The sequence below is a fragment of the Delphinus delphis genome, chromosome 15 (assembly GCF_949987515.2).
Source record: "Delphinus delphis chromosome 15, mDelDel1.2, whole genome shotgun sequence".
Taxonomy (NCBI): domain Eukaryota; kingdom Metazoa; phylum Chordata; class Mammalia; order Artiodactyla; family Delphinidae; genus Delphinus; species Delphinus delphis.
Window position 1 is genome coordinate 25,266,885 of NC_082697.1, and position 61,187 is coordinate 25,328,071.

At 41.5% G+C, this 61,187-nt stretch overlaps 1 protein-coding gene across 3 annotated transcripts; it reads left to right on the top strand.

Moving 5' to 3' along the window:
• The first annotated feature begins 826 nt into the window (after positions 1 to 826).
• Positions 827 to 46,477, top strand: CDK5RAP1 (CDK5 regulatory subunit associated protein 1). Of its 3 annotated transcripts, none has more exons than XM_060031055.2 (14): positions 827 to 1,312; positions 3,822 to 4,152; positions 6,808 to 6,911; positions 7,403 to 7,437; positions 8,466 to 8,566; positions 10,490 to 10,700; positions 12,511 to 12,631; positions 16,839 to 17,069; positions 18,331 to 18,428; positions 19,134 to 19,189; positions 24,960 to 25,090; positions 27,332 to 27,481; positions 40,407 to 40,547; positions 45,041 to 46,477. In XM_060031055.2, exons 2-14 carry the CDS (start codon positions 3,843 to 3,845, stop codon positions 45,119 to 45,121), a joined length of 1,770 nt encoding a protein of 589 aa, XP_059887038.2. In that variant the 5' UTR covers positions 827 to 1,312; positions 3,822 to 3,842; the 3' UTR covers positions 45,122 to 46,477. The 3 variants fall into 3 exon arrangements, with proteins under 3 accessions (XP_059887038.2, XP_069397580.1, XP_069397581.1); XM_069541479.1 differs by having other exon boundaries at positions 827 to 1,019; XM_069541480.1 differs by lacking the exon at positions 827 to 1,312 and having other exon boundaries at positions 4,022 to 4,152; positions 6,786 to 6,911; positions 45,041 to 46,471.
• The last annotated feature ends 14,710 nt before the right edge of the window (positions 46,478 to 61,187 follow it).

Below are 61,187 nucleotides of genomic sequence, written 5' to 3' on the forward strand. Positions count from 1 at the left end.
TCTGAGTTAAGAAAACAAACTCTCTTAGGCTCTGTGTGGGAAATAGTTGGTAGGAGACTAGGTTAAGGGCAAAAGCAAGGAGGCCAGTTAGCAGGCTATTGCTGTCCTTTCTGATGAGATGATGGTGGCCTGGGCTAGAGTTGCAGCAGCAGAAGAACGGGAGAAAAGGAAGTGGATAGATTTAAGACATTTTGGAGTTAGAGCTGACAAAACTTTGCTGATAGACTGAGTGTGGAGATTGAGGGAGCGGAAACAAAAAATGACTCAGTTTCTCCTAGTGCAACTGGGAGGATGCTTGGGTCATTTACTGAGATGGGCAAGACTGGGCAGACACAGGTTTTGGGTTAGGATGTGTACGAAGAAATGAAGAGTTCTGTATTGAGTTACAGACGGTCGATAGGTACCCAAGGGGAGGTGCCCCATAGACAGTGGAACTATGTGTCTGTGACTCCAGGGGTTGGGAGGGGGGTTCTATGCTGGAAACGTGAATTGGGAAATCTTTAACCTATAACGCAGCACTGTCCAATAGAAATAGAAAGCGAGCCACGTAAATAATTAAAATTTTCCCAGTAGCCACATGAAAAAAGTAAAAAGAAACAGATGAAACTAACTTAAATAATATACTCATTTAAACCAATAAATCCCAAATATTATCTCAGCACGTAGTCAATATAAAAATTATCGAGGAGGTAGCTGGCATCCTTTCTTCGACATCCGGTGTGTATTTTACATTTAGAACACATTTAACTCGCACTCGCCACATTTCAAGCGCTCAGTTGCCACCTGCCGGCTAGGGGTTACCGCTTGGTTCAGCTCACCAGTGGAGGGTTTTCAAAGCCAGGAGCTTGGACCCACCCGGACAGTAGAGAAGACGCACTTCCGCCGGACGGAGCGCCCCGGACGGAAATTGGAGGCGGAACGGAAGTTGCGCCTGTGCGTGCGCAGCCGCAGACAGCTGAGCCGGGAGCTTGCCTACTGAGAGGAGCTTTCGCGGCTGGACGCCAGGCTTTCGGGCAGCGGTAGGTGAACGGAGCGCAGGCGGAGGTCGCTTGCGCCCTCGGCCACGCCCCACGTCTGGGACTGGAGGGGCGGCGGTGCCCCGGGAATGCGCGGTGTTCAAGGGGAGGTTGGCGCGGTGGTTACAGCGCGGACCCTGGAGTTCGGCTGTCGGGGTTCGCACTCCAGCCCCGCTTCCTACTCGTTTATGACCTTGGACAAGTCAGCCCTCTTTCCTCTGAGCCTTAGCTTTGTCACCTGTGAAGTGAGGATGATCGTAGAACCTGCCTCACAGTTGCTGTGAGGATTAAATAAGGTAATCCATGAAAAGCGCTTAGCACCACGCCTGACACATTGTAATCACCAATGAAGTGGGATGCTTTATTGTTTATGTTGAGATGAGGCTATTGCCTCATCGTTATTGTCGACTAATTAATGTGGGCCCCCACCGAGGCCCCCTACATTGTGCTATGCAAGCATTTTGTTCGTATTGTCACATTTGATCCTCACAACAGACATGGAGATAGGTGCTGTAATAGGTACTATTATTCCCATTTTACACATGAGGAAATGGAAGCTCCCAGAACTTAAGACGCTTCCACGTGCCCAAAGTTACCTGGCGAGGCAGCAGTTGGGTCAGACTCTGTCTCTCGCGTCTTAACCACAATGCTCTATACCCACCATCAAAGGAGGTGTGGGCAGCAATTGTGCAGTTACTGAAGACTTACTGTATGCCAAGTTAGGTTTTAACATCTTTAATTCTCACAACACCTCTGAGAGGTGGGTATTATTTTTATCCTTATTTTACAGATGTGAAATTGGTGGCTCAGAGGTGGGAATTTGACTTTCCTGAGGTCACACAACAAGTAAGGGGCAGAAACGGGTGACTTTAAAGTTCACACTAAAAGTCTGCTGTTTTCTGTCACTTGAAAGGAGGTTGGCATTGCTCCTGCCTAAAATGCTGGTAGCATGTACAGCAGGTGATCGGGTTGGAGAAGTAACAGGCTACATCTGCTCATTTTACATGTATAGCACCTGCCATGTTACTAGAATGGGAGATACTAAGAATATAGATATGAATGAGATTTGTTCCCTGCTTTCAGAGACCTCCGGCTTACAAGAGATAAGCAGTAATTAACAGCAAAGTGTGATGAGTCTTGTGATAGTTATAAGGAGGCTTTGGGAACCTAGGGGAGGACCCCTAGACTTTGGCGGTGGTGGCCAGGAAAGGCTTCCAGGAGGAAGCAGAGACCTAAAAGTAGTGTAGGAGTTGGCCACATCAGTTGAGCGAAGATACACTAGCCAGAGAAAACAGCATGTGTAAAAGCCTGGAAGCTAGTGAAGATCAGTACAAAGATGTCTGGTATGGCTGGAGTGAGGTAGTCAAGCTGGAGATGTGGGGTCCATTAAGAATATGTGGTGGAAAGTAAGTCTCCACCTTTTGTACTTTGAGTCACCTAGGTTCCTTCCTGGGAGGCACCCACTGTTTCTTATGCATTCTAGAGATATTGTGTGCATTTATAAATATGTACCTGAATGTTCATGTCTTCTTTCCTACACAGATTTGTGGATGGCCCGCTATATCTAGTATAGCACTTTGCTTCTTTGCTTTTTTGTCATGTATAGATTCAACCTCACTTTCTAACGGTTGGATCTTATTCCATTGTATGGATGTACTGTGACTTATTTAACTAGTCCCCTATGGGTGACATTTAGATCTTCCCCATTTCTTTGCTATTAGAAACAGTGCTGCATCAAATATCCTTATGCATAGGTTATTTTGCACATGAGTCTATCTGTAGGATAAATACCTAGGAATGGAACTGCTTGGTCAAAGGGTTTTTGTGTATGTGTGTTTTTTTAAAATTAATTTTTATTGGAGTATAGTTGACTTACAGTATTGTGTTAGTTTCTGCTGTATAGCAAAGTGAATCAGTTACACATATACATATATTCACTCTTTTTTAGATTCTTTTCCCATGTAGGTCATTACAGAGTACTGAGTAGAGTTCCCTGTGATGTACAGTAGGTTCTTATTAGTTATCTAGGGTTTGTGTGTTTGTAATTTTGATGGAAGGTGGCAAATTGCTCTCTGTAAAGGTTGTGCCATTTTCCATCTCTCTCCCCCAGCCATATGTGAGAGAGTCTGGGTGGGAAGTTTGAAGGGCAGTAATCTGAGACTCTTGGAGGTCGAAAGTAGTCACCGATCAGACATATGGTGCCCCCATGTTAGATACTTTACTTTTGAAGGAACCCAAAAGAAGATGCCCTCAGTAAATGGTTTTCACAGTGTGGGGAGGCGGTGTAGCAAGGTGGCTAGGGACAGAGGCTTTGTTGTAATAGAGACCTTTATTTGAATCCCGACTCTGCTGCTTACTGGCTGTGGGAGCTTAGGTAAGTCCCTCAGCCTTTCTGTCTATTTCCTCCTCTCTGAATGGGGATAATAATAGTGTCTGTTGCCTATGTTACTCAGGATGCTGTGAAGGTTTAAAGAGCTGATACACTTAAAGCCCTTGGAACTGTTCCTGGCACAAGGTGCTACTTTGTTATTTTGTCAGGGCTTCTCATTTCATCTCTACCACCCCTTTGTTTTGAAAACAGACTACCTGGATTTGCGTCTCATCTCTGGCACTTCTTTGTGTGATATTTGGCAAGTTGCCTCAGTTTTTTCACCTGTAAAATATTATTAAGGGGACAATATTATTAAGAGTACCTTCTTGGGTTTTTGTGAGGATTAAATGTATTAATACACTTGGAAGTGCTTAGAGCAGTGCCCTGTATATAGTGTTCAATAAATGTTGGTGATGTCTGTCATTCTCTTGCAGTCTTTGGGCTGTTTTAGTGCCATGCATCCTTTACAGTGTGTCCTCCAAGCACAGAGATGTCTGAGGTGGGGGCCCTTGACCTCTGTGTCCTGGCTGCTGCTTAGGACCTGCAGGGCACACAGTGGTGTCCGCAGCTCTGCAGGTCCCAGTCCAGAGAGGCGGCAGGAGGATGGAGTTTGGAAGGATTTCAGCTCCAGGCTGGCCACTGGACCGACTTTTCAGCATTTTTTAAGAAGTGCTTCAGTTCCTCAAGAGAAACCGTCTACTCCAGATGTGGAGGACCCACCCCCATATCTCACAGTGGATGATCTTTTAGGAAGGCAGAGAAAAGGTTGGTTTTACTTTACTTCTCTTTGGACTTCCTGCTTTACTCCTTTCCAGTATCTGTAGTCTGATTCTTTCTTTATTTTTTTGGCTACGTTGGGTCTTCATTTCTGCACGCGGGCTTTCTGGGCTACTCTTGACTGCAGGGTGCGGGCTTCTGATTGCAGCGGCTTCTCTTTGTTGCAGAGCATGGGCTCTAGGCATGCGGACTTCAGTAGTTGCAGCACGCGGGCTTCAGTAGTTGTGGTGCGTGGGCTCAGTAGTTGCAGCGTGAGGGCTCCAGGGCACGCAGGCTTCAGTAGTTGTGATGCGTGGGCTTAGTTGCTCCATGGCATGTGGGATCTTCCTGGACCAGAGCTCGAACCCATGTCCCCTGGGTTGGCAGGCAGATTCTTAACCACGGTGCCACCAGGAACGTCCGATAGTCTGATTCTTAACAGGTCTTTTATTACAGACGTGGCTTTGGAGGGTTAACAGAGTGGGAAGGCTGCTAAGTTATGGAATTGTCAGACTCTACCAAGTAACAATAATATAAAGGAATTTATAGTTTTGGTACACGCAACTTGTGGGTAGAAGTCCTGGGTAGTCCTCTTTTTGGTTACCTTTGGAAACCCTTATGATCTCTATTCTGATTTTTAGATCATCCTAAGTTATAAGGTAGGTTTCATAATTGGTGCTGTAGAAAATCATTATGCTTAGGCAGAGGTCTTCTGAGAAACATAATGCACTCAGTTAAAATGCCTTAAAAAAAATGTTTGAGGGCTTCTCTGGTGGCACAGTGGTTGAGTATCCACCTGCCAATGCAAGGGACACGGGTTCGAGCCCTGGCCTGGGAAGATCCCACATGCCGTGGAGCAACTAAGCCCATGCGCCACTACTACTGAGCCTGCGCTCTAGAGCCTATGAGCCACAACTATTGAGCCTGCATGCCACAGCTACTGAAGCCTGCATACCTAGAGCCCGTGCTCCGCAACAAGAGAAGCCACGACAATGAGAAGCCCGCACACCACAGCGAAGAGTAGCCCCCGCTCACCGCAAGTAGAGGAAGCCCGCACACAGCAATGAAGACCCAATACAGCCAAAAAAAAAGGTTGAAGAGACATTAAGAGACAACCAGATCTCTCCCCTTTTGCACTGTTTCAAAAAAAAATTTCCGTTTATAATTCTTAATGATTTGGTTGCAGTCATATGGTGCAAATTATTTGTAATGTGCTATTTTCATTTAATATTCTTCCAAATACTAGTCTTAATAATTAAATTTAAAAACATTGGTGCAAAATATCACATGCTGTACCATGATGTTTTCCAATTGTTGGGACATTAGGTTGTTTCAAAATTTTTTATATTATAAATAACACTATAATAAGTGCCTCATATATATGTATACAGATACATGCATATATAGATAGCTTCTTTAAAAATTTTATTCTGGAATAAATTTCTAGGAGTTGAATTGGTAAATCAAGGAGTCTGTATACCTTGTGACTCCTGCTCAGTATTTTGTAGTCCTTTAAAATTTGTTGTTCCCTTCAGTGTCTGCCTGACATAAGTTTGGTGTTTTCTTTTTTTATACAAGGGAAGTGAGCCAAGGAAGGTTTAAAAAAAAATCCTGATTGTTTCTTTTTTTAAAAAATTACTGATCTTTTCTATTGGTTTTCATGTGATTATCCTTCAACTTTTAACTCCATTTAGAATTTATTTGGGTTTGTAGATTAAAGTGCGTTGGTGGGCACAGGGGTTGAGATAGGAATTTAGTTTGAAGGGTCTTACTACGGTGTGAAATTGAGGTTCTTATAACTTTGTGCAAATGTGTTTTATGTCATGTTAGCCATGCTTGCTTTCACTTAAGACGTTTGAAGTTACTGTAGGAAGTTGCCTCATTTTTATTTTGTGGCTTTATGTACCCTCTGGCCACTGCTGCTCCCTCCAGAGTCTGGAGAACCTCATTTTGAGAAGGAGGAGTGTAACATATGGATTTTTTTAAAAATAAATTTATTTGTTTTATTTATTTATTATTTTTGGCTGCATTGGGTCTTCATTGCTATGCATGGGCTTCTCATTACAGTGGCTCCTCTTGTTGCGGAGCACGGGCTCTAGGCACACGGGCTTCAGTAGTTGTGGCTCGCAAGCTCTAGAGCATAGGCTCAGTAGTTGTGGCTCGTGGGCTCTAGAGCACAGGCTCAGTAGTTTTGGCTCACTGGCTTAGTTGCTCCGCAGCATGTAGGATCTTCCCGGACCAGGGCTCGAACCCGTGTCCCCTGCATTGGCAGGCGGATTCTTAACCACTGCACCACCAGGGAAACCCTAACATGGATTTAAATTTATTTCCCCCAGGTTGATAATTATTGTCAACTAGTTCTCCCTTTTCTAATTGTTTTTATAACCATATTTCCTGATTCTCAGGTGCATGTTTTCTCCATTTTTAAATGATACGGCTTGTAATTGGTATGTGTATATAATGTAGTATTTCTTTTGTTCTGAAAGGCTGTCATTAATTTGGGGGTACATCTGGCAATTAATGACGCCTTAGAATTGAGGCAACAGGGGGGACTTAGCGGCTAACCAGTTGCCTCAGGTGTTTCTGGGGCATTTGGGGAGGAGCCCTTTTGAGACATGCTGTCCCTTTTCATCTGCCTACAGTGGAATTGCCCTCTCATTGCAGTCTACCTTGAGACCTATGGCTGCCAGATGAATGTGAATGACACAGAGATAGCCTGGTCCATCTTACAGAAGAGTGGCTACCTCCGGACCAGTAACCTTCAGGAGGTACACACTATTTCCTGCTTCCCCTTGTTTCCTGGGCGAGATTCTGCATGTGTGCCAGTTCTTGGGTGGAGTTTCATGAGCAGGCTGTGGCCTAGTGACAGTGAATTCCCTTGAGGAAAGTGCAGTGTGGGACCGAGCTGTACTTTTGTTGCAGTTATTTTTGAAACTTTTAAGGTAGTGCTCACCTTCAGGCAAGGAACTAGGTTAAAAATGGGCCGTGAAGAGGGGAATGGGGAGTTAGTGTTTAATGGGTACAGGTTTTAGTTGGGGAAGTTGAAATAGTTGTGGAGGTTGATGGTGGTGATGGCTGCACAGCAGTGTGAATGTACATAATGCTACTGAACTGTACACCTAAAAATGGTTAAAATGGTAAATTTTACGTTATGTGTGTTTCACCACAATCTGAAAAAAAAAGGGGCTGTGGGCAGTGATTCTAAAAGGTTAATTTCAAAGACCATAATTTTCTTTTTTTTTCCTTGCTCTCCACCCAGGCTGATGTGGTCCTCCTTGTCACATGTTCTATCAGGTGGGAATTTGTTCTTTACCTAGAGAGTGAATATATCTTATATAATAATGCCAGAGCCAACGGTGCCAGGCTGGCCCTACCTATGGAGATGAGCCAGTGGATTTGCAGTTGTACACCAGTGGAGATAGTAATGGTAGAATGTCAGGTCTTGTACTGAGTACTATACGTGCACTAACTAATTCTCACAACAACCCTGTGAGGTAGGTGCTGTTATCAAACTCATTTTATTGATGAGGAAACCGAGAGTGTGCTGAGTTGCCCAACTTTTCCTTGGGTTTTTCTTGCAGCCAGTGGCACATGTTTATGATGTACCTCACATCATAAGGGCTAGGTACCGTCAGTGGTGAGGGACAGAGTTCTTCTGAACAGAGATGGGTGGCATCCATCAGAAGTGAACATACCCTGTTCATTACTTTGTCTCTGTGTACAAGGCATGTTGGTGTTATGTTTCCTCAGCTGGCTATACTATCAATTAATTAATCCAGCATTTTTGTCCTGAGGGTCTTTGCTGCAAGACATTGGACTAGGTTCTTTGAGAGATTCCGAAATGAACCTTCCTCCATGGAGCCTGACTTTAAGGAGTCTGGTCTGATATGGGAACTAAGACACATACACAAATAGCTCTAACATCTGGCAGAAAGCACTAGGTAAAAAAATCAAACAGTAAAAAGAAATTGCTGAGTACAGGGAATAGAATAGTTAAAGTGACAGGAGAACAAACTCTCCAACAGAGGAGAGTTGGGGAGGGCTTTGTGGAGTAGATTGTTTTTGATTTTGGCTTAAAAAGGCTTGTCAGGATTTGGAGATGTGCAGGGAGGGCATCATTCTAGGAATAGTTTTGGCCACACCGCATGGCTTTCAGGATTTTAGTTCCCCAACCAGGGATTGAACCTGTGTCTTTGCAGTGAAAGCGTGGAGTCCTAACCATTGTACTGCCAGGGAATTCCCATTCTTCCCATTGTCTTGCTCTTTTAGATTGCTTTGTAGTTTATTTTCAGGTTCAGGTCTACCTTTTTTGACCTCTGCAGGGAGAAGGCTGAACAGACCATCTGGAATCGTTTACATCAGCTCAAATCCTTGAAGTCAAAACGGCTCCGCTCCCGAGTGCCTCTGAGGATTGGGATTCTAGGTATCTGGTAATTTGCAGATTTTGTGAGTTTTGTGAGACTTGGGCTCCGTGTAGCTTTATATGCTAGGATTTCCCTTAGAGGCTGGATTCCCAGTGGTGAAGAAATCTTATACAATCTTATACATGCCGTTCAACTCTTATACTTAATGTCAGAGGCTGTAGGATTAAATGAGATAAAGCTCATAAGAGGGCTTTTCTTAGTGCCTTAAAGTAATAGGTACTGTACTCAGAAAGCGATCTGTCCTTACTAGTCTGGTGGGGCTCATGGTGGCACAGAGTAGTGGATAGGAGAGAGTTTGGAGTCTGAAGGGGCAGCTTGAATTTACCACGTAGGCACCTTTTATCTTGACTCCTGAAGCATGCGCAAGTGAAGATCTAATTATTCATTGACCAGTATAATAGCCACTAGTCACATGTGGTCATTTAAATTTAATTACACTTAAATAATATTAAAAATTCACTTCTTCAGTCTCACTAGCCACATATCGACTGCTCAGTAGCCACACTTGACTAGTGCTACCAGTTTGAACAGTGTAGATACAGCACATTACCATTGTCTTAGAAAGTTCTATTGGACGGCTCTGGTATAGATAGCTGGGAGGAATATTTCAAAAATAAATATTCTGTACCCTCATGGTCCCAGAATTTAGTCAATGTACTTAACCTTAAAATAGACTGTGTCCATTGTGCAATAGTTAAATTAATTCTTCTTGATGATGGGTCGAAACACAGGTTGGAGCATACCCTTTATTACACAGATTAATGTACTGAGTGATGCAGGAGGATGGAAAGATTAGCTAGAATGTTTTGTTCCATTCCAGTTCCTTCATTATAGAAGCCCCTGGGTATATATCTGTTAGGAATGTCAGAAATCCCCCAAATAGTTTTTTTCTTTTAATTGTGGTAAAGTATACGTAACATAAAGTTTACCATTTGGACCCCTTTTAGATGTACAGTTCAGTGGTATTAAGTACATTCACATTGTTGTGCAGCCATCACCTCCGTCCATTTCAGGAACTTTTTCATCTTCCCAAACTGAAACTCCACACCAATTAAGTAATGACTCCCCATTCCTCCCTCACTTCAGTCCCTGGCAACCACCATTCTACTCTCTGCCTCTGTGAATTTTACTGCTCTGGGTACTTCATATAAATGGAATCATACAACATTTTGGTGACTGGCTTTTTTCACTTAGCATAATACCCTCAAGGTTCATCCAGGCTGTAGCTTGGGTCAGAATTTCCTTCCTTTTTAAGGCTGAATAATATTCCATTGTATGTATATATCACATCTGTTTATGGACGCTCGGATTGCTTCCACTTTTTGGCTATTGTGAATGATGCTGCTATACACGGTTGTACAGCCAAGAATAGTTCTTAAACCAGTGTTTTTAAAGGTTTTTTTTTTTTAAATAAAATGAGTTTTTTAATTGTATAGTTTTACTAATAGTGGTATTCTTGATTATGGAAGATACCAGCGTAGATGGATAACTCATTTCTTATAGGTTTTAATAAGTATTATGGGCAACAAGAGGGATAAAGTGTGTAAGTGCAGATGTATATAAATAAGTTTTATTTTAATAAATAAGTTCCTGACACAAAATAGTTTTTATTTGTAGCACCAAGTAATTTTCAATTGAAAAAAGAGGTGGTTCATGTCTAGAAAGGTTTTTGGGTGGTGGTTTCATTTTTTCCAGGCATTTAATTGAATTGCTATAGAGCTCTTTTCCTGTGGTTTTCTTATATAGGAATATGCAGGTTCCAGAGGTATAGAAGTGTTGGGCAAATTTGAGGGTTGCTGCTAAACTCTTAGAGAAGTTTCTGTGACCTGGTCTCTGATCCAGCTGGAGAGAATGTGTACTAAAAAGAAGTGAGACGAGATGAATTTGGGAACAGGTCTTAGCTTACTTCTTTTCCCTCCCAGGCTGCATGGCTGAGAGATTGAAGGAGGAGATCCTCAACAGAGAGAAAACGGTGGATATTTTGGCTGGTCCAGATGCCTACAGGGACCTTCCTCGGCTGCTTGCTGTTGCCGAGTCAGGCCAGCAAGCTGCCAATGTTCTGCTCTCTATGGATGAGACCTATGCTGATGTCTTGCCAGTCCAGATGAGCCTCAGTGCCACTTCTGCTTTTGTGTGAGTCACTGACCAAGAGATGGGGAGTCAGCTTCTCCTTTCTTACTTTTAAAATAACATGTTAATTTTATTACATTAAAAAAATTAATGCACATAGTACAAAAAACTGAAGACAAAAGATGGTATAGTAAGACTCCCTCACACCTGTCATCCTCAGTCTCCTAGGCTCCCTCTCAGAGGCAGCCATGTTAGGAGTTTCTTATATAATCCTTTCAGAGGTATTCTTTGCACATGCATTCATGTATATAATATGGAATCTTTCCTACCCTCCCTTCTATACTCTTATTATTTTTTTCACTTAAAATATCTAGGGCTTTCAGGATCTTTTTTTCCCCTCCTCTGATCTTTTAAGTTAAAAAGAGAAGATCTGGTGACAAAATAGTTCATGTTTGTTGAAGAATATGTGGAAAGGTAGAAAAACATAAAGAAGAGAGTAAGAATTACCTATACTCCTACCAGCTAATGATAAACACTATTATCAGTTTGGTGTGTATCACTCTGTTCTTTCTTCTGTGTTTGTATGTGTATGCTTTGTGTATATTTATTTATAAAAATTGGCTCTTGGTGTACTTGGTTTTATGACCTTTTCATATTTAAAATAATGTACATTTGTTATGTCATGAAGTTTTCTCTAACAGATTGGCAAATAGGCTTATAGCCTATTTTTGTAAATAAAGTTTTATTGTAATACAGCCATACCCATTTGTTTATATATTATCTGTGGCTGCTTTTGCCACTACAATATCAGAATTGAGTAGTTGTGAGGAGGATGAGTCTCTACTGTATAGTCTGCAAAACCTCAAATATTTACCATCTGGTTTTTTATGGAAAAAGTTTGCCAACCTCCCATTTTAATGGCTGTCCAATACTCTGTTGTTGGAATGCTTTATAAAAATTAATAGCTAACATTTATTTAACAGTCCTTCAGTGAACATCTTTACTATACATCTATCCATCATTATTTCCTTAAGATAAATTTAGGCTTTTATATACATGATGCAATGAAAGAGGGTGATGTAACTTAGATACTTAGCATTTGGATCAGGAATGAGTGAGAGATGCAGAACCTTGTGTTTTAAATCCAAGGTCTCCATTCCTAATACACTCTTTTTTTTTTTTTTTTTTTTTTTTTTTGTGGTACGTGGACCTCTCACTGTTGTGGTCTCTCCTGTTGCGGAGCACAGGCTCCAGACGCGCAGGCTCAGTGGCCATGGCTCACGGGCCTAGCTGCTCCACGGCATGTGGGATCTTCCTGGACCAGGGCACGAACCCCTGTCCCCTGCATCAGCAGACAGACTCAACCACTGTGCCACCAGGGAAGCCCCCTAATACACTCTTTATAGTATTTATTTTTTTCTGGTCTAGATTTAAAGAGTTCAAAAATATGTAAATATAAACAGTAGAAAGTGTGGTATGTCTGCAACCCGTTCGTTCACCACTGCGGTCCCTTAGGGTAACCACTGCATCCACCAGTTACAGTTTGGTTTATATCCTGTGATTAACACATAATTTTTTTTTTTTTGGCCGTGTTTTGCAACTTGTGGGATCTCATTTCCCCGACCAGGGATCGAACCCAGGCCACGGCAGTGAAAGCCTGGAATCCTAACCACTAGGCCACCAGGGAACTCCCCATAATAGTTTTTAAAGATAAAAAATGTCTGCTTTATTGCTTCTTAGATCTCCAATTGGTACAGTGTGAGCCTGTTGCCAAGAGAATTCAGAGCCAAAGGATAATGCCAAGGGAGCTGCTCCTTGGGTTGGACCAGGCCATCCTCCTCCTGTTACTAAGTTCTGGTGCTTTCCTCCCCAGGTCTATCATGCGAGGCTGTGACAACATGTGCAGCTACTGCATTGTTCCTTTCACACGTGGCCGGGAGAGGAGTCGGCCTGTTGCCTCCATTCTAGAGGAAGTGAGGAAGCTTTCTGAGCAGGTGAAAAATTCTCCAGCCCTTCTTACCCTGAGCGTGTTTGTGGGAGGATGAGGACAACCTTTCTAGTTTTGCAGCCTGTGCTGTCTCTAAGCTGTACAAGTTTAGAACCATACCTGGCCAGAAGGAAATACCTGGGTATACATCTTGGATTTGCTGCCCAGGAATTATAGGCAGATCCACTGAGAGGTTTGCTTGGGCTGCAGCACAGTAGAATGGAGAGAGCATGAGTCAGATGATTGTGAATTCTGGCTCCACCATTCTCTGGCTTGATGCCCTGGCATAGGTCACTTAACTATCTTCTTCAAAACATAGTTTCCCCATCTATGAAAAGAGGGTAGATACCTTCTTTGCTAGGTTATTGGAAGGACTGTTACTGGAAGGACAGTTGTTACTGGCACTTAGTAAGTTTTCAGAGAATGATTTATTAGTCTGTCTTTGTATTCTAGGCTATTCCCAAATCTCTTGTTCATTTTATCACTGAGCCAGCTCACTGGTTGAGGGACAGAGGTTAGGTGAGGGTAGTGAATCAGATCAGAGGCCAGAGGGGAGATATCTCCTGCCTTCCTCCTATTGGGAGCTGGTCCCTCAGCCCTTGAGGTCTCTCCCTAACCCTAGGCCCTAATTTTCCAGACCTGCAAAAGAGGACAATAGGTGGGAATACAGAGCTTTTCTTCCACTTGAGTCTCTGTGTTTTCTTACTTGCTTGGCTTAGGAACCATGGGAAGCTAGCCCCTGCTCCAGTTCTAAGTCAACAGTTTGCCTTTGTTTGTGCACTTGGGCACGCTCTCTTCTCTTCTCCCATCCCCAGATTCTCAGTTCCCTGATTCGGTCTCTGGCTGCTTACAGGCACTGTGAGTATTCTTCATACCTTACCTCACCCAGTGCTATCCAAAGTGGTCTAAAGTGGTCTTCTTCCTCTCCCCTTCCAGCTCCCCAATAGTACCAAAACTCACTCCTTTGGTATGGAGATACTCTGTTTAAATAGACTGAGGTGGTGACAAAAACCCCCTAACTTTTCTAGGGTATTTGCATATAAAAGAAGGAACTTAATAACATTAAAGTGAATCTTAGTGAATTCAAAGACACTGACTTATGAAAAGTTAAGATTCTGCATTGTGTGTGTGTTTTTAAAAATTAATTAATTAATTTGGCTGCATCGGGTCTTAGTTGTGGCACTTGGGACCTTCGTTGTGGGATGCAGGATCTTTTGTTGCAGCGCGTGGGCTTAGTTGCCCCGCAGCATGTGGGATCTTAGTTCCCTGACCAGGGATTGAACCTGATTCCCCTGCAGTGGAAGCGTGGAGTCCCACCCACTGGACTGCCCGGGAAGTCCCTGAAATTTAATAATTGTTACATTTTGCTATATTTACTTTATTTTTTTGGTTGTTAAGTATCTCAGAGTACAGCATGACATTTCACCCTAAAGTGATTGTGCATCCCTAAAAAAAAATAAGGATATTTTCAATACCATTAATTCCTCTAAGAGGATTAACAAAAAATGCTAAATATCTTTTCATTTTAGTCCACGCATATTCAAATTTTCCCAATTGTCCCATAACATTTTGCATTTGGTCATTACATCTCTTTATATGTGTGTGTTTTACTTAGTTTTATATCTCACTATCTTTTTAAAAAAATTTCTGGTTTGGAATAACTTCAAACTTTTCTGTAAGAAAAGTTGCAAAGATAGTTACCTCTAATGTTAACATCTCACTTAACTTTGGTACATTTCTTACAACTAAAAGATTAGCATTGGTATATTATTGTTAACTAACTTCAGACTTTATTCTGATTTTGCCAGTTTCCCCACTAATGTCTTCTTTCTGGATCCAGTCCAGGATCCATGTTGCATTTAGTATACCCTGTTTTTTTAAGCTAACATTATGTCACAACTTGTAAAAATAAATAGTCTTTATGGAGACTCGGGTTTTGACAGTTAAATGCATTGCATGGTCCTGGAGTGGGATTCTAATCAGGGGGAAAAAGTGTTTAAAAAAATTACATATGTGGGCTTCCCTGGTGGCGCAGTGGTTGAGAGTCCGCCTGCCGATGCAGGGGACACGGGTTTGTGCCCCGGTCTAGGAAGATACCATATGCCGCGGAGCGGCTGGGCCCGTGAGCCATGGCCGCTGAGCCTGCGCGTCCGGAGCCTGTGCTCCGCAACGGGAGAGGCCAGAGCAGTGAGAGGCTCACGTACTGCAAAAAAAAAAAAAAAAAATTATATATTTTAATGTGATTGTGATGTCATTGCCTAAGCAAGGTTGTATCCTGTCTGTGATAGTGTGAACATTTTCTCATGTCATTAACAGCTTTTAATTTATTTTTGTAGTTGTGTGGCCTTCCTTGGTATGGATGCACTATGATTTACTTGTAGGACAGCAGCTTTCAATTTGCTTTCAGTTCTTCCTCTGTTAAAACAGTGCTGTGTAGAAGTACATCTCTATGCATTAATCTTTGTCCATCTACATAGTTATATCCATAAGATAAATTTCTAGACATGCTGTTGCTGAATAAAGATTAAGAAAAAACTTATAAAGGACATAGGACAGTTGGTGAAAATTTGGCTTATGGAATGTGGATTAGATAATATTATCATTATTTCTGATTTTGATAATTGTCCTGTGACTACTATTATATAAGAAAATATTCCTATATGCTGAAATATTTAGAAGTAAAAGAGTATGATGTTTGCAACTTATTCTCAGAAGACTTAGAAAAATGTGTGCTTGCGTGTGTGTGTAGAGAGACAAAGTATATACATGAGGTGTGAATGTGAATAATAAAGAAATAGGACACAGTGTTAACAGTTATTGAATCTGGGCAAATAGTATATGGGAGTTTTTTTTTTTAATTAAAAATAAATAAATAATTTATTTATTTATTTGGCTGTGTTGGGTCTTAGATGTGGCATGTGGGATCTTTTCATTGTGGCGCATGGGCTCTTTGTTGTGGTGTGCGGGTTTCTCTCTAGTTGTGGCACGCGGGCTCCAGAGCACTTGGGCTCAGTAGTTACGGCACGTGGGCTCTCCAGTTGTGGTGCATGGGCTCCAGAGTGCGCGAGCTCAGTAGTTGCAGTGCGGGCTTAGTTGCCCCACAGCATGTGGCATCTTAATTCCCTGACCAGGGATCGAACCTGCTTCCCTAGCATTGGAAGGCGGATTCTTAACCACTGGACCACCAGGGAAGTCCTGGTAGTTTTTTACACCATTGCAATTTTTCTATAAGTTTGAAGTTATGTCAAAATAAAATTATAAAAAATAGTCTTTATAGAAACCATTATTCTTCTTTCTGAACTTTTACAATGCAAATTTTCAAACAGACAGGTTGAAAGACTAGTCTAATAAACATGATTATTAACATTTTGTCATACGTCCTTTATCTGCCTATCTCTGTAGATATGTAAATATATTTTTTGAACCATTTGAAAATAAGTGGTAGTCATCAGGCCACTTTGCCCTGCATCCGTCAGTATGTATCTTCTCAGAATAAAGAATTTTCCCCTTCATAACCATAATACCATTATCATTTGTAGGAAATTTAACAATTAACTAATATTCTCTAACACACAGCCCATATTCAAAATTTATTAATTTATCCAAAAATATCTTGTTACTGTTCTGTTTTCAAACCAAGATCCCATCAAGATTTGTACAGTTTTGTTTGATTGTATTGTAATATTTCTTCAAACTCTCTTAATCTAAAACAGTCCTTTCACTTTTTTGTTGTGTGTCTTAAATGATGCATTAGACATGTCTGGGTTTGGCTGATTGCTTCCTCATGTTGTCATTTAAAATATTGCCCTGAATTCTGGTAAACTGGAAGTTAGGTGTAAAAGCTTGATGGGATTTAGACTAAATGCTTTTGGCAAGAATACTTCATAGGTGATGGTTATATAACATTCAGTGGACAGAATGGTGTCATAACTTGATTTTGGGTGTTATAAATTAACCATTGTTATTGAACATGGGGCTTGAATCCAGCTTTTTTGCTATTCTAAAAAATGCTTTGAAGATTTTTTTACATAAGGTTTTATTCTGAAGTTCATTTCTTCAGACAAGGTGCCCAAGCATGAAATTATTGGGTTAAAGACAGAGTACATTTATGGATGGCTCTTGGTAGGTTTAGCTAACTTTACTTAGAGATTTGGTATGAAGCTGCCAAACATGTTTTAAAATTGCTTCCAGTATATTTATTTTCCCTTTTTCAGGGGCTGAAAGAAGTGACACTCCTTGGTCAGAATGTTAATAGTTTTCGGGACACTTCAGAGGTCCAGTTCAACAATGCAGTGTCCACCAACCTTAGCCGTGGCTTTTCTACCAACTATAAAGCCAAGCAAGGGGGCCTTCGTTTTGCTTACCTTCTGGATCAGGTCTCCAGAATAGATCCTGAAATGAGGATTCGTTTCACCTCTCCCCACCCCAAGGACTTTCCTGATGAGGTGAGTATTGAGAGTTTAGTGTGTCGAACTGACATCAGTATCCTTAAGCATGCCAAAGGCTGCAGCCAGTAGCATGCAGCAGAGGCATCCGTCCTCAGAGGATCAGGGGATCCTGTGGTGTATTACTATATATTGCCCTCTGAATCTACCCATCCTTTGGAAAGATTTGAAATCTCCCAAGGTGGGGGCAAGTAAAGGACTGATACTAAGACCACCAGTGGGACCATGAGGGCTGTGCGGAGAGAGGTTTTATTACAGGATGTTGTGGGAAGGACAGGTGGGGGGCAGTGTGATGCAGTGTGAAACAGTCTAGACTTTGGCCTCAGAGCTGAGTTCAGTCCTGGCTCTTCCACTGCTTTACCAGTAGGGGTGACCTTTTCAACTTGTCATCTTTGTTTGTAAAATGGTTAATAATCACTTCCTGCTTTGGGTTATTGGGAAGTAGATATAACAGGTAGAACGTACTCGGCAATGTGCTTGGCATGTAGTATGTAGCTCATGTGTGAAACCTTTTTTTGGAAGGTTTTTTGTGTTGGTGAAATGTCTGTCTTTTGGCCCCACCCCTACTTTTTCCCCTCTGTGTTATTTGTCTTATTGAGTTGTGAAAGTTCTTTATGTATTCTTGATATAAATCATTTGTCAGTATTTTTTTTCAGGTATTTTCTCCTAGTTTTAGTGTGTTTTTTTGGTTTGTTTTTTTTTTGCGGTGCGCGGGCCTCTCACTGTCGTGGCCTCTCCCGTTGCGGAGCACAGGCTCCAGATGCGCAGGCTCAGTGGCCATGGCTCATGGGCCCAGCTGCTCCGTGGCATGTGGGATCTTCCCGGACTGGGGCACGAACCCGTGTCCCCTGCATCGGCAGGTGGACTCTCAACCACTGCGCCACCAGGGAAGCCCTAGTTTTAGTTTCTTGATGATATCTTTTAAAGTGGCTAATTAGTTTGTAAGCTGGATGAAACAAATGCTGTTTTTCCTTTCTGGCCTCTGTTGGCACTACCCCTGTATAGCCCCATGGCTTGAATCTGACCACTGCTTACTTTCTTCACTCTTTGAAAGCAGAGGTGCTATCAGGTGAAATGTCTGGGACAGACAGAACGTGGGTTGAGCAAAAGTAAAGATTTTCGGTAATTTATGTGTTTGGTTTAGTCAGCCTCTTAATTCTCAAAAATTAACCTTGGTGGAGAAACAGTGGGGGGTGGTATTCCTTTCCGCAATATTCTTTGGTGTGACTTTGATGACCTTTAATGTGTTCTATTTGATCAGGTTCTGCAGCTGATTCACGAGAGGGACAATATCTGTAAACAGATCCACCTACCAGCCCAGAGTGGAAGCAGCCGTGTATTGGAGGCCATGCGGAGGGGGTCAGACTTGCTTGCGGGAGGGGCATCCCATACCTTTCCATGTTTCCTTAAGGACTAAGCAGTGTCTAAGAACCTAGTGTAGTGTGTGGCACACAGTAGCTGCTCACTAAATATTTATTACATGAGTAAACCCATGGACATTATAACTTGCTTCTGTTCATTCTATAAGTATAGACTGAGGACTAGATCACTCATTTCATTTGTTTAGCATGTGTTTTATTAAGCACCTACTGTGTGGCACACTGAGATTTTAATCCTTTAGCTTTTAACATTAAAGGTTTTTAGGTCTTAGAATTTAAATATAGCTCCATGTATTCACTCACTTTGGGAATAGTAAGTATAGCAAAGATAAGACTGAAAGGATCATGTGACAAATGGCAAGCTGTATGGAACTAGTAATTTCCTTGTATTCCACATTGGCAAAGAGTTTTAGAGATATTAAATGTTAATTTGTCTTCATTTCTTAGTTAAATAAAAACATCTATTTAGAGTAATTTATGTTCTTGAATTAAAATTTTATAGGCTTTGGATTAGGTTATAGTACAGGATTTGGATCAAAAGGACTCTTCTGGATACTTACTCTTGTACTGTCCTATGTGAATGAGAAGTAATTACATGTGATTAGTTCATAGTGCTATCTTCTTATAGCATTCATTTAAAGAAGACTGGTTCATCTAAGCGTTTTCTTTTTGTTCTTTATTGCAGATATTCAAGAGAAGCTTATGTGGAATTAATTCATCATATCAGAGAGTCTATCCCAGGTACATTTAAGAAACATATTTTGCTGAGCACATTACTCTACCAGTGACCCCAGTCTTCTTGGTCAGATACAGGCAACACCTGTGGTAGTACATTGTGTCACCTTTCTCACTTCTTTTGCTCCTCTTCCTTTCTCTCTTTCTCTTCTTTCCGATTTTTTAATATCTTGGTCTTGCTAGATATACTCAGAGGTGTGGATTAGCTTGTGGCCTCAGGTACTAAAGGGATTCCTTTTCTATAGTCTTTGTGTTTCTGAACACATGAGAGAAACCTCGTTCCTGCTCGTTAGCTGGCAAAGTTATAGTCTAAATTAGTTCTGATTTGGGAGCAATTGATATTTTTAAAAATGTGTACTTAGAGGTAATTTCCTTTCTTGTTATCATAACCCTTACTCCCCTTTCTCTTTTCCCTTCCTCCGAATAAAATTACTCTGTAAGTCTTTTAGTTTAGATTTGTTGACAATGTCTACATTGTTTTACAAATTTCTAATTATTGTAACTTGTGTTCTGTACCAATACTTTCATTTGGATGGGACAGGATAGTGTGGAGGTTCTCTGGGCTGCAGTTTTCTCATCTGTAACATGGAGTTAATAGTACTCACCTTATTGGATTGTTGGGATACTTAAATAAATTAAAGTGTGTCGGAACATTGTGTTTAACTTCAAAAGTATATGTTTGGATGAGGTACTGAAACATTCTTCATGATAGATCGCATGCTGGGTCATGCAAACCATGGGAAATTTAAGAAAACTGAAGTCATATCAAGCATCTTTTCTAGCCACGACATTGTGAGATTAGAAATCAACTACAAGAAAAAAACTGTAAATTTAAACACAAACACATGGAGGCTAAAAAATGGATTGCTGAAGAAATCAAAGAGGAAATCAAAAAATTCCTAGATACAAATGAAAATGAAAACATGACGATCTAAAACTTTTGGGACACAGCAAAAGCAGTTCTAAGAGAGAAGTTTATTTATTTATTTATTTAAAATTATTTATTTATTTTTATTTGGTTGTGCCGGGGCTTAGTTGCGGCAGGTGGGCTCCTTAGTTGCGGTTCACTGGCTCCTTAGTTGGAGCACGTGGGCTCCTTAGTTGTGGCATGTGAACTCTTAGTTGTGGCATGTGTGTGGGATCTAGTTCCCTGACCAGGGGTCGAACCCGGGCCCCCAGCATTGGGAGCGCAGAGTCCTAACCACTGCGGCACCAGGGAAGTCCCTAAGAGGGAAGTTTATAGCAATATAATCTTACCTTAGGAGACAAGAAAAACCTCAAACCACCTAACCTTACATCAGAAGCAACTAGAGAAAGGAGAACAAAAACAAAACCCAGAGTTAGTAGAAGGAAAGAAATCTTAAAGATCAGAGCAGAAATAAATGAAATAGAGATGAAGAAAACAACAGAAAAGATAAACTAAACCTGGTTCTTTGAAAAGATAAACAAAATTGATAAACCTTTGGCTTATATATAAGAATATAAGGGAAAGGGCTCAAATAAATAAAATCAGAAATGAGGGAATTCCCTGGCAATCCGGTGGTTAGGACTCCTTGATGCCACTGCAGGGAGCAAGGGTTTGTTCCTGGTTGGGGAACTAAGATCCCTAAGATTCCATATGCCATGTGGCACAGCCAAAAAAAAAGAAATGAAAATGAAGAAGTTACAGCTGATACCACAGAAATACAAAGGATCATAAGAGACTACTACAAGCAACTATATGGCAATAAAATGGACAACCTAGAAGAAATGGATGAGTTCTTAGAAAGGTAAAATCTTCCAAGTCTGAACCAGGAAGAAGTAAAATATGAACAGACCAATTGCAAGTACTGAAATTGAACTGTGATTAAAAAACTTCCAACAAGGGACTTCCCTGGTGGCACAGTGGTTAAGAATCCACATGCCAAAGCAGGGGATGGAGCTTTGAGCCCTGGTCCGGGAAGATCCCACATGCCCTGGAGCAACTAAGCCCGTGTGCCACATCTACTGAGCCTGTGCTCTAGAGCCCATGTGCCACAACTGCTGAAGCCCATGTGCCTAGAGCCTATGCTCCACAACGGGAGAGGGCACTGCAGTGAGAAGCCTGCACACTGCAACGAAGAGTAGCCCCTGCTTGCCACAACTGGAGAAAGCCTGCACACAACAACGAAGACCCAACGCAGCAATAAATAAATAGATAGATAGATAGACAGACAGACAAACCCACCCCCCAAACTTCCAACAAACAAAAATCCAGGACCAGCTGGCTTCACAGGCAAATTCTGTCAAACATTTAGAGAAGAGTTAACACTTATCCTTTTTATCCTTCTGAAACTATTCCAAAAAATTGCAGAGGAAGGAACACTCCCAAACTCATTTTGTGAGGCCACCATCACCCTGATTCCAAAACCAAAGATACCACAAAAAGAAAATTACACGCCAATATCACTGATGAACATAGACGCAAAAATCCTCAACAAAATACTAGCAAACTGAATCCAACAGTACATTGAAAGGATCATATACCATGATCAAGTGGGATTTATCCTAGGGATGTAAGGATTTTTTTCAATATCCACAAATCAGTGTGATATACCACATTAAGAAACTGAAGAGTAGGGGCTTCCCTGGTGGCGCAGTGGTTGAGAGTCCGCCTGCCGATGCAGGGGACACGGGTTCGTGCCCCAGTCTGGGAAGATCCCACGTGCTGCGGAGCGGCTGGCCTTGTGAGCCATGGCCACTGAGCCTGCGCGTCCGGAGCCTGTGCTCCGCAACGGGAGAGGCCACAACAGTGAGAGGCCCGCGTACCGCAAAAAAAAAAAAAGAAACTGAAGAGTACAAACCATGTGATCATTTCAGTAGATGCAGAAAAAGCTTTTGACAAAATTCTACACCCATTTGTGATAAAAGCTCTCCAGAAAGTGGGCATAGAGGGAACCTAACAACATAATAAAGGCTATATATGACAAACCCACAGCTAACATCATACTTAAGGGTGAAAAGCTGAAAGCATTTCCTCTAAGATCAGGAACAAGACACTTTTTTTTTTTTTTTTTTTTTTTTTGTGGTACGCGAGCCTCTCACTGTTGTGGCCTCTTCTGTTGTGGAGCACAGGCTCCGGACGCACAGGCTCAGCGGCCATGGATCATGGGCCCAGCCGCTCGGCGGCATGTGGGATCTTCCCAGACCGGGGCATGAACCTGTGTCCCCTGCATCGGCAGGCGGACTCTCAGCCACTGCGCCACCAGGGAACCCCAAGGAACAAGACACTTTTATTCAGCATAGTTTTGGAAGTCCTAGCCATGGCAATCAGAGAAGAAAAAGAGATAAAAGGAATCCAGATTGGAAAAGAAGAAGTAAAACTGTTACTGTTTGCAGATGACATGATGCTATACACAGAAAATCCTAAAGATGCTACCAGAAAACTACTAGAGCTCATCAATGAATGTGGTAAAGTTGCTGGGTACAAAATTAATGTACAGAAATCTGTTGCATTTCTATACACTAGCAACAAAAGATCAGAAAGAGAAATTAAACAATCCCATTTACCATTGCATCAAAAAGAATAAAATACCTAGAAATAAACCTACCTAAGGGGCAAAAGACCTGTACTCTGAAAACTATAAAACACTATAAGATGAAAGTTAAGAAACTATAAGATCAAAGAAATTGAAGATGACACAAACAGATGGAAAGATATACCGCGTTCTTGGATTGGAAGAATCAATATTGTCAAAATGATTATACTACCCAAGGCAATCTACAGATTCAGTGCAATCCCTATCAAATTACCAATGGCGTTTTTCTCTGAACTAGAACAAGCAATTTTAAAATTTATATGGAAACATAAAAGATGCCGAATAGCCAAAGCAATCCTGAGAAAGAAAAATGGAGCTGGAGGAATCAAGCTCCCTGACTTCAGACTATACTACAAACTTACAGTCATCAAAACAGTATGGTACTGGCACAAAAACAGAAATATAGATCATTGGAACAGGATAGAAAGCCCAGAAATAAATGCACACATCTATGGTCAATTAATCTATGACAAAGGAGGTAAGAATATACAGTGGAGAAAAGACAGTTTCTTCAGTAAGTGATGCTGGGAAAACTGGACAGCTACATGTAAAATAATGAAATTAGAACATTCTCTAACACCATACACAAAAATAAACTCAAAATGAATTAAAGACCCAAATGTAAGACTGGATACTATAAAACTTTTAGAGGAAAACATAGGCAGGGCACTCTTTGACATACATGGCAGCAGTATCTTTTTTTTGGCCATGCCACATGGCTTGAGAGATCTTAGTTCCCCAACCAAGGATTGAACCCAGGCTATGGCAGTGAAAGCGCCAAGTCCTAACCACTGGACCACCAGGGAATTCCTGCAGCAATATCTTTTTTGGATCCACTTCCTAAAGTAATGAAGATAAAAATAAACAAATGGGAGCTAATTCAACTTAAAAAGCTTTTGTACAGCAAAGGAAACCGTAAACGAAAAGACAAGCCACAGAATGGGAGAAAATATTTGCAAACAAAGCAACCGACAAGGGATTAATCTCCAAGATAGACAAACAGCTCATGCAGCTTAGTATCAAAAAACAAACAGCCCAATCCAAAAATGGGCAGAAGACTTAAATAGACATTTCTCCATAGAAGACATACAGATGGCCAAAGAGCACATGAAAAGCTGCTCAACATTGCTAATTGTCAGAGAAATGCAAATCAAAACTACAATAAGGTATCACCTTACACTGGTCAGAAAGGCCATCATCAAAAAATCTTCCGACAATAAATGCTGGAGAGAGTGTGGAGAAAAGGGAGCCCTCCTACACTGTTGATGATAATGTAAATTGGTACAGCTACTGTGGAGACAGCCATATGGAGACAACCACTACGGAGACAACCTCCATATTGGTACAACCAGTTTGGATGTTCCTTAAAAAACTATATATAGAGCTTCCATATGATCCAGTAATCTTACTCCTGGGCATATATCCCAAGAAAACCATAATTCAAAAAGATGCATGCACCCCAGTGTTCATTGCAGCATTATTTACAGTATCCAAGACATGGAAGGAACCTAAATGTCCATCGACAGGAATGGATAAAGAAGGTGTGGTACATATATACAATGGAATATTACTCAGCCATAAAAAAGAATGAAATAATGCCATTTGCAGCACTGTGGATGGACCAAGAGTTTATCATACTAAGTGCAGTAAGTCAGACAAAGACAAATAACATATGATGTCAATTATAAGTGGAATTCATAAAATAGATAATCAACAAGGACCTACTGTATAGCACAGGGAACTCTACTCAATATTCTGTAATAACCTAAATATATGGGAAAAGAATCTGAAAAAGAATGGATATATGTATGTGTAAAACTGAATCACTTTGCTGTGCACCTGAAACTGACACAACATTGTAAATCAAATATACCCCAATATAAGATAAAAATTAAATTAAAAAAAAGTTAAAGCAGGACAAATTTGAAAATACGGACTCCTACTGTGTCCCTAAATCCAATATTTGTAGTGAAAAATATCTTTTCTAGCACTGAGGGGAATGTAGACTGAGAAGCCAGGCTCTGGCATGGGAACCTTGTTGATGAGCAGGCCTTTACCTCCTTGCTCTATAATAACTGTTCCGTTTTACTTGCACACGGGTTGGCTAGCTCCAGGGAAGGCCTTACAGTCTCTATCCTTCCCTCCGTAATCCACAGGTACCAAAGGCTTCTCTTGAAGGTAAGCAGCAGTGACATGCTGTCTTTTGTTGTGTATCACAGGTGTGAGCCTCAGCAGCGATTTCATTGCTGGCTTTTGTGGTGAGACGGAGGAAGATCACCTCCAGACAGTGTCTTTGCTTCAGGAAGTTCAGTACAACATGGGCTTCCTCTTTGCCTATAGCATGAGACAGGTGAGCCCTGGGCTGGGGGAGGAGCTACTTCTATGCTGAGACTGACATAATTCCCGACCAGTTTCTGGTCGATTGTGGACAGCTGGGAAGAAAAGAAAGTGGCAGCGAGGCTGTCCTTGAGAAACCACAAGGATCTTACCATTCATTTCTTTATTTTTTCTAATAAACCTGTCTACCCTTTTATACAGTTCAGCAACTTGAGATGAAAAACAATTGTGCTAGTATTCCTCTTCATTAGAATATTTAAAATTATGTTTAGGTTGTTCAGAATTTGAAAGTGGAGGGAGGGGCACTGTTCTCTTTAAAAGAAACCGAAAATCTTTTATTAATATGCAGAACTTCTTTTTTGGCCAACAGATGTGATTTGTTTTACAGAGGCTCTTTGTTGCCCTCCTAGCCATCCTCAGCCTTTTTTTTTTTTCTTTCTCGGTACGCGGACCTCTCACTGTTGTGGCCTCTCCCGTTGCGGAGCACAGGCTCCGGACGCGCAGGCTCAGTGGCCATGGCTCATGGGCCCAGCCGCTCCGCGGCATGTGGGATCTTCCCAGACCGGGGCACGAACCCGTGTCCCCTGCATCGGCAGGCGGACTCTCAACCACTGCGCCACCAGGGAAGCCCGAGAAATTCTTTTTAATGCTAGAGTTGGGAAGTGAGTTTTCAGTGTGAGGTGGAAGCATATCCTATGGGCATTGAATATGAGTGTTTACTTGGAGTCTAATTCCTAGATTAGGGTTAAGGTCCTAGAGGCTTAATCAAGTAGCATAGTGGATGAGAACAAGCACTCACGTTGTGCCTTTCCCATTTAATAATGTGTGACCTTGGGAAAAGTTTTTGCTTTCTTCATCTGTGAAAAGGGATAACATAAATACCAACCTCATCAGGTTATTTTGAGATTTAAGATAATATATATAAAGCACTTAAAATAGTGTTTTATAATAGTTAAGTGCACAGTAGAGGTTAGTTGTTAATAAGACAGAATAGAGTAAATCCTGTAAGAGAATTCTGTTTTAGAATTCTCTACCCATTCTTCATTTCCCTCTGGATGTGGTAGTTCTCTTAAAGGCAGATTGGTTTGAATGTCTAGACTTTGGTGTATAGACTTTCCACTTTTGTCTAGCTCGGTGGTTCTCCAACTCCATTATGAGCTGCGTACCTAAAGATATATATAAAGTGTGTGTGTTTATATATATAAACATGTATGTACACTATGATTTTGGATGATTTAAAAGGTTTTCAAGGATACATTTTCTTTTCTTTTTTTTTTTTGACTGGGTAAAACCTGAGTGTGGTATAAAATTCAAAAGGTCAAAATAGTATGCAGTGCAAAGCAGTTGTTTTTTCTTCCTGGGTTGCCTAGTTTTTCAGTTCCTTCCCTGAAGGCAACTGCTTTTAGCAACTACTTCTTTAACCTTCCAGAGACATTTCATGTATTTATAAATATATTTATTTGTATACTTTCTACATCAAAGTTATTATACATGTTGATCTGTGCCTTGCTTATTTCTGTTCAGAGTATATTTTGGAGAGCAATCATATCTGTATACATAGCTATCTCATTCTTTGTCACAACTGGGTAATATTCCATTGTGTAGATAAACCATTATTTGTTTTACTGGTTACCTATTTTTTAAAATAAATTTAAAAAAATTTATTTATTTATTTGGCTGCACTGGGTCTTAGTTGCGGCACCTGGGATCTTCAGTTGTGGCATGTGGGATCTTTTAGTTGCAGCATGCAGACTTCTTAGTTGCACCATGCAGACTCTTAGTTGCAACATGCATGTGGGATCTAGTTCCCTGACCAGGGATTGAACCTGGGCCCCCTGAATTGGGAGCACAGAGTCTTACTCACTGCACCACCAGGGAAGACCCTACTGGTTCCCTATTGATAAACATTTACTATGCTTTGCATCTTGTGTCTTTATAAACACTGCTGCTGAGTAACCTGGTATATGAATTATTTAGTGTCTGTATCCTATAAAAATATCAAGAACAATTTTGAGTCTATGATTTCCATGTGCTAAATTTAGAATTTAACCCTTGTAAAAACGTGGCTCCACTGTATAGTTACCTTTTTCTCTTAGAAGGCCCAAGAGTTAGAGAACCCTTGTGGTGTGGCTTGTGTTCCTATACATGTGTCTGTAAATTGCAAATTGGATGAGCATGTCTGCCTCCGTGTTTGAAGAACGGATTCTACAAGTCCGTGGTGACCTCCATCTCTCTTTTTTTTTTTTTTTAATAGAAGACACGGGCATATCACAGGCTGAAGGATGATATCCCAGAAGAGGTAAAATTAAGGCGTTTGGAGGAACTTATCACTGTCTTCCGAGAAGAAGCAACAAAAGCCAACAAGACCTTTGTGGGTTGTACCCAGCTGGTGCTGGTGGAGGGGGTGAGGCTATGTGTGTATGTATGTATGTATGTGTATATATATATTTTGTTTTGTTTTTTAGAGCACAGTATATCTCCCTTTATTTAGATCTTTGATTTCTTTTAGCAGTTTTTAGCATATAGATCCTGTACATGTTTTCTTAGATTTACACCCATTTTTTTCTTTTTTTTAGCTATTGTAATTGCAACTATATTTTTATTTTGGGTGTCCATATGTTCACTGTTAGTATGTAGAAATAATTGGTTTTTGTATTTCTATCTTGTATCCTCTGATCTTGCTGAACTAAATAGTTCTAGGAGTTTTTTGGGTAGGTTGCTTGGGATTTTCTTTGCAAGTTATCATGTCTGTTTTTCTTTCTTCCTGTTGTTCCAGGGTTCCTTCTTTTTTGTTTACTTTTTGCTTAGAGAACTCCCTTTAGACACTCTGGCAGCACATTCTCTTTGTTTTCCTTCATCTTAGAGTGTTTTGATTTCTTCTTCATTCCTGAAGGATATTTTTGTATTTAGTGCAAGGATTAGTGAAAAGTATTTCTGCTCCACCTTTTTGGAAACACTATTATATGTGTATTTTTAGAAACAATTTTATTGTTTGTTTTCAGTCCTTTTAAAAATCACACTTTCTTAGAAATGTACTGCGTTTTGGAAGTTTGGAGTTCTGTAGTCTTCTGTGGTCAAGCTTGGGAACCTGGTCATCATTTAGAGCACTAAACAGATGGGATAAGGGGTGAGTTAGGGAACCTAACCTTCTGTGAAGCTGCATTCTTCGGCTATTGAAGAGGAGAGGAAAGAGAGAGATAGGGCTCTTTCTGTGACTCCTCACAAGTCCAGGTTTGAGAAAGGAGAGTCCTGCTCCATGCCTTAGGATATGGCAGTGTCAAAATCAGCAATTGCTTGGTATTTGTGTTTGTTAGGACTCTCTGGTAGTGAGTAACAGAGGGGAAACTTGTTCAAGCCATTCAGTCTAAGCCAAAAATAATTCTGTGTTGTATAAGACTTCAGGAGTGTTTTGTGGAGCCCAAAGGCAAGAATACTGCCAGGTGTCTGGAAGGGACTGTACCCAGTCTGGGAAGCCCTTGAGGCTCAGACTTTCTTCTCTCCTCCTCAGACCAGCTTTTCCTGATTCTTCATCTGTGTGGTAGAGTACAGCAGCCCTATAGTTCCTGTGTTTCATGGTGTAGTTCCAGTTTTTCACAGACCAAAGTTGTGTCTTTTAGCTCCAATTCAGATTTCCAGGAGAGGGAGTCTGATCACCTCAGCTTGGGTTAGGAATCTTCCTGTGGTCTGGTCTAGTAGCTGCTGATGGTTGGTGATGCTGAGCTGGTGAAATACCTCAAAAGTGTTTGCCTCGATAAATGCTTTGTTATTTAGGGTGTCACTGTGATTCTGGAGACCTGTACATGAACATGTCTATTAGTAATCCACATTTTATCCAGTAGGAATTAGGTCATTATATGCCCAGCTCTCCTCACACAGGGTCTGGTCAGAATAGTGTACCTGTCTTTTGATTGAATGAATAAGTACTCAAAGGTTACTAATTTTTGTCCAACACTTCATCAACCCCACAGAGGGCCCATGGTAATTAAATGAACCAAAACAAGGCTTTGTTTTTTTTTTTTTTAAAAAAAAAAACATATCCAGCATAAGCCAGTACTCACCTGGGGCTAGAGAATAAATGAATTTTTCAAGGCCAGCATTGGAATCTTCACTTTTTTTTTCTTTTTACATCTTTATTGGAGTATAATTGCTTTACAATGGTGTGTTAGTTTCTGCTTTATAACAAAGTGAATCAGTTATACATATACATATGTTCCCATCTCTCTTCCCTCTTGCGTCTCCCTCCCTCCCACCCTCCTTATCCCACCCTTCTAGGTGGTCACAAAGCACCGAGCTGATCTCCCTGTGCTATGCAGCTGCTTCCCACTAGCTATCTATTTTACATTTGGTAGTGTATATATGTCCATGTGACTCTCTCACTTTGTCACAGCTTACCCTTCCCCCTCCCCATATCCTCAAGTCCATTCTCTAGTAGTTCTGTGTCTTTATTCCTGTCTTACCCCTAGGTTCTTCATGACTTTTTTTTTTTCCTTTCTTAAATTCCATATATATGTGTTAGCATGCGGTATTTGTCTTTCTCTTTCTGACTTACTTCACTCTGTATGACAGACTGTAGGTCCATCCACCTCATTACAAATAGCTCAATTTTGTTTCTTTCTATGGCCGAGTAATATTCCATTGTATATATGTGCCACATCTTCTTTATCCATTCATCTGATGGTGGACACTTAGGTTGTTTCCATCTCCTGGCTATTGTAAATAGAGCTGCAATGAACATTTTGGTACATGACCCTTTTTGAATTATGGTTTTCTCAGGGTATATGCCCAGTAGTGGCATTGCTGGGTCATATGGTAGTTCTATTTGTAGTTTTTTAAGGAACCTCCATACTGTTCTCCATAGTGGTTGTACCAATTCACATTCCCACCAGCAGTGCAAGAGTGTTCCGTTTTCTCCACACCCTCTCCAGCATTTATTGTTTCTAGATTTTTTGATGATGGCCATTCTGATGGGTGTAAGATGATATCTCATTGTAGTTTTGATTTGCATTTCTCTAATGATTAATGATGTTGAGCATTCTTTCATGTGTTTGTTGGCAGTCTGTATATCTTCTTTGGAGAAATGTCTATTTAGGTCTTCTGCCCATTTTTGGATTGGGTTGTTTGTTTTTTTGTTATTGAGCTGCATGAGCTGCTTGTAAATTTTGGAGATTAATCCTTTGTCAGTTGCTTCATTTGCAAATATTTTCTCCCATTCTGATGGTTGTCTTTTGGTCTTGTTTATGGTTTCCTTTGCTGTGCAAAAGCTTTGAAGTTTCATTAGGTCCCATTTGTTTATTTTTATTTCCATTTCTCTAGGAGGTGGGTCAAAAAGGATCTTGCTGTGATTTATGTCATAGAGTGTTCTGCCTATGTTTTCCTCTAAGAGTTTGATAGTTTCTGGCCTTACATTTAGGTCTTTAATCCATTTTGAGCTTATTTTTGTGTATGGTGTTAGGGAGTGATCTAATCTTATACTTTTACATGTACCTGTCCAGTTTTCCCAGCACCACTTATTGAAGAGGCTCTCCTTTCTCCACTGTACATTCCTGCCTCCTTTATCAAAGATAAGATGACCATATGTGTGTGGGTTTATCTCTGGGCTTTCTATCCTGTTCCATTGATCTATATTTCTGTTTTTTGTGCTAGTACCATACTGTCTTGATTACTGTAGCTTTGTAGCATAGTCTGAAGTCAGGGAGCCTGATTCCTGCAGTTCCGTTTTTTGTTCTCAAGATTGCTTTGGCTGTTCGGGGTCTTTTGTGTTTCCATACGAATTGTGAAATTTTTTGTTCTAGTTCTGTGAAAAATGCCAGTGGTAGTTTGAATAGGGATTGCATTGAATCTGTAGATTGCTTTAGGTAGTAGAGTCATTTTCACAATGTTGATTCTTCCAATCCAAGAACATGGTATATCTCTCCATCTATTTGTATCATCTTTAATTTCTTTCATCAGTGTCTTATAATTTTCTGCATACAGGTCTTTTGTCTCCTTAGGTAGGTTTATTCCTAGATATTTTATTCTTTTTGTTGCAGTGGTAAATGGGAGTGTTTTCTTGATTTCACTTTCACATTTTTATCATTAGTGTATAGGAATGCCAGAGATTTCTGTGCATTAATTTTGTATCCTGCTACTCTATCAAATTCATTGATTAGCTCTAGTAGTTTTCTGGTAGCGTCTTTAGGATTCTCTATGTATAGTATCATGTCATCTGCGAACAGTGACAGCTTTACTTCTTCTTTTCTGATTTGGATTCCTTTTATTTCCTTTTCTTCTCTGATTGCTGTGGCTAAAACTTCCAAAGCTGTGTTGAATAATAGTGGTGAGAGTGGGCAACCTTGCCTTGTTCCTGATCTTAGTGGAAATGCTTTCAGTTTTTCACCATTGAGGATGATGTTGGCTGTGGGTTTGTCATATATGGCCTTTATTACGTTGAGGAAAGTTCCCTCTATGCCTGCTTTCTGCAGGGTTTTTATCATAAATAGGTGTTGAATTTTGTTGAAAGCTTTCTCTGCATCTATTGAGATGACCATATGGTTTTTCTCCTTCAGTTTGTTAATATGGTGTATCATATTGATTGATGTGCGTATATTGAAGAATCCTTGCATTCCTGGAATAAACCCCACTTGATCATGGTGTATGATCCTTTTAATGTGTTGTTGCATTCTGTTTGCTAGTATTTTGTTGAGAGGATTTTTGCATCTATGTTCATCAGTGATATTGGCCTGTGGTTTTCTTTCTTTGTGACATCCTTGTCTGGTTTTGGTGTCAGGGTGATGGTGGCCTCGTAGAATGAGTTTGGGAGTGTTCCTCCCTCTGCTATATTTTGGAAGAGTTTGCGAAGGATAGGTGTTAGCTCTTCTCTAAATGTTTGATAGAATTCATCTGTGAAGCCGTCTGGTCCTGGGCTTTTGTTTGTTGGAAGATTTTTAATCACAGTTTCAATTTCAATGCTTATGATTGGTCTGTTCATATTTTCTATTTCTTCCTGATTCAGTCTTGGCAGGTTGTGCATTTCTAAGAATTTGTCCATTTCTTCCAGGTTGTCCATTTTATTGGCATAGAGTTGCTTGTAGTAACCTCTCATGATCTTTTGTATTTCTGCAGTGTCAGTTGTTACTTCTTTTTCATTTCTAATTCTATTGATTTGAGTCTTCTCCCTTTTTTTCTTGATGAGTCTGGCTAATGGTTTATCAATTTTGTTTATCTTCTCAAAGAACCAGCTTTTAGTTTTATTGATCTTTGCTATCTTTTCCTTCACTTCTTTTTTATTTGTTTCTGATCTGATCTTTATGATTTCTTTCTTTCTGCTAACTTTGGGTTTTTTTTGTTCTTCTTTCTCTAATTGCTTTAGGTGCAAGGTTAGGTTGTTTATTCGAGATGTTTCCTGTTTCTTAAGGTAGGATTGTATGGCTATAAACTTTACTCTTAGAACTGCTTTTGCTGCATCCTATAGGTTTTGGGTCATCATGTCTCCATTGTTATTTGTTTCTAGGTATTTTTTGATTTCCTCTTTGATTTCTTCAGTGATCACTTTGTTATTAAATAGTGTATTGTTTAGCCTCCATGTGTTTGTATTTTTTACAGATCTTTTCCTGTAATTGATATCTAGCGTGTGGTCAGAAAAGATACTTGATACAATTTCAATTTTCTTAAATTTACCAAGGCTTGATTTGTGACCCAAGGTATGATCTATCCTGGAGAATGTTCCATGAGCACTTGAGAAAAATGTGTATTCTGTTGTTTTTGGATGGAATGTCCTATAAATATCAATTAAGTCCATATTGTTTAATGTATCATTTAAAGCTTGTGTTTCCTTAATCTATTTTCATTTTGGATGATCTGTCCATTGGTGAAAGTGGCGTGTTAAAGTCCCCTACTATGAATGTGTTACTGTCGATTTCCCGTTTTATGGCTGTTAGTATTTGCCTTATGTATTGAGGTGCTCCTATGTTGGGTGCATAAATATTTACAGTTGTTATATCTTCTTCTTGGATTGATCCCTTGATCATTATGTAGTGTCCTTCTTTGTGTCTTCTAATAGTCTTTATTTTAAAGTCTATTTTGTCTGATATGAGAATTGCTACTCCAGCTTTCTTTTGGTTTCCATTTGCATGGAATATCTTTATCCATCCACTCACTTTCAGTCTGTATGTGTCTCTAGGTCTGAAGTGGGTCTCTTGTAGACAGCATATATATGGGTCTTGTTTTTGTATCCATTCAGCCAGTCTCTGTCTTTTGGTGGGAGCATTTAATCCATTTACATTTAAGGTAGTTATCGATATGTATGTTCCTATTCCCATTTTCTTAATTGTTTTGGGTTTGTTATTATAGGTCTTTTCCTTCTCTTGTGTTTCTTGCCTAGAGAAGATCCTTTAGCCTTTGTTGTAAAGCTGGTGTGGTGGTGCTGAACTCTCTCAGCTTTTGCTTGTCTGTAAAGGTTTTAACCTTTCCATCAAATCTGAATGAGATCCTTGGTGGGTAGAGTAATCTTGTTGTAGGTTTTTCTCCTTCATCACTTTAAATATGTCCTGCCAGTCCCTTCTGGCTTGCAGAGTTTCTGCTGAAAGATCAGCTGTTAACCTCATGGGGATTCCCTTGTGTGTTATTTGTTGTTTTTCCCTTGCTGCTTTTAATATGTTTTCTTTGTATTTAACTTTTGACAGTTTGATTAATATGTGTCTTGGCGTGTTTCTCCTTGGATTTATCCTGTATGGGACTCTCTGTGCTTCCTGGACTTGATTAACTATTTCCTTTCTGATACTAGGGAAGTTTTCAACTATAATCTCTTCAAATATTTTCTCAGTCCCTTTCTTTTTCTCTTCTTCTTCTGGAACCCCTATAATTCGAATGTTGGTGCATTTAATGTTGTCCCAGAGGTCTCTGAGACTGTCCTCAGTTCTTTTCATTCTTTTTTCTTTATTCTGCTCTGCAGTAGTTATTTCCACTATTTTATCTTCCAGGTCACTTATCCGTTCTTCTGCCTCAGTTATTCTGCTATTGATCCCTTCTTGAGTATTTTTAATTTCATTTATTGTGTTGTTCATCATTGCTTGTTTCATCTTTAGTTCTTCTAGGTCATTGTTAAATGTTTCTTGTATTTTCTCTATTCTATTTCCAAGATTTTGGATCATCTTTACTATCATTATTCTGAATTCCTTTTCAGGTAGACTGCCTATTTCCTCTTCATTTGTTAGGTCTGGTGGGTTTTTATCTTGCTCCTTCATCTGCTGTGTGTTTTTCTGTCTTCTCATTTTGCTTATCTTACTGTGTTTGGGGTCTCCTTTTTGCAGGCTGCAGGTTCGTAGTTTCCGTTGTTTTTGGTGTCTGTCCCCAGTGGCTAAAGGAGGTTCAGTGGGTTGTGTAGGCTTCCTGGTGGAGGGGACTAGTGCCTGTGTTCTGGTGGATGAGGCTGGATCTTGTCTTTCTGGTGGGCAGGTCCACGTCTGGTGGTGTGTTTTGGGGTGTCTGTGGACTTATTATGATTTTAGGCAGCCTCTCTGCAATGGGTGGGGTTGTGTTCCTGTCTTGCTAGTTGTTTGGCATAGGTTGTCCAGCACTGTAGCTTGCTGGTCGTTGAGTGAAGCTGGGTGTTGGTGTTGAGATGGAGATCTCTGGGAGATTTTTGCCGTTTGATATTACGTGGAGCTGGGAGGTCTCTTGTGGACCGGTGTCCTGAAGTTGGCTCTCCCACCTCAGAGGCACAGCACTGACTCCTGGCTGCAGCACCAAAAGCCTTTCATCCACACAGCTCAGAATAAAGGGGAGAAAAAGTAGAAAGAAAGAAAGAAAGGAAGGAAGGGAGGGAGGGAGGGAGGAAGGGAGGGAGGGAGGGAGGAAGGGAGGAAGGTAGGGAGGGAAGGAGGAAGGAAGGGAGATAAAATAAAATAAAGTAAGGTAAAATAAAATAGTTATTAAGATAAAAAATAATAAGAAAAAAATTTTTTTAAAAGTAAAAACAAAAACAGATGGATAGAACCCTAGGACAAATGGTGAAAGCAAAGCTATACAGACAAAGTCTCACACAGAAGCATACACATACACACTCACAAAAAGAGGAAAAGGGGAAAAAATAATAAATCTTGCTCTCAAAGTCCACCTCCTCCATTTGGGATGATTCGTTGTCTATTCAGGTATTCCACAGATGCAGGGTACATCAAGTTGATTGTGGAGATTTAATCCGCTGCTCCTGAGGCTGCTGGGAGAGATTTCCCTTTCTCTTCTTTGTTCTCACAGCTCCCGGGGTTCAGGTTTGGATTTGTCCCTGCCTCTGCATGTAGGTCGCCGGAGGGCGTCTGTTCTTCGCTCAGACCAGACGCGGTTAAAGGAGCCGCTGATTCGGGGGCTCTGGCTCACTCAGGCTGGGGGGGAAGGAGGGGTACGGAGTGCGGGGCGAGCCTGCGGTGGCAGAGGCCGGCGTGACGTTGCACCAGCCTGAGGCGCGCCGTGCATTCTCCCGGGGGAAGTTGTCCCTGGATCCCGGGACCCTGGCAGTGGCGGGCTGCACAGGCTCCCCGGAAGCGAGATGTGGAGAGTGACCTGTGCTCGCACACAGGCTTCTTTGTGGCGGCAGCAGCAGCCTTAGCGTCTCATGCTCGTCTCTGGGGTCCGCACTGTTATCCACGGCTCGCGCTCATCTCTGGAGCTCCTTTAAGCAGCGCTCTTAATCCCCTCTCCTCGCGCACCAGGAAACAAAGAGGGAAGAAAAAGTCTCTTGCCTCTTCGGCAGGTCCAGACTTTTTCCCGGACTCCCTCCCGGGTAGCCGTGGTGCACTAACCCCTTCAGGCTGTGTTCACGCTCCGACGGAAGCCCGAGCCTCAGCTCCCAGCCCCGCCCGCCCCGGCGGGTGAGCCAACAAGCCTCTCGGGCTGGTGAGTGCTGGTTGGCACCGATCCCCTGTGCGGAAATCTCTCTGTTTTGCCCTCTGCACCCTTGTTGCTGCGCTCTCTTCCGCGGCTCCGAAGCTTCCCCCCTCCGCCACCTGCAGTCTCCGCCCGCTAAGGGGCTTCTAGTGTGTGGAAACCTTTCCTCCTTCACGGCTCCCTCTCACTGGTGCAGGTCCCGTCCCTATTCTTTTGTCTCTGTTTATTCTTTTTTCTTTTGCTCTACCCAGGTACGTGAGGAGTTTCTTGCCTTTTGGGCGGTCTGAGGTCTTCTGCCAGCGTTCAGTAGGTGTTCTGTAGTTGTTGTTCCACGTATAGATGTATTTCTGATGTATCTGTGGGGAGGAAGGTGATCTCCGCGTCTTACTCTTCTGCCATCTTCCCCCTCTCCCTCCCTACATCTTCCCCTTCTCCCTCCTTCACTTTTTCTTAGGGGAGACTTTCTTTCCTCCAGTCATGGCCAGTTCATTTATTTATTTTGGCTGCGCTGGGCAGCATGTGGGATCTTAGTTCCCCAACCAGGGATCGAACCTGTGCCCCTTGCAGTGGAAATGTGGAGTCTTGAGCACTGGACCACCAGGGAAGTCCCATGGCCAGCTTAAAACACCGGGTTGCTGTATTCAGTGTCAGAGAAGATGATAACGTCTGTATACTGAGCATTTACTATGTGCCAGAAACTGTGTACTTTACAGTCATCAGCACGTTGAGTCCCACCACAGTCCTTGGGGGTAGTGCTGTTATTACCTCACTTTTGTAGATGAAGAAAGGAGACTCAGAGAAGTAGGAATAACTTCCCCAAGGTCACACAGCTAGTGTGGCAGAGCCAGAATTTGACCCATATCTGTCTCATTCTGTAGCCTATAAGTACCCCCCCCCCCCACCTTTTCAAATTATGGAGAATCTAAAAAAAAAAAAAAAATAGGTATAGAGAGGATAGTGAATGCCCACGTACCCATTAACCAGCCTCAGCAATTTGTTAATACAGTGTTAATCATGGCTGATCTTGTTTCATCTCTACTGCCCCCACTGAGTTGTTTTGAAGCAAGTACAAGACATATATTATTTTGTCAGTAATTATTTCAGTATATATCTCTAAAAGATGACTCTTTTTTAAAATAGACATAATGTGACTACCATATTTGAAATAATTTACAGTAGTTTCTTAATATTATCAAATATGTAGTTGATGTTCCAATTTCCCTCTTTGTCTTATAAATGTTCTTTTATGGTTGGTTTGTTCAAATCACAGAACATGAACACTCTCTCTTTTAAAAAATTTATTGTAAAACAATCACAAACTTGTAGAAAAGTAGCAGTATAGTACTTTTTTCTTTGAAGCTTTTGAGAGTAAGTTGCCCTGGTGCCCCCAATTCCCCAAATACTGCAGTGTGTATTTTGTGCAAACAGGAGCATTCTCCTGTACAACTGTAGTACAACCATCAGAATCAGAAAATTAAGCTTGTTAGATTACTACCATCCAGTCCTTAGACCCCCATTTAAATTCTCCACTTGGCTCAGAACTGTCATTTATAAGAAAAAGATTTAGTTTAGTATTACATGTTGTGTTAGTTGTCATTTTATCACTTTTTAGAAATTTGATGTGTCTTGGCATGGCTTTCTTTGTGTTTTGTTTGGGATATGTTGAGGCTACTTAGTTTGTGAGTTTATAATTTTCATCAAATTTGGAAAATTTTCATTTACTATTCTTCAGATATTTTTTCTGTACTCCTCCTTCCTGCCACCCGTCGCCTGCCCCCTGTTTCTTCTCTCCTTCTCCAGTCACCTATATGTCCAACCACTTGATATTGTGTCATAGGACACTGAGGCTGTTCAGTTTTTTTTCTCTTTTTTATATCTGTGCTTCATTTTAAATAGTTTCTATTTTTCTGTCTTCAGGTTCATTATTCTTTTCTTTGGCAGTGTCTCATTTGCTATTATGTATTGAATTAAAAATTTTAGATCATATATTTTTCATCTCTGTAATTTACATTTGGTTTTTTTAAAATATCTTTGGCTTCTCTTCTGTGTTCTTGTTTTCTTTTGAAACTTAGTATTTGAGCCTAATTATAATAGCTGGTTTAATATCTTTGTGATAATTCCATCACTGCTATCATTTCTAGGTCTGTTTCTATTGACTGACTTTTTTTTTTTTTTTTTTTTTTTTTTTTTGTGGTACGTAGGCCTCTCACTGTTGTGGCCTCTCCCGTTGCGGAGCACAGGCTCCAGATGCACAGGCTCAGCGGCCATGGCTTACAGGCCTAGCCGCGCTGCGGCATTTGGGATCTTCCTGGACCAGGGGATGAACCCGTGTCCCCTGCATCGGCAGGCGGACTCTCAACCACTGTGCCACCAGGGAAGCCCCTATTGACTGACTTTTCTCTTGATTATGAGTCACATTTTTCTGCTTCTAGGCATATCTAGTGATTTTTGATCGGATGTTGGACATTATGTTGTCAGACATTATCTTTGAGTGTCTGAGTTTTGTGTTGGGCTTTGTTCTGATAAGCAGTTTTGTTACTTGTCGTTTGTAGTTTTGTTTGATCCTTTCAAGGTTTTTTTTTTTTTAATTGGGGTATAGTTGCTTTACAATCTTGTTAGTTTCTGTTGTACAACGAAGTGAATCAGCTATATGTATACATATATCCTCTCCCTCTTGGACTTCTCTCCTACCGCCCACCCCTATCCCACCCATCTAGGTTATCACAGAGCACTGAGCTGAGCTCCCTGTGCTATACAGCAGGTTCCCACTAGCTATCTGTTTTATACATGGTAGTGTATATATCAATGCTGATATCCCAGTTCATCTCACCCTCCCCTTCCCCCCTGTGTCCACATGTCCATTCTCTATGTCTGCCTCTCTGTTCCTGCCCTGCAGATAGGTTCATCTGTACCATTTTTCTAGATTCCACACATCACACTGGTCAGAATGGCCATCAAGTCTTGTTTTTAATCTTTGCTAGAAAAGTTTTTTTATTCTAGGGATAGTTTAGTCTTAGTACTACTTATGGCTCTTCTAGAGTTGTTACTGCATATCCCAAGGAATCAGTGAGGACTATTTGGTGGTAGGACAGATGATTCATAGCCCTTTGTGAGATCTGGGAGCTAACCAGCTGGCAGTTCCCAGGTTACTTTCTTTGTCTGACATCATGGATTTTTGCTCCACACAGGGACGTATTATTATTCAGCAAAGACTCAGAGGGCCGCTATGCACATTTCTACAGCTCTTTTTCTGCTTAGCTCCCTCCTCTCTCGAACTTGCTCCACAATTTCCAGCTATTGCAGGCTCCCTGGACTTTGATCCAACTTTCCTCAATTCAGAGAGAACCACCATGCTCTGCCTTGAGATCTCCCTCCCCGCTTTGCATTCTCTCGTCTGGCATATGTCTTCTGGTAGAATGCAGGGGTGATTGAAGGGCTCACCCCATTTGTTTTCCTTCTCTTGGGGATCATAATTTTGCAAATCTGTTGTCCAGTATCTGAAAATAGATGTCTCATATATTTTGTCCAGTTTCCTGGTTATTTAAGGCCTGAGGATAAATTTGGTTTTTGTCACTTCCTCATGATTGGAGCAGAAAGACTTGGGTATGTTCTGGAAATTAATACCATCATACTGGTTTTAGTATTCTCCTGGCCCAGTCTTTTGCATGTTGTGATGGAAACTCTGGCTTCCAGTCTGCCTATTCACTGGGACAAGTAACCCAGGCCAGACAACCCCAGAACATTCCTGAGACTATGAGAGTCTGAGACTATGAGACTCTGTGAAGTGAGAGTCCTTTTGCCAAGTGTATCACCCCTATGTCCTTGGCATCAGGCCTGTTGGAGGTCCATTCCCGCGAAAGGTAATTTTGTAATCAAAGACTCGTTGATTGAATCATATATTATATTGTCAGAAAATTTTATTGAGCTTCTGTTGTGTGCTATTTACTGCCCTTGTTGGTGAAGCAGCAGTAAAGCACTTAGTCTTGTGATTCCTTGGTTAAGAAATGCTCTATGGGGACTTCCCTGGTGGCACAGTGTTAAGAATCTGCCTGCCAATGCAGGGGACATGGGTTCGAGCTCTGGTCCGGGAAGATCCCACATGCTGCAGAGCAGCTAAGCCCGTGCACCACAACTACTGAGCCTGCACTCTAGAGCCCGCAAGCCACAACTACTGAAGCCCCGTGTGCCTAGAGCCCGTGCTCTGAAGCAAGAGAAGCCACCGCAATGAGAAGCCCACTGCAACGAAGAGTAGCCCCCACTTGCTGCAACTAGAGAAAGCCCGCACGTAGCAGCAAAGACGCAATGCAGCCAAAAATAAATAACTAAATAATTAAAAAAAAAAAAAAAGAGGTATCATACTTAAAAAAAAAAAAAAAAAGAAATGCTCTATGGGTCAGACCCCTGAGGATCTGAGACAGACCAAGAACTGATGACTGTGACAGACTGATAACCTCTCCTCTGTTCTTTTGCAGCTCAGTAAACGCTCTGCCACTGACCTGTATGGCCGGAATGATGGAAACCTTAAGGTGATCTTTCCTGATGTAGCGATGGAGGATGTCACTAACCCTGGGCTTAGGGTCCAAGCCCAGCCTGGGGACTATGTGCTGGTGAAGGTAAGGTATCCTTTTGCACTGTTGACTTGCACTGTGAAGTGGGTATTGGATTGGATAATTTGGGGGAATGAAAATTTTTTCTGGAGAAATTCTTTAGTAAAATAAAAATCTCTTCTCAACCTGACCAATGGAAGGGCACTTGAATTGAATTTTAGCCTGCTCCAAACTAGGCTTTTTGTTTTTCTTCTCTCCTGCCCTGAAAGGGTTCTTTCTGGGAATTTGGTGAGGTTGGAATACATAGTGGCAAGTAGTTTCCTGCTGCAGAGAGGCCAGGAAGTGTAAGTGATTTTAAGTGAGTTGATAGTTCTCTCTGTCAGAGATCAGCATGCCCTTCAAGGTCTCTGATGCTGCAGGCATCCCTAACTTACGTGTGCTCCAGTTTCCTGCATCCCTTCCCTGGACTAACAGGTCTAGTTGAATGGCTGTGGGATTTTCCCTTTCTCCCTCTCGCCATTTCACTGAGGATATTCCTCATTTCTTCCCTCCTTCATGAGTTTCTTCCTTCTTCTTTCTCTTCCTACACTACCACAGGTCTGCTACTGCCATCTTCCTTTTTTTCCTCATGTCCACTTTGCCCCAGAGCCAGAGACTGGCAGGACACATACTGATGAGGTGGGCAGGAGTAAGACCACTTTTCCAACACTGAGCTTTGAAGCATCTGCAAAGAGAGAGGTGGCGAGAGGGTGATGCTTCTGCTGATGTTGTTCAGTGTTATGTCCTCCACCCTGTTCCTTAGTGCCTTACCCTCTCCTCTGCTTTCTGTCCTTGCTCTTCATCACCTCCCTCTGGAGTCATGGGAGCCATGGTTCATGGTGTGCAGCTGAGGGAGGCTCATTCCCCTGGCATGTAACTTCTGTAGATTGGCCTGGAAATTTTACCAGCGCTCAGAACTTTTCTGTTCTGTCCATCTAACAAAAACAATGATTTTTCATGTTGGGAACTTGATGATCCCCTTCCTTTCTGGCCTTGCCCTGACTGGGGATTGTCTTAACTTTCAGCATTACCTAGAGATTTCCTAAATGAAGTAATTCCTACTAGGCAACAACGTGATTGATCTGGAAACAGTCTCTCATAGGCTCTTCTACTTGTTCATTCTTCCTTTTTGACACTGTCTTGTTTTCTTCTTTGTCTTCTGAATGTTTGCTTCTTTGATTTTCAGTTGCTTTTTCATACCTCTTCCTGTTCTCTTTCTACTGTAGGTAAGGGTTATTTGCAAGATGAGTTTGGTGGTATGGGTTGTAATGTTAGTATGATATTCTTTTGTAAAATGGAAAAATTCCATTTGTCAAGAAAGATAGAAAGGTGATACTTGGGACTCTTTTTTTGTTCCGATACTTACGTTACTTGGGACTCTTTTGATGCGAAGTGACATAAACCCCACAAGTGAGATTTAGTGGAAGGATCAGAATGAAGGAGAAGATGTGGAACCAGAGGTCTGTTGGATTTTTCTGTCACTTTTCTCATCTTTCTCTACTTAAGCGTCCCCGGGCTGTGCTAGAACCATTTCCTCATAAATTTCATTTTCTTGTCTCCCTTTCTTCTATGGAGCTTATTTGGCTAAACTCCAACCTTGGTGAAAGTGGTTATCTGCTTACTCTGCAGCCGCACCCTAGCAGCTGAACGTTGTTGGGGAAGAGCACACAGTTAATCTTTGTTACATAGATTAGGTCAGATGATGGGGATTGAAAACTCAAAATATGGTGGCTTAAATAAGGTAGGAGTTCTCTTTGTCATAAAAATCTGGATATAGAAGGTCCAGGACTGGTGATTTTGATGACTCCATGATCACCAAGGGTCTAGGCTCCTTCTGTCTTTTGCTCTGCTGTGTGTGGCCTCCATTCTCAAGGTTACCTTATGATTCAGGTTGGCTGTTCCAGCAGCCATGTCCTAGCTAGTAGCAAGCAGGAAGAAGAAAGGTGAAGGGCTTGTCCTCTTCCTTTTAGGACAGTTTGCAGAAGTTGCACATCCTATTTCCACCATGGTAGCATATCACGCCAGGCTGCGAAGAAGCTGAGAAGTGTGGTCTTCATTCTGAATGACAATGTGCCCAGTTAAAAATTGGGAGTTCTGAGGAGTAACTGAGGAAGAACAGGAGAACTGTTGGGGGACAAATAACAGTCTCTTCACATAAACCAACTGCACTCAGTTCACATTCATGCCATAAAACTCAAATGAATGGCGCTGAAATCCTAATCCTACTGTATTTCCCCAGTAAAGTAACTTTTCCACTCTCATTCTCCCTAAATCTTCACTCACTTATCTAAATCCTAGTCTCAGCTGATGTCTTTGCCGCATATTTCATAGAGAAAATCGATACAATCAGGTGTAATCTCATTGTCTCATCATTATTTCCACCAGCTCACTCACATCTCCACCTGTCCACGCTATCTGCTCACGTGGGACTGTGTAGGAAGTGTCTGCGTCTTCTGTCACGCTGCTCCTTGTGCTTTTTGCTTCCATCCATTCACTTCCTCTCCAGATTTGCATTTGTCTCCTTTCTTTCTTGCATCCTAAACTTAATGTGGCCAAAATAGAATGAATTCTTCCCACTTCCCTGCAGCTTTCTTCTTTTCAAGTCTCCTGCATCTCAGCAAGTGGCACCACTCAGTTGCTCAAACTGAAAATATAGGAATCATCCTAGATACTTACTTTCCTGTACTCCCCATCAGTAGTTCATCTGTTTCAGCTCTACCTGTGGAATGTATCTGGGACCTGACCGTTTCTTTCCTTCTCTAAGCCATCATAATTTCTTGGTTGGGAGATTAGAGCAGCCTCCTCACGGGTTTTCTGTTTCTATATTTTGAAAATGAATTATTTATTGAAGCATATCATAAATGTAGAAAATTGCTCACAAGTGTACTACTTGATGAATCATCACAAAGTGACCCTACCCATGTGAATACCACCTGAATTAAGAAACAAAATATTTTCAGAACTCCCCAAACCCCTGTCATGTTCCTACCAGTTACTCTTTTCCCCTGCGTCCTAATTTCTAATACCCTAGTTCAGTTTTGCTTGTTTTTGATATAAAATTGAATCATACAGTGTGTGTGTGTGTATATATATATATATATATTCTTAACATCTTTATTGGAGTATAATTGCTCTAATACAGTGTATATTTTTGATGCATGGATATTGTGCAATTCATCCATGATTATATTTATCCATATTATATGAATATACCACAATTTATATATTGGTCATTTTGGTTGTTTCCAGTTTGGAGCTATTATGAATAGAATTGCTACGACTATGCCTGTGTTTTAGTGCAAGTGTATATTCATTTCTGTAGGGTATATGGTTTGGAATTGCTGTGTAACAGGGTGTGTATAATAGAAATAGCCAAAATGGTTGTGCCAGTTTACACTCCCACCAACAGTACCTGAGAATTTCAGAGGCTTCATATTCCTGTTTCCATTCTTGCCCTCTAGTCGTTCTGCCCCATAGAAGTCAGTATGACCTTTCTAAATCAGATCACTCACTCATGTGCTTAAGCCCCACAGTGATTTCTCATTGGAGCCAGCATAAAATGCAGGGTGTCCATGGCCTTTTGTGATCTTCCCCAGCTACCTTTCCAACCTCATATGCCCTGTACTCTTTTTATTCTCTTTCCTCTAGTCTTGGTGACCTCCTTTTTGCCCCTCAGACCTAGTTCTAGTGTCAGGGACTGTGCACATGCTGTGTTGCTTAGGAGGCTCTTGATTTTTGCCTGGCTGCCTTTTTTTAAACATTCAAGTTCTCTTAAATGTCATCTCCTTGAGAGGCCCACTGTAGTGCTGAAAGCAGCTTCCCTCTGCCTTGCTTTTTTCACTGTTTACATTAGCCCATTTTATCTTCATAGCACTTTTTAGTGCCTGAAATAACTTTCGTTTGTTTATATATTGTCTGTCTTCTCTTGAAAGCTCTTTTGAGGGTAGGAAAAACATCTGTTTTGTTCTTCTTGATATCTCTAGCACGTAGGACAATTCCTAGAACACAATAGGCACTAAATAAATATTTACTAATGGACTGACTCATTCTTATGGTCAGAAATGAGGCCTCTGGTAATTTTGGGGGTCACATGCTTTCAGCTCTCAATTAGAGAAAAAAGAGAGCCTTTCTCACCAAATATTGGCCATAAATATCTTAAGGAGGAATTTGGTACAGCCTGGATCACAGCTTACCTCTGGGATTAGGAGGGGCAGGGTCTGTGATAGGCAGCTCACACCTGAACTTTATGGTTGCCTCTGGGGAGAAGCCATCTCCCAAGAGAAAAGGGAGAAGTGGCTGTTTGGGAATGACCTATTTTGGACTTCTTAACTTATATGCATTAGCATTGTATCAAACGTCTCTTCCTCTAAGCATCGGGGGCACAGAGGAACCATGCAGTCTCTGCTGGCCTGTTATCTCCATTAGATTCCTTTTGGTGGCCTCTCCTCTGGATGATTCACATTAAGTCCCTGTAGTTCAGTCCTGGTTACCTTGCCTTCTTCTGACTGGTTTTCTTTCAGATCACCTCAGCCAGCTCTCAGACACTTAAAGGACATGTTCTCTGCAGGACCACTCTGAAGGACTCTGCAGCATATTGCTGACCTGAGTGGTTGGCCTCTCATTCCTTCCCAGCAGGAAGAGAGAGATGACTGGTCACTAATGAAAGAGGTAACGAAGCTTTGGAGACAAGCTGTAAGTGGTGAAGCAGCTTTCTATGAAATGGAAAATGCATTTCTTTGCTCCTTTGTGAACAGCTTTTACAGTCATTAAATTTACCTAAACTAAAGTGGTCCCTTTTTATCTACTTTTACTTCATTTTTGCCTTGGTTAGTGTCTCTGAGATTTTCCCTATAGTTTCTGGATTAAGTGTTTCCCAGCCCGATTTCTACCAGAAAACCTCTCTGGTTTTCTCCCATGTACCCTAGGAATTAGAGACTGAAGGGGAGGCGAAGGTGGAGAGAACCATTTGCTTAGCAAAAACTGCTCTAGATCTTTCTAACATTTTGGTTTGATAACATTGACTTAGCTGCCTGTCTCCTCACTTTATTCTCATATTTTACCTGAGAATTTCCCTCATGGACCCCTTTTTTAGCCTGTCAGTTCATTCTTTTTTTTTTTTTTTTGCGGTACGCGGGCCTCTCACTGTTGCGGCCCCTCCCGCTGCAGAGCACAGGCTCCGGACGCGCAGGCTCAGCGGCCATGGCTCACGGGACCAGCCGCTCCGCAGCATGTGGGATCTTCCCGGACTGGGGCACGAACCCGTGTCCCCCCGCATCAGCAGGCGGACTCTCAACCACTGCGCCACCAGGGAAGCCCCTGTCAGTTCACTCTTTACCTTCAGGTCTGACAGCATTTGGAGTTTAGAAAGCATCATTACCTTATAGTAGGCTCTGAGGAGTCATTTTTGGCCCATTCACTACCAAGATTATGTCATTCTGTGGGGATCATGAAAAAAAAAATCCAAAAGATGGTAGTGTAGAATATTTGGAGTCAGAAGGACTTTCGTTGAATTCCCCACTCCATTGCTTCAGAGTTGTGTGAACTTGAGTAGTTACTTTATTATTCTTGTGTGCCTTGAGTTTCTCTTGTGACATGGGGATAATAATAAAATGCTTATCTCATATGGAGGTCAGTGAGATTATACTTGTAAAGAATTTAGCACTGTCTATGGAACATAGTAAAATCTTTTTTTTTTTTTTTTAGTTTATTTATTTATTTATTTTTGGCTGTGTTGGGTTCTCGTTGCTGTGCGTGGGCTTTCTCTAGTTGCGGCGAGAGGGGGCTACTCTTCGTTGCGGTGCGTAGGCTTGCAGTGGCTTCTCTTGTTGCGGAGCACGGGCTCTAGGTGCACGGGCTTCAGTAGTTGTGGCTTGTGGACTCTAGAGCTCAGGCTCAGTAGTTGTGGTGCATGGGCTTAGTTGCTCTGCGGCATGAGGGATCTTCCCGGGCCAGGGCTCGAACCCGTGTCCCCTGCATTGGCAGGCGGATTCTTAACCACTGCGCCACCAGGGAAGCCCCCATAGTAAAATCTTAACAAATGAGAGTGATCATTGAAAGATTTTGCTTCTAAAGCAGACTGTGTATATTAGGATATGCTGAGGCTTTTATTGTGTGTCTGGCTATGATCTCCTTTGACCCCTTCCACTGACCTGCATGGTAGCCTTTGGGAATCCCAGGCTAGGAACATCTTCCTCACCTGTCGGTATGGCTTGAGAGGGTTGATTTCTGCCCTCAAGATCCATCTTCTACTCAAGAAATGTTTGTTATGGCTCTTCACCTCAGTTCTTCTTTCAAAATATGTGAAAAATTCTTTTTTGGAAATTTTATTTTACTTTTTATGAAAAAGTGAAACATACATGTGGTAAATAATTCAAACAATACAGTAGGTATCTGTAATTGGCCCGTTTCCTTCCCATCACTTTTTTCTAATCCCCTAGTTCCTTTTTAAAAAGCCAGCACTTGGGACTTCCCTGGTGGTCCAGTGGTTAAGACTCCGCGCTTCCACTGCAGGGGACACAGACTTGATCCTTGGTTGGAACTAAGAGCCCACATGCTGCAAGATGTGGCCCCCCCCCCCCAAAAAAAAGCCAGCACATTTATCATTTTCTAATATGTCTTTTCAGATATAGTCTCTGTATATATGGTGTTTAGTGTGTGTATTTGTTTCATACAAATGGTTATACACCATGTACACTACTAACAGCTTTATTGAAGTATGTGTAATTGACATACAACTGATATGCACACATTTCAAGTGTATAGTTTGGTAAGTTTTGACCTATGTATATAACCATGTATAAACCGTCACCAAATCAAAATAGTGAATATATTCATCACCCCTGAAATTTTTCTCATGTCCCTTTGTAATCCCTCTCGCCTCTGATCCCCCATCCCCAAGCTACCATGGATTTTTCTGTCATGCCTTTTGACATGTTGTGTTTAATACTTCCCAATTTCCCTTTTGATTATTTTCTTTGACCAATGGGTTATTTAGAACTGGGTTATTTAATTTCTACATGTTTGGGGATTTTCCTGAGATCTTTGTGTTAGATTTCTAATTTAATTACGTTGTGGTTAGAGAACATACTTTGTATGACTTTAATCATTTGAATTTTATTGAGACTTGTTTAATGGCTCAGAGTATGATCTGTCTTTGTAAATGTTCGGTGTACACTGGAGAAGAATATGTGTTCTGCTGTTGTTGGGTGTAGTGTTCTGTAAATGTCAGTCAGTTCACATTAAACCTATAATATCCTTGCCTACTATCTATCGAGTTCTATCAGGTATTGAGAGAGGGGTATTGAAATTTTTTTTTTTTAATTTTATTTATTTATTTACTTTTGGCTGTGTTGTGTCTTCGTTTCTGTGCGAGGCCTTTCTCTAGTTGTGGCAAGCGGGGGCCACTCTTCATTGCGGTGCGCCGGCCTCTCACTATCGTGGCCTCTCTTGTTGCGGAGCACAGGCTCCAGACGCACAGGCTCAGTAGTTGTGGCTCACGGGCCTAGTTGCTCCGCGGAATGTGGGATCTTCCCAGACCAGGGCTTGAACCCGTGTCCCCTGCATTGGCAGGCAGATTCTCAACCACTGCGCCACCAGGGAAGCCCGAAATTTTTGAAAATAATTATGGATTTGTCTCTTTCCCTCTTGCAGTTCTACAGTGTTTTGCTTCATGTATTTTGAAGCTATGTTAATACATGAATAAACATTTAGGATTTTTATGTTCCCTTGATAATTGATTCCTTTATCAACATGAAGTGACCTTCTTTACCCCTGGTAATATTTTTTGCTTTGAAATCCACATTGTCTGATGTTACTGTAACCCTATATAGCCACTTTGACTGATTCCCTCTCCCTTTTCGTTGCGATGTAATTCACCTACCATTAATTTCACCATTTATGCAGTTCAGTGGTTTTTAGTAAATTGATGAGGTTATGCAACCATTACCACTGTCTAATTCCAGAACATTTTCATCTCTCCAAAAAGAAACCCCATGCCTGTTAGTGGTCAGTTCTCATTTTCCACTCCCCCCAACATCCCTTGGCAAACACTACTATCCTTTCTGTCTCTATGGATTTGCCTATTCTGGACATTTTCTTAATATATAAATGTAATAATACAATATGTGGCCTTTGTGTCTGGTTTCTTTCACTAAACATAGTGTTTTCAAGGTTCATCCATGTTGTGTAATGTGTTAGTCCTTCATTCCTTTTTTATCGTTGAATAATGTCAATCATTGGTAATACTCCATGTTAATAGAATGTATTGATTACTAATTCAGTCTCCTTACTAGTTATAGATCTGTTTATATTTTCCATTTCTTTTTGAGTCAGATTTGGTAGGTTGTGTATTTCTAGCAATTTGTCCATTTCAACCAGGTTATCTAATTTATTGGCATAAATTGTTCATAGGATTTTTTTGTAATCCTTTTTATTTCTTTTGTTTTGCTTGCTTTGGGTTTAGTTTGCTCTTCTTTCTCTAGTGCTTATGGTGGCAGATAGGTTATTGATTCAAGATCTTCTTTTAAAAATAGACTTTGTTCTTCTAGAGTGGTTTTAGGTTTACAGCAAAATAACAAGAAAGCACAGAGCATTCCCATATACCTCCTGCCTCGTGCCCATGTACAACCTCTCTCACTATCAACATCCCACGCCAGTGTGGTACATTTGTTACAATTGATGAACCTACATTGACTTACCATTATCATCAAAAGTCCATAGTTCACACTAGGGTTCTCGCTTGATGTTATACATTCTGTGCGGTTTTACAAATTTATAGACTTGTATCCATCATTATAGTATCATACCGAATAGTTTCCTTGCTCTAAAATTCTTTTCATCCCTCCCTCCTGCCAACCTCTGGCAATCACTGAATTTTCTACTGTCTCCATAATTTTGCCTTTTCCAGAATGTTATATAGTTGGAATCATACATTATGTGGCCTTTTCAGATTGGCTTCTTTCAGTTAGTAATATGCATTTAAAGTTCCTCCATGTCTTTTCATGGCTTTATAGCTCATTTCTTTTTAGTGCTGAATATTATTCCATTGTATGGATATATGACACTGGATAAATGTATTTATTCATTCACCTAATGAAGGTCATCTTGGTTGCTTCCAAGTTTTGGCAATTATGAATAAAGCTGCCATAAAACATCTGTGACAAGTATTTGTGTGGACATAAGTTTACAACTCATTTGGGTAAATATCATGGAGCGTGATTTCTGGGTCATATGTGAAGAGTATGTTTAGTTTTATAAAAAACTGCCAAACTGTCTTCCAAAGTGGCTGCACCATTTTGCATTTTCACCAGCAATGAATGAGAGTTCCTGCCTTATCAACATTTGTTGTTGTCAGTGTTTGGAATTTTACCCATTCTAATAGGTGTGTAGTAGTATCTTGTTATTTTATTTGCAGTTCCCTAATGACATATGTTGAGCATCTTTTCATATGCTTCTTTGCCATCTGTGTCTCTTTGGTAAGATGTCTGTTTAGATCTTTGTCTGTTTGTTTTTTTTTTTTTTTTTTGCAGTACGCAGGCCTCTCACTGTTGTGGCCTCTCCCGTTGCGGAGCAGAGGCTCTGGACGTGCAGGCTCAGCAGCCATGGCTCACGGGCCCAGCCGCTCTGTGGCATGTGGGGTCTTCCTGGACCAGGGCATGAACCCGTGTCCCCTGCATCGGCAGACGGACTCTCAACCACTGTGCCACCAGGGAAGCCCTTTTGTCTGCTTTTTAATCAGGTTGTTAATTTTCTTATTGTTGGATTTTAAGAGTTCTTTGTATATTTTGAACTTCCCTGGAGGTCCAGTGGTTGAAACTCCGCATTTCCACTGCAGGGGATGTGGGTTTGATCCCTGGTCTGGGAACTAAGATCCGGCATTCCACGCAGCATGGTGCAAAAAAAAAAAAAGAAGAGTTCTTTGTATATTTTATATACATTTATTTATTTATTCATTTATTTATTTTTGGCTGTGTTGGGTCTTTGTTGCTGCTCATGATGGGCTTCCTCTAGTTGGCAGGGTGAGTGGGGGCTATGCTTCATTTCGGTGTGAGGGTTTCTCATTGTGGTGGCTTCTCTTGTTGCAGAGTAGGGCTCTAGGCACGCGGGCTCAGTAGTTGTGGCTTGCATGCTTCAGTAGTTGTGGCTTGCAGGCTTCAGTAGTTGTGGCTCACGGGCTCTAGAGCGCAGGCTCAGTAGTTGTGGTGCACGGGCTTAGTTGCTCCGTGGCACGTAGGATCCTCCTGGACCAGGGCTCAAACCTGTGTCCCCTGCATTGGCAGGCAGATTCTTAACCACTGTGCCACCAGGGAAGTCTCTTCTTTGTATATTTTGAATACCAATCCTTTATTAGATATATGCTTTGCAAATATTTTCTCCCAGATTGTGCCTGGTCTTCTCATTCTCTTAACTTCATCTTTCACAGAACCAAAGTTTTTAATTTTAATGAAGTCCAACTTCTTAATGACCTCTTTCTTAGATTGTGCCCTTGGTGTTGTGCCTAAAAAGTAACTGCCAAACTCAAGGTCACCTAGATTTTCTCCTATGTTATCTTCTAGGATTTTTATATATATTTTTTTGCATTTTCTTGGGAGTTATTTTTTATTGAATTTGAATTTACGTAAAATTAAATGCTCATATTTTAAGTGTACATGTTGATGTGTTTTGACAATGTGTACACTTTCGTAACCACCATCCCAATCAAGATATAGAATATTTCCCATCACCCCACAGAGTTCCCAGTGCACCTCTCCAGTCAACCCTCCCGCTAAGGCAACTACTGCTCCAATTTCTATTACATTAGCTTAGTTTTGTCAGTTCCAGAAATTCATTTGCAGACTATACAGACTATACAGTAAGCAACTTTTGTGTCTGGTTTCTTTTGCTCAACATAATGTTTTGAGATATATGCATGTTGTTGTACACATCGGTTCATTCCTTTTTATTACTGATTAATATCTTATTGTATGAAAATATCACAATTTGTATGTCCATTCACCTGTTGGTGGACATTTGAGTTGTTTCAAGTTTTAGTCTTTTATGAATAAAGCTGTGAGGAAAATCCTTGCCCATTTTGGACATATTTTATATTTCTCATTGGTGAATGACCAGAACTAAAATTGCTGGGTCATAGGGTAGATATATGTCCCAACACACTTTTGTTTTTTTATTCCTGAGAATGAAGTTCACAAAACATTTTGCCTTCTTCTGGCCTCCACCCCATCACAAGAAAGTTCATATTAATCTCCAAAAATAAGTAATACGTATTTAGTGCTCACTGTGTGCTAGAACCAGGGATAAGCTTTCTGCATGCAGTACCTCATTTAATCTTTTTATTTTATTTTATTTTTTTTCACATACACGCTGTATTTTATTTTTACAAGAGATAAACTGACACCAAGCATTGTAAATGGATGACCACAACAAAAGCAACGATTGCAATTACCAAACACAAAACACACTCATACTATGTCATAATATTGACATTCAGTCCAGTAATCCTCCACTGTAACAGCTCCTTTACTTTGCAGTGAAAATTGATTTGTATATTTTTTGCCTCTGAGTCCTTGTGGGATTTTTTTTTTTATTCAAACAGAAAGTCACAAAAATTATAATCATCCTCATCAGTTCACTCAGTCCCATGTAATTAATTTTTTTTCATCTTGATCTTTTGTTAGCACTTTTATGAATTCATCAGTTTTCCATTAGAGTTCTGAAAATGCTTATTCATTCAGTTCAGCAGTATAATCAGTTACCAGAAACCTGTACTTGTCAGAGTCTTTTCCATGAATTCCTTGAAGATGAAACCCTTTTATAGGAACATATTTGCAAAAGCATCAGAGTATACCCAGAACTGTCTGAAATGACAAAAGACTTAAAAATGACCACGGTTAAAGATTTGATGAAAGTTCATAATAATGCAATTGACAAGGAAATTTAGTTATTTCTGAGATATACATTTTAAAATAATAACTAGAATTATGACTTATAACATTATACCAGAACATATAAGATTTTTAGAAATTTCATGTAATGTCTGAGACATTTATATTAAGATATTTCCATACAAATAACCCTAAGAAAGTTTAGTATTAGTTGGTTTTTTTGTTGTTCTTGTTTGTTTGTTTGTTTTTTTGCGGTACACGGGTCTCTCACTGCTGTGGCCTCTCCCATTGCGGAGCACAGGCTCTGGACGCACAGGCTCAGCAGCCATGGTTCACGGGCCTAGCCACTCCGCAGCATGTGGGATCTTCCTGGACCGGGGCATAAACTCGTGTCCCCTGCATCGGCAGGCGGACTCTCAACCAGTGCGCCACCAGGGAAACCCCTCATTGTAGTTTTGATTTGCATTTCTCTAATGATTAGTGATGTTGAGCATCCTTTCATGTGTTTGTTGGCAGTCTGTATATCTTCTTTGGAGAAATGTCTATTTAGGTCTTCTGCCCATTTTTGGATTGGGTTGTTTGTTTTTTTGATATTGAGCTGCATGAGCTGCTTGTATATTTTGGAGATTAATCCTTTGTCAGTTGCTTCGTTTGCAAATATTTTCTCCCATGCTGAGGGCTGTCTTTTTGTCTTGTTTCTGGTTTCCTTTGCTGTGCTAAAGCTTTGAAGTTTCATTAGGTCCCATTTGTTTATTTTTGTTTTTATTTCCATTTCTCTAGGAGGTGGGTCAAAAAGGATCTTGCTGTGGTTTATGTCATAGAGTGTTCCGCCTATGTTTTCCTCTAAGAGTTTTATAGTGTCCGGCCTTACATTTAGGTCTTTAATCCATTTTGAGTTTATTTTTGTGTATGGAAAACTCCCGTTCTTTTAAATGTTTTTCAGAAAACAAGTTCTCTTTTCAGTTTTCTCTGAGTGTAGGGTTAGATAGATGGGAAGAAGGGGAAATTTGAGTCAGGGTGGCAGAGAATGAGAGGCTCCAATAGTCACAAGGTGACAGTGTAGATGAATTAGGCATATATAGTGGGGGTGTTTCTAATCCAGGGTTAGGACTTACATGGTAACTGAAGGAGCAGTACGCAATGAATCTACCTAGGAAAGAGTGGGGGGACCAGAGGGAGCTGGTGGGAGAGCCCTGAACAGACTGTGATGCCAGGGCCCACTGGCCCCTCTTTGTTACTCTGAAGACTGAAGTGCAGAGTGAGCTTTAGCATGAAAGGAAAATGTTTATATTTCTTTTTCTTACCAATTTAAGCACTTGAACCTTGGCATTGTTTAGTGAGTTTGAGATTACTCCTGGTGGAATATTCCATTGATTTAAATTTTCTGAAATAAAGAAGGAGCATCTTATGATATGAGTTGAAAGAAACAATGACTAGGCTGGGTTGTTTTAGCCACAGTCAGCTGGAGGATATCTTTGGGCAGTGTATGGCTCTAGGAGAAATCTCTCCCCTGCTCATTCAATGGAGGGATTTGAGTTAAGGCATAGTCTCTCCCAGTCTTTTGTGTGTGTGAGGGTGAGTTCTCAAGGACCCTAGAACTAGCTGGAAATCTGATGGACATTATATGCGCGGAGAATTGATACCAAGAGATATGCCGGCATGTCTCCCCTCCCTACCTTGAGAAAACAGAAGAATTAAGCCCTACTATTTTGATTTCATTTGCAGTACATTGAACCCCCTAGAGTTCATCATAAATATGTACAGATGGCATTTTGCATCATATCTCTTGATGGTTATAAGGGTTATGAACTCATACTCTTGCATTTCTCAAACCCCAGTATCTATGTGACTAGGTGACTTGGTCCCTGTTTCCTGTCATGATGCTGTTGTTCTGAAAACACCTAGTGGGCTGGATTTCATTTGGAAGTGTAGAAGGGACATTTTGATTTGTTTTTCATGTTTTGCCATCTCAAGATGCTGAAGTCTCTATCTAAAAACAAAAAAGTGCTTTTCAATCACAGTGATCAGACGCCGTGTCACATTCTGGAGTGTGGTTTCCCATGTTTGTACCTTTCTTGTGACACTGACTCTTGTAGGTGTTCACGTTATTAGTTCCACATACCAACAGTGGCAAGCAGTAGTTTCTTCAGAACCACAGGTATCACATTTTGCACCTCGTCCATCTGAAAGAGATGGGTAGAGCATTTTTGTTAGTATATCTGCTAGTCCCCCAGGTAGTCCTCACATCAGGGAAAGTGGTCTTAGGTGCCTCTGTACATATGGGCTTTTTTCCTGGTGGAAGAAGTCTGGTACTCTACAAGGCTATGAGGGGAAGTGGATCTTAATCTATCTCTCAGGCCTCTAATTCTTTGGGAATTTTCAAAGGCCCTTCAGTAGGTTTTGATGCCTCAGGTGGCTCCTTTACCAGTGTTTTTTGGGCTCCTTTTATGTTCCAGACATTGCTGTAGGCACAGTGGTACAGCCATGTGCCCTCAGGCCAAATGTGAATTCAGTATTTTGGGGAGGATGGATGGTGCTTCCTTTGGATCCATTCTGAGTCCCTCCCTGATCTGGTTGTCCTCGCTGGTGCTATGTTTACCTCCCTTCTTTTGCATTCCCCTCAAGAGGCCGATGTGTCCATGCGACCTACCCTTTGCACATCCTGTTCCCTCTACCTGGTACACACTTTTGCCCTCTGGTAAACTGCTCCTTCTTCAGGGCCGAGTTCAGGCATCATTTTCTCAGTGAACCCACAGTTTGCCTTCCATTTCATGCTTCCTCCACTCTGTCTTCTTCATGCTCAATTGACAGCTATTTGCATGAGTGTCTGTGTTCCCTGTCAGGTGGGTAGTTATGTGGCGTCAGGGTTCATGCCTTTTGTGATCCTTCCCTGGCACAGAGCTTGGCCTAACACATAGCTGCCCGGTACAGATAAGATGAAGCAACCCCAGGCTTGCACCGACTCCCAGAGTCTACCTCTCACATGACTCCCCACTATCTCACGGCTGACATATGGGACATAGACATAAGGTTGTTCACCTCTGGGTACCCATTGTGTGCCTCCGTCCAGTGTGTGGTTACCAGACTCTTAATGATGTGGCTTATTTATTTATGGTTTTAATCTGTTCCTGTCCTCCTGCTTAAACTAGAGGGTCACTCCTGGAGTCTGGGACCTCATCACCGTTTCATGTTATAGATTTAGGGCTGGACACGTAGTGATGCTCACTAAATGTTTGTTGAATGAAAGTGTGAACATGTGGGAGATCAAATGTCTTAAATGCGGAGGTGGTTGGTGAACCTTCTGTAAGTTTCCATATCTCTTTCTGGAGCCTGGTCCCTGGGTCCCACCCTTGCTCTCCCCACTTGCGTACCTCCCAGGTCTCGTCTGGGGCTCCATGTGCTTGCTCTGTAGAACAAGGACTGAAAACCTCTGATGGGAAGTGTGAGGCTATGGGAGGCTGGATATCCTCCTGTGAGCCAAGGCAAAATTAGAATCTAGATCATCTTTTTCCTTCCAGTGGACCCCCAAGACTTCTTGGTGTATGAGAATCACCCAACACTAAAAAAGCACAGACTCTAGGCCTTCCTTTAGGTCACTGACTGAATGTGGCATTCCAGTACTGAGCTTGGGGAACCAAGTTTTAAGAGCTTCCCAGAGAGAACCTAGGTTTGGAGCCTGCAGTCCTGCTCCACATTGTGCCTGTGATCTAGTCTGTGTGATCTTTTCCTTTGCAGAGTCCCCGTTTCACTGAGTGCCTGGCTTTAAAATAATTTCTCCTCTATTATAGATAAATGTTTTGAAAATCAAATCGACTTACAGCCTCAGGGGGTGTCACTCTGTATTGAGAGCTGTCAGGAAACAAAATACAAGGAAAAATTATTTTTAAATAAAAATTATTAACCAGTTCTAAAGTAGAGTTTAGGTATTAGTTCAGTTGCTTCTTTTTTAAAATTTTATTTATTTGTTTTTGGCTGTGTTGGGTCTTTGTTGCCGTGTGCAGGCTTTCTCTAGCTGCGGTGAGCAGGGGCTACTCTTTGTTGCGGTGCGCGGGCTTCTCATTGCGGTGGCTTCTCTTGTTGTGGAGCACGGGCTCTAGGCTCATGGGCTTCAGTAGTTGTGGCATGAGGTCTCAGTAGTTGTGGCATGCGGGCTCAGTAGTTGTGGCACATGGGCTCTAGAGTGCAGGCTCAGTAGTTGTTGCGCATGGGCTTAGTTGCTCCATGGCACGTGGGACCTTCGCAGACCAGGGATCAAACCCATGTCCCCTGAATTGGCAGGCAGATTCTTAATCACCGCGCCACCAAGGAAGTCCCAGTTCAGTTGCTTCTTAAAGTCACGTATAAAATTTATTTTTTATTTAAAAAAATTTTATTTTTACTTTTATTTTTTAACATCTTTATTGGAGTATAATTGCTTTACAATGTTGTGTTAGTTTCTGCTGTATAACAAAGTGAATCAGCTATATGAATACATATATCCCCATATCCCCTTAAAATGTTGAATACAGAGGGGAAAGAGCAAATTTAAGGTGAATAAGAGCACGTGAGTAAAACTTCCTTCTGATTTCCCTGTGATCATCCAAGTATTTCCCAAGGGCCTTCTCCATCACTCTTCGCATGTGATTTGAATTGGGTTTTTGATATTGCTTCCTGTGCTGACGAATGTTGAGGGGTTTGTAGTTACAGACAAGTACCTCTCAATCTTGATGTCCGCTATCAGTTTGTCTTTTGAAATCTTGCATGCATGGGAGATGATTAAATCCTGCATTAATATAAAACAAACATGAGTTAAAAAAATACCTTCACCACGCTACTCAGCAAACATGTCATATTGTGATATGACCAATAAGGTCACAGGTGAGGCCTGGAGTGGAGATGACCGGGTCTCAGGGGACCACCTGTTTAGTCTTCCCTCAAGGCTGAGCCTACCAGCCTGGTTGGTCTCCTCCTCCTAGGGACACACAGGCACTGTGGCCCCCAGGGTTTTGGTATGAGTTCCCCCTACAGAACACTCTTCTTTCCATGTGACCTCTGCTCCTGCTAGTTCCTCCTCACAGCTCAGTCGTGATTTGTTACTTAGCACTCACCGTCTGCCCAGTGGCAAACTTCTCACCATCCTTTTCCATGTCAACCCAGTAGGTGGCGTGGATTTTGTTTCTTGACAGGTGGTTGTAGACTATTTTGGTGATCTTTGCACCTAGGTTACTCTTCTGTTGTAAAGAAGTCATCATTTAGAGTGTGGAGAGGAAGAAGGACTGCAGGATGTTACATTGCGAGATATCCATGCATTGCTTGGTTCTTTTATTTAAATATTTATTGATCCTGCAGTATGCATTGGTCACCTTGCTGGGTGCTGGTACAGGTGATATGACCACACAGACACTAATTCCAGACATTTCCTTATCTCATTTCCTTTCTCGGAAGGACAGTGGGGCATATAACACAGAGACACATTTTCTGTTACTCCTCATCCTGTTTAAAGCCCGTTTCTTTCTATGCTCTTGTGGCAGATAGTTCTGCACTTGATGATTTTGGGAGACTCTGGTAAGGAAACATTGTACATTGCTGAAATAGAGCCTGACACAGAGAGGACTTAAGGTTAGTATTTTGTTGTAACTACTGCCTTCTACCGCTTTTGGGGCGGGGGGCAAGTGAATACCTCATATGTAGATAAACCCACCCCCTTGCACATGCTTTGACTATTGGTAAGTTGCTTCTCTCACTTTGGTCACCTGTAAAGTGGGAATAAGAAGCTCTACCTCTCAGTGCTGTTGTGAGGACGAAATGACATCATGTAAAGACACCTGGCTTTGTACCTGGCACGTAGGAGACACTCAGAAAACATTTGTCCTCCTGTGCCCCTGCTTCCTCCTTTTCCCCAGTGTAAGCAAGGACCCACTTATATGACCATTAAGGGAAAATATGTATCCCATAGCATTTCCTCATATTTATCTATGGAAGAATGTTCCAGAACCTACTTGTATTTCTACCTTCTCAAACTTAGAGGTTGATAGACTAGACTTAAGCAAAGAGGAGAGTGGAGGAGCCATGTGGGTAAGGCTTACCTTGACAGAGCTCTGCCTGGCACTGTTAGTGATGATTTCCTTGAGCATTTCTTGGGACAAAATTACAGCAGTGTTGACATTTTTAGGATCTGGAGGAAGGGGACTTCCAGGCACAGGGGATGTATTTTGGTTAAAGTGGGTGTAGAGGGAGAACAAGAGAAAAATCCCTGTTATCATGTGAGACTACCATCAATTTCAGTATCTTTGGAGGCCTGGCTCTGATGCTGAGGAGTGAGGTGGCCCTGTGTGAGCACCCCAGTGGATGAGCATGAAGGCAAAGGGCAGTTGACCTCCCAGCCTCCATGTTGCAGGACCGTGGGGGCGTGGCGGGGTTTGTGGAGACGGAGAGAGGAGCCCCTTAGAGAGGAGGAAGCACTGCTCTCTCCAGCTGATTAGCCCTGAAGCAGACGGCTCAGTCCCCCAGACCTCTGATTTTCCAAGAGAAGCCACACATCTTCATTTTTCAGGTGAATTCCTCCATTTAAGTAGTGCTTCAAGTAACAGGTGTGTGTATGCATGTTTATACGTAACTCACAGTTCTCCCAACCTTAGAATGACTTTCTTCTCAAGCAAGCTCAAGCAAGGCTCATCTTATCTGTGGAATTCTGGCCTCCATTGAATAATTCCTCTTCCTTTCATACGCATTTTGCTCTCTGTTTATAAAATACAGACCCCACATGGCAGGAAAAGTTCAGAGAAGTATGAAGAAGGGAAAAGAGATTCTGAGTGACGGCACTGGTATTTCTCCTTTTTTTTTTTTTTGTTTGCATAGACCTAATGTCATTTTTATTTTGCTTTTGAAAAATTAACAGTACCTTCATAAGCATTTTTGTACACCATTACATTTTTTGAGAATTTTCTAATCTCATGCTTGACTCAGATATTTCCTTTTTGTTCTTTTCTAGTTTTTTTTTCTTTCCCCATCATTAATATCTGTATTTCTTTGTACTTAAATATATCTATACTCAGGGTGTTTAATACAGATGGATTCACAGAAGTGGGTCCAAAACCTTGCCTCTCCTCATGGCCTAGATTTGCATTCCCTGGGTGGGTGAGTCGGCACTTTCTGTTTTCTTATGTATTGTCCATTGAGTGTCTAGACCTGTGCTGGACACGTCCTACTGGTCGAGAAATGGTCATCGTTGTAATGCCTCACAGGGATTGTACATATGGAAGTGAATACATGGCCGGCCCCTATGGCAGGCTTTTAGGTGTTATGGTTGAAGCCTGGGAGATTCACTCTGTGGTGCCAGTGTCACGCCTTGGTCATAGTTGGCACTCAGCATTGAGTGACCAATACTAGAGCGGGGATCTGAGGGAGAGGGTATGGGGTCCCTTTGGATAGGGTGTTCGGGGATGGCCTCCATGTCAAGTGACATTTTGTATCAGATGTGTGTGATATGAAGGATCCAAATGGGTGCAGGAGGATTGGAAAGTACACAGTGTCTCAGGCAGACAAGAGCATGAATGCAGTCCTGGGGGATTTTAAACATGGTTGTTACATGATTTGTTCAGCCCCTTTTCCTTTCCCTAATTGCCTCAGGAATGAGGCTTGAATGGTGTCAGTAGCCTGCTGTGGTGCTCATCTGTATTCAGGATTTTCCAGTCTCTAGCCCAGGCTCCTTCTCACTTATTGTCTCATTTAATAGCTCCCCAAATTCTAGAGCCTATTCTCTGGGCCTCAGGTTTTTCCTATAATTTAGAGAAGGCCCAGTTCTCTGTTAGGTTCCTACCACTCGATGTTTTGTGATTTTGTACGTCCTGTTATGATCATGCTGTGGTATTCCCACAGCTTTACAATGCAAGAGTGTGGGAGAGGGAGGCGATTTTGACTGATGGGATGGTTAATGCCTGAAGTGGGGGAGTAGGGGCTGGGGTGGGGATTGGGCTGGGTCCCTGCCTTCAGGCTCAGCATTTTGCTGCAGGGCCCTCCCCAACTTCACTGCTCTCATACTGTGAACCTCAGCTACAGTTTCAGTTGCCAAAGATCCCATTTTGGAATTGGCTGGAATGTTAGATGCATAGAACAAATGACGTTGACCTTTTCCAGAGGGCAGAACCTAGGCAGAACCTATACATGATGATAAGCAGAAGACAAAACCCAACTGTCCTGGGTCTTATTTTTCTTGGACATTTGAGGGAAATGGAATCATCTTTTAGGTGAAATTTGTGACACCTGTTGGTGGGTGAACTTTGATTTCAGTGCATCCATTGATTTTTTGGACCCAGAGAATGAACCCAACTCCAGAGGTCGGGAAGGGGCACATCAGGGATGCAACCTCTGACGGCCCTTGGGACCTCCCAGTTCTTTGTGTCTCTGTCCTTTAGCTTTAGAAGGTGGGGCAGCCTTTGAATTCTGCTAATCCAGGATCCGTGGGAAGGTGTTTCATGCAGGTGTGGTTTCTCAGGCTGGGCACAAGGACAGTGCTTGTTCCCAAGCTCTAAGTGATTTGACCTGCTGACTCTTGAAGGAGAGGGCCCTTTCAAGGTTGGCCAAGGCTTGGCTGGGATCGCAGTTGTAGGTCATAAGGCAGGGACAAATTCTTAATGACCTCTGTGTGAAGAGGTCTTAATAGGCCCGGCTGAGCCACAGTTGTCTTGGTTGGCATCAGGATTATGACCTTTCATATGTGGGTTTTTTTTTTTTTTTTTTTTGGCGGTACGCGGGCCTCTCACTGTTGTGGCCTCTCCCGCTGCGGAGCACAGGCTCAGCGGCCATGGCT

What these genes read in the sequence shown, in the direction of transcription:
- CDK5RAP1 (XM_060031055.2), top strand. Translation starts at nt 3,843, where the DNA reads ATGCATCCTTTACAGTGTGTCCTCCAAGCACAGAGATGTCTGAGGTGG. An exon ending in GGACCAGTAACCTTCAGGAG is followed by an intron (nt 6,912 to 7,402) that starts GTACACACTATT and finishes CTCTCCACCCAG; the next exon opens with GCTGATGTGGTCCTCCTTGT. An exon ending in TGAGGAAGCTTTCTGAGCAG is followed by an intron (nt 12,632 to 16,838) that starts GTGAAAAATTCT and finishes TCCCTTTTTCAG; the next exon opens with GGGCTGAAAGAAGTGACACT.